At 47.5% G+C, this 72,089-nt stretch overlaps 1 protein-coding gene across 1 annotated transcript; it reads right to left on the minus strand.

Moving 5' to 3' along the window:
- Positions 1 to 1,090: 1,090 nt before the first annotated feature.
- On the minus strand, positions 1,091 to 30,785 carry LOC124796231 (fap1 adhesin-like). The gene is made up of 3 exons (XM_047260322.1): positions 30,716 to 30,785; positions 8,412 to 11,831; positions 1,091 to 3,486 (listed from the first exon to the last, which is right to left on the minus strand). Exons 1-3 carry the CDS (start codon positions 30,783 to 30,785, stop codon positions 1,091 to 1,093), a joined length of 5,886 nt encoding a protein of 1,961 aa, XP_047116278.1.
- Between the last annotated feature and the right edge of the window lie 41,304 nt (positions 30,786 to 72,089).

Raw genomic sequence — 72,089 nt, forward strand, 5'->3', positions numbered from 1 at the left:
GCCGGTCGTACATTGCCCCCTTTTTTTCCGGTTGTTTGGTTTGTTTGGGAAAGGAGACCAGACAGCGAGGTCATCGGTCTCATCGGATTAGGGAAGGACGGGGAAGGAAGTCGGCCGTGCCCTTTGAAGGGAACCATCTCGGCATTTGCCCAGAGCGATTTAGGGAAATCACGGAAAACCTAAATCGGGATGGCCGGACGCGGGATTGAACCGTCGTCCTCCCGAATGAGAGTCCAGTGTCTAACCACTGCGCCACCTCGCTCGGTTTTTTTTTTTTTTTTCCCCCTTGTGAACTTCGTATCACACGAGTGCACCGGTACACACGCCTCGCACGCGTTTTCCAACGGAGGAGCCGGCCCCTGGAGCTGCCTCCATACTTACCTGTGAGCCTCACGGGAGGCACTTGACAGGGAAGTGACGACGAATGTTTTTAGCTGTCGCTGCATTTAGAAAAACACTGAGCTTTGCGTTGCACCTATTGTCGTAGCCTTGACGTGCTTTTACACGTGCAGTATAACACTAACTGTTCAGTGTGTATTAGTGATATTCTTATAATGCACGTCGCACTTTAGTGTGCATCTTCACACAGCATTCGTGCTCAGTTCCTTCGTTGATAGCGTTCATTTACAAAACAGTCAAATTTGCAGGTTTCCTGCAGAAAGACTTGTATTCTTTTGTAAATAGTTGATCACTTACGAGCTAATATTTACAATTAATGGTCACTCCTTTGGTCAAGTCCAGTGAACTGCTCTAACCTCCGCTGGGACCAGCCGCACAGTCCATAACTGCAGTAGAGTCCTCCCTCGGGCATGGGTGTGTGTGTTCGTCCTTAGGATATTTTAGGTTAGGTAGTGTGTAAGCTTAGGGACTGATGACCTTAGCAGTAGTGTGGAAAAATGTGTGTGAAATCTTATGGGACTCAACTGCTTTATGAATTGACTCTACTTTCACTAGTGAACCTAAAAATAAAGATACATATTCTTTCAAACTTTCTCCTCATTAGGAAAACTACAGATTTCGCAGCACTCGTTGCATTCATTGTTTACTGCATGAAGATCATTTTCTGCTACCACGTAGCATATCCTACTACTTAACGAGTACGCAGGTAATGCTGAATCTTTTCGTTGGTGCTTTTCGTTGGTGCTTTTCGTTGGTGCTTTTCGTTGGTGCTTTTCGTTGGTGCTTTTCGTTGGTGCTTTTCGTTGGTGCTTTTCGTTGGTGCTTTTCGTTGGTGCTTTTCGTTGGTGCTTTTCGTTGGTGCTTTTCGTTGGTGCTTTTCGTTGGTGCTTTTCGTTGGTGCTTTTCGTTGGTGCTTTTCGTTGGTGCTTTTCGTTGGTGCTTTTCGTTGGTGCTTTTCGTTGGTGCTTTTCGTTGGTGCTTTTCGTTGGTGCTTTTCGTTGGTGCTTTTCGTTGGTGCTTTTCGTTGGTGCTTTTCGTTGGTGCTTTTCGTTGGTGCTTTTCGTTGGTGCTTTTCGTTGGTGCTTTTCGTTGGTGCTTTTCGTTGGTGCTTTTCGTTGGTGCTTTTCGTTGGTGCTTTTCGTTGGTGCTTTTCGTTGGTGCTTTTCGTTGGTGCTTTTCGTTGGTGCTTTTCGTTGGTGCTTTTCGTTGGTGCTTTTCGTTGGTGCTTTTCGTTGGTGCTTTTCGTTGGTGCTTTTCGTTGGTGCTTTTCGTTGGTGCTTTTCGTTGGTGCTTTTCGTTGGTGCTTTTCGTTGGTGCTTTTCGTTGGTGCTTTTCGTTGGTGCTTTTCGTTGGTGCTTTTCGTTGGTGCTTTTCGTTGGTGCTTTTCGTTGGTGCTTTTCGTTGGTGCTTTTCGTTGGTGCTTTTCGTTGGTGCTTTTCGTTGGTGCTTTTCGTTGGTGCTTTTCGTTGGTGCTTTTCGTTGGTGCTTTTCGTTGGTGCTTTTCGTTGGTGCTTTTCGTTGGTGCTTTTCGTTGGTGCTTTTCGTTGGTGCTTTTCGTTGGTGCTTTTCGTTGGTGCTTTTCGTTGGTGCTTTTCGTTGGTGCTTTTCGTTGGTGCTTTTCGTTGGTGCTTTTCGTTGGTGCTTTTCGTTGGTGCTTTTCGTTGGTGCTTTTCGTTGGTGCTTTTCGTTGGTGCTTTTCGTTGGTGCTTTTCGTTGGTGCTTTTCGTTGGTGCTTTTCGTTGGTGCTTTTCGTTGGTGCTTTTCGTTGGTGCTTTTCGTTGGTGCTTTTCGTTGGTGCTTTTCGTTGGTGCTTTTCGTTGGTGCTTTTCGTTGGTGCTTTTCGTTGGTGCTTTTCGTTGGTGCTTTTCGTTGGTGCTTTTCGTTGGTGCTTTTCGTTGGTGCTTTTCGTTGGTGCTTTTCGTTGGTGCTTTTCGTTGGTGCTTTTCGTTGGTGCTTTTCGTTGGTGCTTTTCGTTGGTGCTTTTCGTTGGTGCTTTTCGTTGGTGCTTTTCGTTGGTGCTTTTCGTTGGTGCTTTTCGTTGGTGCTTTTCGTTGGTGCTTTTCGTTGGTGCTTTTCGTTGGTGCTTTTCGTTGGTGCTTTTCGTTGGTGCTTTTCGTTGGTGCTTTTCGTTGGTGCTTTTCGTTGGTGCTTTTCGTTGGTGCTTTTCGTTGGTGCTTTTCGTTGGTGCTTTTCGTTGGTGCTTTTCGTTGGTGCTTTTCGTTGGTGCTTTTCGTTGGTGCTTTTCGTTGGTGCTTTTCGTTGGTGCTTTTCGTTGGTGCTTTTCGTTGGTGCTTTTCGTTGGTGCTTTTCGTTGGTGCTTTTCGTTGGTGCTTTTCGTTGGTGCTTTTCGTTGGTGCTTTTCGTTGGTGCTTTTCGTTGGTGCTTTTCGTTGGTGCTTTTCGTTGGTGCTTTTCGTTGGTGCTTTTCGTTGGTGCTTTTCGTTGGTGCTTTTCGTTGGTGCTTTTCGTTGGTGCTTTTCGTTGGTGCTTTTCGTTGGTGCTTTTCGTTGGTGCTTTTCGTTGGTGCTTTTCGTTGGTGCTTTTCGTTGGTGCTTTTCGTTGGTGCTTTTCGTTGGTGCTTTTCGTTGGTGCTTTTCGTTGGTGCTTTTCGTTGGTGCTTTTCGTTGGTGCTTTTCGTTGGTGCTTTTCGTTGGTGCTTTTCGTTGGTGCTTTTCGTTGGTGCTTTTCGTTGGTGCTTTTCGTTGGTGCTTTTCGTTGGTGCTTTTCGTTGGTGCTTTTCGTTGGTGCTTTTCGTTGGTGCTTTTCGTTGGTGCTTTTCGTTGGTGCTTTTCGTTGGTGCTTTTCGTTGGTGCTTTTCGTTGGTGCTTTTCGTTGGTGCTTTTCGTTGGTGCTTTTCGTTGGTGCTTTTCGTTGGTGCTTTTCGTTGGTGCTTTTCGTTGGTGCTTTTCGTTGGTGCTTTTCGTTGGTGCTTTTCGTTGGTGCTTTTCGTTGGTGCTTTTCGTTGGTGCTTTTCGTTGGTGCTTTTCGTTGGTGCTTTTCGTTGGTGCTTTTCGTTGGTGCTTGCCAAAATTTTTATATTTCAGGGCAGACTGGATAAGAATAGGTCTCCCTCTTCGCTTCATGTACTCTGCAATCGTTCTCTGTATAAAAAATAATGGGGTAACATGTGTCTATTTTTCGCATAAATGGAATAACCCTCATTTCACTGGGATAGCTTTGGGAATGTTTGTTATGGACAGGTTGCATAAACATAGCTCATCATGCTGTTGTTGTCTTCAGTCCTGAGACTGGTTTGATGCAGCTCTCCATGCTACTCTATCCTGTGCAAGCTTCATCTCCCAGTACCTACTGCAGCCTACATCCTTCTGAATCTGCTTAGTGTATTCATCTCTTGGTCTCCCTCTAAGATTTTTACCCTCCACGCTGCCCTCCAATGCTAAATTCGTGATCCCTAGATGCCTCAAAACATGTCCTACCAACTGATCCCTTCTTCTAGTCAAGTTGTGCCACAAACTTCTCTTCTCCCCAATCCTTTTCAATACCTCATTAGTTATGTGATCTACCCACCTTATCTTCAGCATTCTTCTGTAGCACCACATTACGAAAGCTTCTATTCTCTTCTTGTCCAAACTGGTTATCGTCCGTGTTTCACTTCCATACATGGCTACACTCCATACAAATACTTTCAGAAAAGACTTCCTGACACTTAAATCTATACTCGATGTTAACAAATTTCTCTGCTTCAGAAACGCTTTCCTTGCCGTTGCCAGTTTACATTTTCTATCCTCTCTACTGCGACCATCATCAGTTATTTTGCTTCCCAAATAGCAAAACTGCTTTACTACTTTAAGTGTCTCATTTCCTAATCTAATTCCCTCAGCATCACCCGACTTCATTTGACTACATTCCATTATCCTCGTTTTGCTTTTGTTGATCATCTAATACCCTCCTTTCAAGACACTATCCATTCCGTTCAACTGCTCTTCCAAGTCCTTTGCTGTCTCTGACAGAATTACAATGTCATCGGCGAACCTCAAAGTTTTTATTTCTTCTCCATGGATTTTAATACCTACTCCGAATTTTTCTTTTGTTTCCTTTACTGCTTGCTCAATATACAGATTGAATAACATCGGGGAGAGGCTACAACCCTGTCTCACTCCTTTCCCAACCACTGATTCCCTTTCATGGCCCTCGACTCTTAAAACTGCCATCTGGTTTCTGTACAAATTGTAAATAGCCTTTCGCTCCCTGTATTTTACCCCTGCCACCTTCAGAATTTGAAAGAGAGTCTTCCAGTTAACGTTGTCGAAAGCTTTCTCTAAGTCTACAAATGCTAGAAACGTAGGTCTGCCTTTTCTTAATCTTTCTTCTGAGATAAGTCGTAAAGTTAGTATTGCCTCACGTGTTCCAACATTTCTACGGAATCCAAACTGATCTTCCCCGATGTCCGCTTCTACCAGTTTTTCCATTCGTCTGTAAAGAATTCGCGTTAGTATTTTGCAGCTGTGACTTATTAAACTGATAGTTCTGTAATTTTCACATCTGTCAATACCTGCTTCCTTTGGGATTGGAATTATTATATTCTTCTTGAAGTCTGTGGGTATTTCGCCTGTCTCATGCATCTTGCTCACCAGATGGTAGAATTTTGTCAGGACTGTCTCTCCCAAGGCTGTCAGTAGTTCTAATGGAATGTTGTCTACTCTGGGGGCCTTGTTTCGACTCAGGTCTTTCAGTGCTCTGTCAAACTCTTCACGCATTATCATATCTCCCATTTCATCTTCATCTTCATCTAAATCCTCTTCCATTTCCATAATACTGTCATCAAGTACATCGCCCTTGTATAAACCCTCTATATACTCCCTCCACCTTTCTGCCTTCCCTTCTTTACTTAGAACTGGGTTGCCATCTGAGCTCTTGATATTCATACAAGTGATTCTCTTCTCTCCAAAGATCTCTTTAATTTTCCTGTAGGCAGTATCTCTTACCGTTAGTGAGACAAGCCTCTACATCCTTACATTTGTCCTCTAGCCATCCCTGCTTAGCCATTTTGCACTTCCTGTCGATGTCATTTTTGAGACGTTTGTATTCCATTTTGCCTGCTTCATTTACTGCATTTTTATATTTTCTTTCATCAATTAAATTCAATATTTCTGTTACCCAAGGATTTCCATTAGCCCTCGCCTTTTTACCTACTTGATCGTCTGCTGCCTTCACTACTTCATCCCTCAGAGCTACCCATTCTTCTCCTACTGTATTTCTTTCCCCCATTCCTGTCAATTGTTCCCTTATGCTTTCCCTGAAACTCTGAAAGAACCAGAGGTTGTACAGTTTATCCAGGTCCCATCTCCTTAAATTCCCGCCTTTTTGCAGTTTCTTCAGTTTGTCTGCAGTTCATAACCAATATATTGTGGTCAGAATCCACATCTGCCCCTGGAAATGTCTTACGATTTAAAACCTGGTTCCTAAATCTGTCTTACCATTATATAATCTGATACCTTTTAGTATCTCCAGGATTCTTCCATGTATACAACCTTCTTTTATGATTCCTGAACCAAGTGTTAGCTATGATTAAGTTATGCTCTGTGCAAAATTGTACCAGATGGCTTCCTCTTTCATTTCTTTCCGCCAATCCATATTCACCTACTACGTTTCCTTCTCTTCCTTTTCCTACTGACGAATTCGTCACCCATGACTATTCAGGTAGTGAAGGGAGACGAAAATTAAATGTATGACGAGATAAAAGAAATTATTAAATCAATTTCTTCATCTGGAGAGCTAGTTGCCATATAAACTTGTACTACTGTAGTAGGCATGGGCTTTGTTTCTATCTTAGCTACTACAAATAGCGTAGTGACCGCATTATTGTGGCCAACCCGCACTCTTATTTTTTTTATTCATTATTAAACCTATTTCATCACGCTATGTCTCTCATTTCTCATTAGCACCTTGTTGGCTGGGGAACAAATGAAGCCTTGAGCGCTAAACACTTGTACTGTTTCTCTTACGTAAGACGGACGCAGATTTATGGCGGTCTGATCTAATTTTTTACTAAATGTATAAAAACGTGTTCCGTCTGAGTGAAGTGTAAAAATAACTGTTACAACTTATCGTGACGACTCACGGGTGACTCAAGAGGACAATGGCTACATAAAAGAGCGCTCAATGGACATGAAACTGTACTACAATGACGGTAGATTTTTATGTCAAAACACAAGGTAAGATACGTTTTAGTTATAATAAATGTTCTGGAAATATTGAATCAGTTAGCAGTGCTTATTCCTATTATCTCTTCAGCAAAACGCATAATTAAAATGAAAATAATACTAAGATTACAGACACCAAGATCAGCAGTCCAACGTGCGTGTTAGATTGAAAAAAAAACTGTTTTATCGTCTTCTTGCATCAGCTTTAATATTGAATTTCCCTTTTTTGTCATGTTAGTTGTTTTTGCGCCCTCAAGAACTTTCTGGTCCCTTAGGAAATTCTTTTTGTCATAGCAATAACTTCACGACCGGGTATGATCGTGTCTACGATCATGAAGTAATTAAAAAGACGATAATGCAATTTGCTAATCAACAGCACGCTAGCTGTGACTGCTTCAAGCCACGCGAAACTCCAAGTAAAGACTATTCAAATTTCATAATCCAATATCTTACGCCAATTGTCATAAGAATCATAGATTGACCATTGTGATTGATGAAACAGTAAGCGAAATCTCAAATTCCAACTTTTGCATTGAATAACATCATTTTTATTTTGTTACATCGCAACTCCCAAAAAAAGGGATGTTGTGGACACATGGCTTAGTGACAGACTAGGGTACTTGCACAGGTTTATCTGCCACCAAGTTCCGATATATCCCGAGTTTTCATTTGAGTATTCTTCCAAGGTATTCTGGATACAAAAGCAGAGAAATTACTATTCATAATTAGATTACTGGTGAGATTAATGGATACTATAAATAATACAAAACCCTATTTGATTACTTTTAAAAACAATTATTGTGTTTCACAGTCATTTTTCGAAAAAACGAAACAAAGTTTATAATAAATTGACAACATGGCAGACATTGTGATGCCAGCTTCACCCTTTCTGCGTTGTTGCCAAATTTATTCAAGATGGAGGCCATAGATGTGGCAATGTGACACCGACGTCATGGTGGGAAAATAGGTTAACAGCGTTAGCTCAATAGATTTAACTCCAACCGTCCCCCAACCGTGAAAACTGCGGAAAATTCAAATTTATTGGTGGAAATATCGGATTTCGCGTGCTCACGTTGAGATCCAGAGACGAACTAACCTAGTTCACACCACCACGACCTCATCCAACCCCTGCCTTCCCGCATTTTGAAATTGGTGCGAAATTCGCTCAGTCTGTCGAGCTGATGGAGTGGGAGTGTCTCACAATGGTAGGCTAATATAGCGTATATCACACATTGTTTAGACAAAAAATAGTTCAAATGGCTCTGAGCACTATGGGACTTAACATCTGTGGTCATCAGTCCCCTAGAACTTAGGTTAGTTAGGTTTAAGTAGTTCTAAGGACATCACACACATCCATGCCCGACGCAGGATTCGAACCTGCGACCGTAGCGGTCACGCGGCTCCAGACTGTAGCGCCTAGAACCGCTCGGCCACCCCGGCCGGCATTGTTTAAACAATTGTATTAAGAAAGTTGTTTACAGAATTTAGAGAATGTTAGAAGTGTATTGCGATTTCAGAAATAGTCTATTTAAACACATTTCATTACTTAGTGTAATAATGTGGCCCCTTTCACTATAAGAATAAAGTCACAGAGCCCACTAAAATAGATAAGAAACTTTCTCGTACCCCAGTGCAAGAGCCAGACACAGAGCTTACAGTGACAAAGTACTTGGTGTGTCCCTGCAGTTCTTGGTGACTGTCACACTGGGAATACCCACAGCCTTCCTCCATCCTGGCACATGGCTACCCCTTGCCGTTTAACATGGACTGCACCCCCTGTGGGTCCAGGGATTAAAATAGGCCTGAGCTATACCTGCCTGTCTTAAGATGCGACTGAAAGGAGCCTCACCCGATTTGGTCTCTGTGACGGTCTCTGTGACGGTCTCTGTGACGGTCTCTGTGACGGTCTCTGTGACGGTCTCTGTGACGGTCTCTGTGACGGTCTCTGTGACGGTCTCTGTGACGGTCTCTGTGACGGTCTCTGTGACGGTCTCTGTGACGGTCTCTGTGACGGTCTCTGTGACGGTCTCTGTGACGGTCTCTGTGACGGTCTCTGTGACGGTCTCTGTGACGGTCTCTGTGACGGTCTCTGTGACGGTCTCTGTGACGGTCTCTGTGACGGTCTCTGTGACGGTCTCTGTGACGGTCTCTGTGACGGTCTCTGTGACGGTCTCTGTGACGGTCTCTGTGACGGTCTCTGTGACGGTCTCTGTGACGGTCTCTGTGACGGTCTCTGTGACGGTCTCTGTGACGGTCTCTGTGACGGTCTCTGTGACGGTCTCTGTGACGGTCTCTGTGACGGTCTCTGTGACGGTCTCTGTGACGGTCTCTGTGACGGTCTCTGTGACGGTCTCTGTGACGGTCTCTGTGACGGTCTCTGTGACGGTCTCTGTGACGGTCTCTGTGACGGTCTCTGTGACGGTCTCTGTGACGGTCTCTGTGACGGTCTCTGTGACGGTCTCTGTGACGGTCTCTGTGACGGTCTCTGTGACGGTCTCTGTGACGGTCTCTGTGACGGTCTCTGTGACGGTCTCTGTGACGGTCTCTGTGACGGTCTCTGTGACGGTCTCTGTGACGGTCTCTGTGACGGTCTCTGTGACGGTCTCTGTGACGGTCTCTGTGACGGTCTCTGTGACGGTCTCTGTGACGGTCTCTGTGACGGTCTCTGTGACGGTCTCTGTGACGGTCTCTGTGACGGTCTCTGTGACGGTCTCTGTGACGGTCTCTGTGACGGTCTCTGTGACGGTCTCTGTGACGGTCTCTGTGACGGTCTCTGTGACGGTCTCTGTGACGGTCTCTGTGACGGTCTCTGTGACGGTCTCTGTGACGGTCTCTGTGACGGTCTCTGTGACGGTCTCTGTGACGGTCTCTGTGACGGTCTCTGTGACGGTCTCTGTGACGGTCTCTGTGACGGTCTCTGTGACGGTCTCTGTGACGGTCTCTGTGACGGTCTCTGTGACGGTCTCTGTGACGGTCTCTGTGACGGTCTCTGTGACGGTCTCTGTGACGGTCTCTGTGACGGTCTCTGTGACGGTCTCTGTGACGGTCTCTGTGACGGTCTCTGTGACGGTCTCTGTGACGGTCTCTGTGACGGTCTCTGTGACGGTCTCTGTGACGGTCTCTGTGACGGTCTCTGTGACGGTCTCTGTGACGGTCTCTGTGACGGTCTCTGTGACGGTCTCTGTGACGGTCTCTGTGACGGTCTCTGTGACGGTCTCTGTGACGGTCTCTGTGACGGTCTCTGTGACGGTCTCTGTGACGGTCTCTGTGACGGTCTCTGTGACGGTCTCTGTGACGGTCTCTGTGACGGTCTCTGTGACGGTCTCTGTGACGGTCTCTGTGACGGTCTCTGTGACGGTCTCTGTGACGGTCTCTGTGACGGTCTCTGTGACGGTCTCTGTGACGGTCTCTGTGACGGTCTCTGTGACGGTCTCTGTGACGGTCTCTGTGACGGTCTCTGTGACGGTCTCTGTGACGGTCTCTGTGACGGTCTCTGTGACGGTCTCTGTGACGGTCTCTGTGACGGTCTCTGTGACGGTCTCTGTGACGGTCTCTGTGACGGTCTCTGTGACGGTCTCTGTGACGGTCTCTGTGACGGTCTCTGTGACGGTCTCTGTGACGGTCTCTGTGACGGTCTCTGTGACGGTCTCTGTGACGGTCTCTGTGACGGTCTCTGTGACGGTCTCTGTGACGGTCTCTGTGACGGTCTCTGTGACGGTCTCTGTGACGGTCTCTGTGACGGTCTCTGTGACGGTCTCTGTGACGGTCTCTGTGACGGTCTCTGTGACGGTCTCTGTGACGGTCTCTGTGACGGTCTCTGTGACGGTCTCTGTGACGGTCTCTGTGACGGTCTCTGTGACGGTCTCTGTGACGGTCTCTGTGACGGTCTCTGTGACGGTCTCTGTGACGGTCTCTGTGACGGTCTCTGTGACGGTCTCTGTGACGGTCTCTGTGACGGTCTCTGTGACGGTCTCTGTGACGGTCTCTGTGACGGTCTCTGTGACGGTCTCTGTGACGGTCTCTGTGACGGTCTCTGTGACGGTCTCTGTGACGGTCTCTGTGACGGTCTCTGTGACGGTCTCTGTGACGGTCTCTGTGACGGTCTCTGTGACGGTCTCTGTGACGGTCTCTGTGACGGTCTCTGTGACGGTCTCTGTGACGGTCTCTGTGACGGTCTCTGTGACGGTCTCTGTGACGGTCTCTGTGACGGTCTCTGTGACGGTCTCTGTGACGGTCTCTGTGACGGTCTCTGTGACGGTCTCTGTGACGGTCTCTGTGACGGTCTCTGTGACGGTCTCTGTGACGGTCTCTGTGACGGTCTCTGTGACGGTCTCTGTGACGGTCTCTGTGACGGTCTCTGTGACGGTCTCTGTGACGGTCTCTGTGACGGTCTCTGTGACGGTCTCTGTGACGGTCTCTGTGACGGTCTCTGTGACGGTCTCTGTGACGGTCTCTGTGACGGTCTCTGTGACGGTCTCTGTGACGGTCTCTGTGACGGTCTCTGTGACGGTCTCTGTGACGGTCTCTGTGACGGTCTCTGTGACGGTCTCTGTGACGGTCTCTGTGACGGTCTCTGTGACGGTCTCTGTGACGGTCTCTGTGACGGTCTCTGTGACGGTCTCTGTGACGGTCTCTGTGACGGTCTCTGTGACGGTCTCTGTGACGGTCTCTGTGACGGTCTCTGTGACGGTCTCTGTGACGGTCTCTGTGACGGTCTCTGTGACGGTCTCTGTGACGGTCTCTGTGACGGTCTCTGTGACGGTCTCTGTGACGGTCTCTGTGACGGTCTCTGTGACGGTCTCTGTGACGGTCTCTGTGACGGTCTCTGTGACGGTCTCTGTGACGGTCTCTGTGACGGTCTCTGTGACGGTCTCTGTGACGGTCTCTGTGACGGTCTCTGTGACGGTCTCTGTGACGGTCTCTGTGACGGTCTCTGTGACGGTCTCTGTGACGGTCTCTGTGACGGTCTCTGTGACGGTCTCTGTGACGGTCTCTGTGACGGTCTCTGTGACGGTCTCTGTGACGGTCTCTGTGACGGTCTCTGTGACGGTCTCTGTGACGGTCTCTGTGACGGTCTCTGTGACGGTCTCTGTGACGGTCTCTGTGACGGTCTCTGTGACGGTCTCTGTGACGGTCTCTGTGACGGTCTCTGTGACGGTCTCTGTGACGGTCTCTGTGACGGTCTCTGTGACGGTCTCTGTGACGGTCTCTGTGACGGTCTCTGTGACGGCCTCTGTGACGGTCTCTGTGACGGCCTCTGTGACGGCCTCTGTGACGGCCTCTGTTTTTAAACATTTTTCCCGAAGAGCGAGCCAACTGGGGAAGGGGACCTTTCAAGGTGCATTGTGTCCATCATGCACTGAGACCAATCATGTCCTTCGTCAATGTGGATCTGCACTTCTGCTCGTTCTCCAACTGTTTTGCAGTCACCCTCCTGGGTGTGTACATCTCCATCACCTGTGCGGTATGACTTTCTATTCTGATGATAATCGACCTGTTTGCTTGGTTGCACCTGATATCGAGCAAGGTAGCCAGGCCGTTGTGGTGGGGCCACAAGTACCCTGTTAGTTGTGGTCCGCTAACCACACAGGGATCACTCTGCTGATGCCTCCCCACATATGCCAGGGAACAGATGCAAGTCACCCTGGACATCTGGAGTCAGGCGACGGTTATCTACATCCATACTCTGCAAGCCACCTGACGGTGTGTGGGGGAGGGTACCTTGAGTACCTCTATCGGTCATCCCTTCTATTCCAGTCTCGTATTGTTCGTGGAAGGAGAGATTGTCGGTATGCCTCTGTGTGGGCTCTAATCCCTGGATTTTATCCTCACGGTCTCTTCACGAGACCTACGTAGGGGGGAGCAATATACTGCTTAAAGTTTCGAGAACATACCTTCACCGAAGAGTCAACAGAAGCCCATACCAAGCAACTGAGCGTCTCTCCTGCAGAGTCTTCCACTGGAGTTTATCCATCATCTCCGTAACACTTTCGCGATTACCAAATGATCCTGTAACAATGTGCGCTGCTCTCTGTTGGATCTTCTCTCTCTCTCTCTCTCTCTCTCTCTCTCTCTCTCTCTCTCTCTCTCTCTCCCTCTCCCCTCTATCAACCCTATCTGGTACGGATCCCGCACTGCTGAACAGTATTCAAGTAGAGGGCGAACAAGTGTACTGTAACCCACTTCCTTTGTTTTCGTCTTTACCATCGATTAATTTTATATGGTCATTGCATTTTAAAGCACTCCTAATGCCTACGCCCAGATAATTTATTGAATTAACTGCTTCCAGTTGCTGGTCTGCTATTTCGTAGCTAAATGATAAGGGATCTATCTTTCTATTTGCAGCACATTACACTTGTTTACATTGAGATTCAATTGCCATTCCCTGCACCGTGCGTCAATTCGCTGCAGATCCTCCTGCATTTCAGTACAATTTTCCATTGTTACAGCCTCTCGATATATTACAGTATCATCCGCAAAAGCCTCAGTGAACTTCCGATGTTATCCACAACGTCATGTATGTATATTGTGAATAGCAACGGTCCTACGACACTCCCCTGCGGCACACCTGAAATCACTCTCAGTTGAGAGAAATCTTCCGAAGTAAGAATGACATGCTGCGTTCTGTTGTCTAGGAACTCTTCACTCCAATCACACTATTGGTCTAATAGCCCATACGCTCTTATTTTGTTCATTAAACGACTGTGGGGAACTATCGAACACCTTGCGGAAGTCAAGAAAAACGGCATCTACCTGTGAACCCGTGTCTATGGCCCTCTGAGTCTCGTGGACGAATAGTGCGAGCTGGGTTTCACACGATCGTCTTTTTCGAAACCCATGCTGATTCCTACAGAGTAGATTTCTAATCTCCAGAAAAGTCATTATACTCGAACATAATACGTGTTCCAAAATTCTACAACAGATCGACGTTAGAGATATAGGTCTACAGTTCTGCACATCTGTTCGACGTCCCTTCTTGAAAACGGGGATGACCTATGCCCTTTTCCAATCCTCTGGAACGCTACGCTCTTCTAGAGACCCACGGTACACCGCTGCAAGAAGGGGGTCAAGTTGCTCCGCGTACTCTGTGTAAAATCGAACTGGTATCCCATCAGGTCCAGCGGCCTTTCCTCTTTTGAGCGAGTTTGTTTCTCTATCCCTCTGTCGTGTATTTCGATATCTACCATTTTGTCATCTGTGCGACAGTCTAGAGAAGGAACTACAGTGCAATCTTCCTCTGTGAAACAGACTAAATGTCTTTTTCCAAAGCTGTCATCCTCTGATTCAGTAGCATTTTGGTCACGGTGTCTGGACATTTTGTTTTGATCCACCTACCGCTTTGATATAAGACCAAAATTTCTTAGGATTTTCTGCCAAGTCAGCACATAGCAATAGGCGACTCACAGTACGCTGGTTTTTCACACAAGCATTTCATCTTCATCTAGTTCTCGTTAGGTTTAGCGGCCATGTGCCAACAAAGGTGTTGCTTTAAATCGTCAATGAGTACACAGTGCACACGTAGGGAGTTTTAATCGTTGGTTGCCTAGCATAGCGTATGCATACAATGATGTAGTCTGTCCAGCTCAAGACCTATGGCAGAGTGCATCGTATAATTTCATAACTGAGGGATGTCAGTGAAATTGGATGAGTCATGATACAAACACATAATGCACAAATACTTTTATCTGTTGTAATAGGAAGTGTCACACCAGTAAGGCGAATGTCTGGGGAGAAAGAGTTGGATAATACTCTGCTGATTGTGTTAAAGGGTCAATTTCAGATGACTACATTTGGTTACATTTTCAGAGTTCCACTGGGATGTTGTGTTGACTCTTGAACATCCCTATATTGATCAATGTCGTCCCTTAGGAATTCACACACAAACTGCTGAGGTCATGGGTCGCTAGTCTTACACACTACTTAGCGTAATTTTGTGTACGTGAGCCTGATGGCTGGTCGATCAGCGATCGGCTTATCTTTGGCGCGTCCCCGGGCATGAGCATCTTTGGTTTTTCGGCTGGGGCGCGCGGGACGGCGAGAGGCAGTCGGTTTGGGGCGGCTGGTGAGACTGGCGGAGTTGTGGCTCGGGCGTAAGGTAGGTTGCTTCTTCCTTCTGGCAGCCACCGCGAGCGGATGTTCGGCCGGAATGTCTGCAGTTTGTGGTGAGCGAAGTGTGGACGAGTTCTCGTAGGATGTGCTCCCGGCCTGACTCTTAGCCTGTGTTATTTGTGGGTGCCGACCCCCTTGTCTGTTACTGCTTCCGGGTGTCCTGTAAGATTTCTGTGGCATTCTGTGTTTCTGGATCAGCCTAGAAAGGGGAAAGATTTGTAGCTCAACTGGAAAGGGGGGTGTGTTCGATTGGACATCTTTTGGAATTCCTTAATGCTGTAATTTAAACAATTTCTTTTTTATATGTTCTTTCAGAATTAGCACCTGTTTCTTTGGGACACTGCAGTTCAAACAGGAGTGGCGTAATGTTAATGAGTATTTGTTATTCATGAAATGAAGTTTATTTAATGTCTCGCTGTTTTCTGGGGCACGCATCTGTTATTGAACTCATTTTGAAGTGTTCTGTCAGGTGAAGACTGCTCCCCACTTCAGTGTATATTCTTTTTAGTAGTATTGTAAGGTTTTTTTGGATATTTGTCAGTGGGGTGTATTGATTCATTTTGTTTCTCTGTTTCTTTTGAATTATGGAGAATTGTTTAGTTTATCTGGTTACTGGCTTAACTCGCGCTTCACGCACTAAGTCAGCTGATATTGAAATTGATATCAGAGATTAAAAAAACACAGATTCAGATAAAACACAGATTCAGATGTAACTTCATTTATGTTGTTTGACATAAATGTGTTGGATTGACCTTAATGAATTACGTGCAGTCGAAGTAAGGGACCCAGTCCTTCATTAGTGCTTAACAGTGGCGTGTGGTTCGGGTTGTGAACCCCGTGCTCGGATCAGTATGGACAACAAACACTCGAACCTCCGGCGGAAAGGGCCACGCGATTCGTGTCATGGCGCCTCTAATCTCGCAGCCACTACGTCAGCATTGGGAGAAAAAGGTCGTTAGAATGAAATAAGGGAAATCAGAGCTCGCACGGCAAGATATAGGTGTTCTTTACTACTGCAATCTCGAACAGAGCACGGAAAAAACGAATTATTGTGGAGGTGGTTCGATGACCCCTCTGCCAGGCACTTAAGTGTGTAGATGTGTAGTAGTTTTGTAACCTTCGTATATGTATTGCCATCTACGTCATCTCTCCAGAGTTTATTTGGTAACTGTTGTTTCGAAGGGACGCTGATACTTGCACACGTCGTATCAACAGGTGCCACATATGCCTGTCTGTGTTTCCGCACCAGTCACAGATTTGCCCCACTTGAGCAGACACTCACCACATCTTCCTCGGCCTGTTCCGATGCTGTTGAGGGTGATATCCCATATATATATAGCTCTATCCGTTTCTGGACACATCCCCTTGGGTGTGTTTTGTGGTCGGATCTTAGCTGGAGGCGTGTGAGGAGGGAAGACGTGGCTGCCTTGGCGTGGAGACAGTTCGGCTCGGCTGGGGTTGTTTGCGTCTGGACGCAGAGTGGGAAGGCCGGACCGTGATTTTGCGGTTAACAGTGTGGACAGCAGCGTGGTGAGCCGTTTAACTTGATTCGCAAGGGGAGCAAAATCTCGCCTGTTGTACTTTGTCGAGCCTGAGTTTGAAATACCTTCTATGTGCGGCGGGATGTCATTTCGTCCTCCTCTCTCTTCGTCGCTGGGATTGCTATCCTCGTTGACCGTCCCACGGATGTATATCGATGGGCTACGCTGCTCTCCGTACTCTACGAGACGCCGGTGATGGAAGTGCGTCGTTCAGTGGCACGTTAGTCTGGGTGCTTAATGTTTGATCTTCAAATGCATACTCTTAAAGTGGCACTCCTTAGTTTGCCTTGCTCAGTTACATTGGGGTTTATTTTGTCTTGCGGTGCTTCCGCTTTCCGTTAACGAAGGTTAAGCTCGATTCGGCACTCCGACCCGCCTGCTGAGGTGCCAAGCGTCGTACGGAGCCACCTTCGCGACTAAAGGGAAGCCTTTGGACTGAGAGGTCTCGCGTTTTGCATATTGTTCATAAATTGTTCTTTTGGTATTAAGTTGGCTGAGGTTTCTTATGGATTTCCCGGCATTCGGTCTGTTGTCCGGCCCGCGCTAGGTCTCGTTATTTTAAGTCTGTCCTTGTTTTGGCTGAGTACGATTTTGGTTGACTGCCTGGTGGTTCTGGTAGTACTCCGGGTCGCTGTGGTTGTGTTGCATTCTGTAAGGGGCTGCGCTCTCGGAGCCGTGGAGCACCGTTTGTGTGAACTGCTTCACTGGGGAGCACTGATCGGGCCATTCTAGGTCCTCTGTATCATGCAATGATTTTATTATTATTTTAAAGTACCATTATCACTTAAATGATTTAATTCTTGTTGCGTTAATTGCAACTTGGGTACTGACAAATTTAGTAGTGTAATTACGGAAGATTTAATAGTAGCACATTCCCCTTTAACAGACTACGAAAAAGGTAATTACCGAAAGACCTTAAGCTCGTTGTCATATGTGATTTTCTTAAATTACTGTATTTTTGTCATGTTATTGTGTTTTTTAATTTGCCGGTCACTGGTGTAGTGTTCAAAGTATTAAAATGTTTCAGGTAGCTGTTACTTGGGTGGAACACGCGGAACCGCACCGGAGAGAGTAGTTGCGTGCCTTACGTGTCCGTTGCTGGCGCGGCCTGGTGTCCGTTGTTTGTTTTGGTGCACCTGAGTTAAGTATTGTGTTGCCTCCTCCCTTGCGGCCCCATTGTGTTCTTCTCATAAGCATTTCCTTCTAGGCTTTTTAGTTAATTTTATGTTTCTTACATTGGTAGCATTATGCGGCCTTCATTGTGCACACCGTTTGTCATAGCGGAGTTGATGTGCCATTGTAATTTCTTAAACTCCATTGTGTGTGCCCTTTGTGATACATATTGTCATAACAATTTCAATATGGCAATTATGTCTCATATATCATGATGTGTGTGTGTGTAATGGTGCAATAAATGGAGGCATGAAGGGCGCCAAAAACAGAAATAATCCTCCTTTCTTGTCCCTATTGGTACGCTATCCTTGTACTTCTGTTGGTAAGCCACAACAGAGGGTAATCCAAATTGCCTGAGGGTGACCATATTCACGGGATTTGCTCTGGGTGTAGGGAAGTTTCAAGTATTGTGGAGGACAGTTGTGTTGGCAACAGTGTTCCTATTCAGTGTCCGTGAGAGTCCTGGCTATGATAAGAGTGGGATGCCTCGATCTTTGCTGATAACACAAACCTTCCAGCATTGAACGAAGTCTTCTTCGCTCTGCACGGAATACAGTCTTCTGGTATTCGCGCGCTACTGCGTTCTTCCAACTGGTATTAGGAAATGGATTCATTAAGTTCTATGTACAGTCTGACATAAAAACTGACCGCCGGCCGGCCGCCACAGAGACTAAGTCCGAGTCGTTCAGTTAAGGTGGCCAATAAAACTGACCGCCCCTGACAACCAAGTCCGGCCATCTGCACAATCTGGCAACAGTGTAAGATGGGGAAGAGTTGGAAGGAAGTGTTGTCTACTTCAGAGTCGATACGGCTGGAGTGAGCCCGTGGTCTTGCGCTAATCGTCGTGCATTGTAAACTTCAGAGTCGCATGTTCGCGTCCAACTGATTTTTTTTTTAATCTCATTTCGGTCTAAAGTTATGAGTGATTGAACATCGAAGACAATTCGCTTAACATTCTACCACCCGCAGTAACAAGTATTCCAGAAACAATTCCGCAGTACAGCTCGTGGCTGCGTCGCGATCACAACAGCTCACGCTCGGGCGTTTCCTGGCGCTGCAGCGGCCACCGGCCAGACGCCACCCGCCGCCCGAAATTCGGCGCCGCCCAGGTGAACGCGGCGCCACGCTGTGTATATATCAACTGTCATTTTCGAATTTGAAGTTCTAGTTATCATCTTGCAGTTAAGCATAGGATTTTGCATACCTGAAAATCATGAACTACAGTTAAACGTTGTGTTGCAGATGTTACTCCTTTTTCCACTTGCAACTCAATTTTACAATGCTTACTTTTGGTGTAACAGAGGGGTGAATGTAGAGGAGGCAGCTAGAAAGATGTGAACTGTGCGTGGAGCGAGTGCCTTTGGGAAAAATACGCCAGAAAAAGATATTATTGTTTCAACAAAGATCGTTCTGGCATGAATGATTTTCCACATTAAGGAAGTCTCGACTACTGATGTATGTGACAGATTACCAATTTACCATCATGCGACATTTGCATTCAACAGGCAAAGTCCAGAAGTCTGGTGTAGGAGTACTGCATGCTCTAATTCGAAACAACAAAAATCAACGGAGTGCCTATTATTGAACGTCATCAGGTCGCTCATTGAGCATTCCTACGCAGTACTGTTACTGGTGACGCGTTATGATGCCTTTATCGCTAACTTCCTACGAAGAAATGAAAGGCTGAGCCCCACCAAAAGACGTAGACTAGAGCAAAGAGTATTGTGAACATAATATTTTACATTTGATAGCTCCATAAGTGTGTTATGGACTACGAATTCTGCCCCAAGGGGTGTGCGCAACACAGCTGGAATTTGTTGTCAACAACTGAGACACCTTTTGGTCGCAATGTAAGAAAGTCGAGCAACAAAACTACATCACCTGTGCTACTGCATGATAACTCATTCTGTTGACTTGAGAAACAAAACTATCCAGGAGATAGAGAGACTACTTTCCTATCAGACACTTGTATTGATACGGAAGTCCTCTCTCAAGCACTTGTCACTCTCGTCATACATTCGTAAAATATTACCTTTCCCGCTCTTGATCGATCAACCGTCAAGGCAATTCATTTCTAGACGACAATACTCTTGCAACTACTATGGTTTAATGACATCGTTAAAACAAGTTCACAAATTCTACGCCAGTAGAAACCTACAACTGTTGCATTGTCAGATTGTTGTAGATATCGTGAAAGAAAATTCAGCTGCTGATTACTAAACGCAACAGTAATCGTCAAAGAGAAATTAAACTAATGGAAAATGCAAATAAAATATTCACTTTACTAAACAAATTAAATTCAGCTTACTACAGAAACATCACGACGGTAGTCTATCTTAATAAAGCATTAAGTTCAAAAATGGTTCAAAGGTCTCTGAGCACTATGGTACTTAACTTCTGAGGTCATCAGTCCCCTAGAACTTAGATTTAACTAGTTCTAACCTAAAGACATCACACACATCCATGCCCGAGGCAGGAGTCGAACCTGCATCCGTAGTGGTCGCGCGGTTCGGTGGCGTTCCTCTGGCTCCCGGGACACGCTGGTATCTGTGGGAATGAGGCGGCCAAGGCTGCAGTCTCTCTTCCTCGGCCAGCTACTCAGTCGCTTCCCTTCACCGATCTACGGAGCGGTTTATGTCGCCAAGTTGCTCATTTATGGCATGCGCATTGGTCAACACTTCCCCATAATAAAGTGCGGGAAGTGAAAGCCCAACCTTGCGCTTGGACCTCTTCCTCCCGAACGCGTCGTCGGGAGGAGGTAATTTTAGCTAGACTCCGGATAGGGCACTGTCTTTTTAGCCATCGACATCTTTTAAGCGGCGATCCTCCCCCACTCTGTCCCCACTGCTCTCAGCTGTGGACGGTCAGACACCTTTTAATTGAATGCCCCTATTTTAATCCGTTACGCTCCCGTCTACAGCTATCGCCTGATCATCGTCGATTTTAGCAGATGACACGCGCTCAGCCGACCGCGTTCTCCAGTTTATTAGTGACAGTGAAATGACGTCAGTTATTTGAAGCTTTTTTTGGGGACAACCAACCCCTTTCTGTAGTGGATTTTTAAGCATTCCTTCTGCTTTTAGTTTCTCAAATTTTATGACTTTGTTCCCATTGCTGCTGATTTTAAATTTCGGTTTTTTCCTGTTTCCTAAGTCACGGGCTGGGCGCTAATGACCATGGAAGTTTTGCGCCCTAAAACCACCAAAAAAAGTCCCAAGCTGAGGCATATTACAAGTGTTAAAACCACTCAGGCAGATTTATTTTTTTAATACGTAAAGTAAGTTGCTAATAACTTTGAGTGTGAGGTTATTGGAGTTGTTTTTAAATATAGTGTAGTTAACATAAAGCCCAACTAATAGTTGCAATTCCTTTTCCAGTGCCTGAGACTTCATACTGGCCTCACGATCTAGATGTTCGCCCTTAAACTTTATCTCGGCAGGATTACTGAAGTAAGTTTAAAATGTATAGGCCCTATGTAACAAGTGACTGGATTGGAGCAAGCAAGTTGAACAATTCACAGCGGTTTTGTGTCACCATCTCCTTCAAAATACAGCTACATTTAGGGAATAACATATGCATAAAACAGATATTAAAATTTTTCACATTGAAGTGGGAGTCTTTACCCAAGTTGAAATGTTAAACTTCATCTCCAAATTTAATCTTTCTAATAAACTTGTCTGCAGCCCTTGCTCTTAATTTGGTTCAAAGAAAGATACTGGGTGTTGGAAAGGTACATTCTCACCCTGTGAACTTACCTGCAACTGCAGGAACAAACTTCATTAAATTCTTCAGTTTTAGCTTTGTAAGAGCCTTAGCAGTGCATTAGCAAGTGGTCTCGGGAAATGCTAGTGAGTACAGTGAGCAGTGAGTGGCTATTGCAGGGGGATATGTGCTCATGGTCACAGTCAGATGGCATTTCCTGAAGGTGTTCAGTAAATTGTTGTTGTGGTCTTCAGTCCTGAGACTGGTTTGATGCAGCTCTCCATGCTACTCTATCCTGTGCAAGCTGCTTCATCTCCCAGTACCTACTAAAGCCTACATCCTTCTGAATTCAGTAAATTATAAGTGTGCAAATATGTGGTGGAAGCTACTGTATTCTGTTGAAATTCAAATAGATTTTATTTATCTATGGTTTTACATGTGGCATTGCCAGTAAATATTAAATCATATAATGTTGGTGTAAATACAGTTACATTGTTATGTAGACAAGCTGTTTCTTCCACATACTTAATTCAGTGTTTCAAGTTACACAGACTGCAAATATTTAAAAAGTTACAACTTGCATTATTACGACACATTTTTAATAAAAGATCTGTGTTATAGGAAGCATTTTCCTTTTGGTATTTGTCAGTAAAATATTGTAGATAAATTCATAAAAATGAGCATTTGCTGAGCTGGAAACTTCTCTTGCGTTCTGGCATTGGCCCACAGTCTGAACGAAAACCAGCTCTTCAAAACTGTGTGCAGTTGTTTTGCTACATGTTAAATATTTTATGTTGCAGTCTTGAGGGATCCTTCCCCCTCCTCCTTGAATCTTGGGTTCGCCTCGTCAGGTTACATGAAACATTTGTACATGTTTGTGGGGCATGTGAAATGTTGTACAAGTATGAGCAAAACATACTATTGGATGAGTAATAAAATCTCAACAGTTTTAGTCCTCTCAAAGTGCAGGTGGCTCTTTTAATTGCATTAATTAAAAGTTCTAAATAACAGAGCAAAATTTGCTAGTTGGGATGGTTCATTTTTAGCAGGAGACAGGAACGTACATGTACATATATCTACAATCAACAACAAAAAACGAAAATAATCACTGCATTTGGAACAAATTTTTCAAACTACCAAACTTGCATGGGTTCCACCGCTGATCATGGCTCTTTCTGGTTTTTTGGTCTTAAATTTGTTTGGTAATCTTTGCTCATTCCAGTTTTGATCAACATGTTTTCACAAAGTTTATTATGTAAAAGATATCACACAACAGATTATAGTATGTCTACATCATCACACATAATCAACTGTTATTACATACATAGAATTTTTTCCTTCAGCCTAAGCTCATGAAAAATAACAGGCATACTATCTAGAATATTACAAGTGAGGACAGTCAGTCAATGATAATCCAAGTCGAGGTGATCAAGATAATACTTCCAGTATTTAAAGTAGGTTTTAGTATAAAGAAATGCTATGTTTCAGAAATAACTTACATTCACTCACCATTTTAATCATTACAAAGCTTTGTGCCTTAATGGTATCAAATCAGTAACTGTGCTCCATCCAAGTCACAGACATACTGCTACCAGTATGACCTGTTCCTCTGTCACCTTTCTGTAGACAAATGAATGAACAAATAGTTGACGATCTATAAGATCTAAATGTAGTAGTGGGTGATGATGAAATTCTGGTTAAAAATGTGGTCTCTGAAGCATTAAATTGTTAATTACTGTGCATGTATCAACAAAACTAAATCTGTGTATCCAACAAACAGAAACTAACATGATAACAAAGACCATTGATATCACTTCCAAGACTGGCATAAATGTGAGTCACATCTCTAGCATCAAAAGATTGAGAAAGAAAACACAGTGAAATACTTGCAGTAAGTGAAAAGTATCTGCAACAAAAGATAAATGACTTGTTTGTGACACACTGTGGGCTTACTAAAATTTACTTTTTTTGTGAGCCTTTATAGTGTAAGGATTATGCTCTGTTATAATGTATTGCACTAAGATATCATTCTTCAATATTGTTTTGACAGATCAACATATACTATAGCACTTAGCTTTGCACAGTTACAAAGTGAATGAAATAAAATGTTTGGGCTCCGATTCATGTTCCTAGTCATATCCCATACGTCCTCAATAACTTATTCTGGCAAAATTATTCTTAGCATGAATTTAGCAAAATGTAAAATATGTGAGCATTTTGGTGTTTCATAATCATCATAAAGTTACGTGGTCTTGTTTGCTTTCATGGAGGTAACTAGCCACTTTCAACACAACCAAACCTCACACAGGTCCAGAATTTTCTGCAACAGAGTGTACGCATGTAAGAAACATATTGAAGATGATAATTATTCTTGTTCATGTACAACTATTCTGATTATGAGCAGTTTAACAATGTTCTGCGTTCTAATGATGTATCACTTACCAGCAACAGTGTCTAATCACAGGTACCATTGGCATTCAGAAATATTAGTTTTTCTGTATTCGATGGCCTGAGGTGGGTTCTTCTGTCTTTTATTAAATGTCCTGTGCCTTGTGAGAGGGTCTTCGCAAAAACTGAAGTTGCTACAACATTAAATCTCTCTTGGACTACTTTTGCAATTGTTTGGCGTGGTGGTAACAAAATCAGTAAATATGCCCAAGGATCTTCATTTCTACTGATGACTGAGCTGTCAACATACCTTTGAACCTCTACAATAGCACATGACTGTACTGTGCCCTGTGGCTGTGCATGTTTCACTAACTTATCAAATATGCCCCACACAGAGGACTCAGTTGCCAAATTATTTGGCTCAACAGATTGTGAACGCTGAATACCTACTGGCCTACATTTTTCCAGTTTCTGGGCAACAATATTAACTGTTTCTTCGTGTTGTCTGCTGGATCCACGTTTCAAATTGCTGGCATTTCAGAACCAGGGTAGCAAGGGCAATGAATTTGCTCTGCTCAAGATTCGAAAACCGGTTTGTAAGCCCCTCTTTCAGTGCATCAACATCTTTCATTGAAACTTCATGCAACTGCATTTCGGCTATTTCGTCACACACTGCCAGAAAGCCACGTGTCAGGACTATAACCTGAAAATTTAGACAAATATGCTAACTACACAACACATAAGAAAAGTACACAATAAAATGACATTGAACGTACATGAGCCAAATAAAGTAAATTATTAACTTACCAAGCTGCCAGTTGGGTACTCCTCTGCACTGAGCTGCCTCGAAACCTGCTCAAACGGTTTCAAAGTCGAACAGAGTGGGGAGCAGATTTCCCAATCATCATTTGATTGTAACAGGCCCACAGAACTTCCGGCACTAAGCGCAACTGTATTTTTCACTGCCTCTGACAATTCAACAATACGTTCCAACATAACAGGGTTGAATTCCACCTTCCCCCCAGGGGGTCCACAACTCTTTTGTGGATACGTGCGTGGCGAGCACGGGGCCCCGAGCCATTGCAGCCTTCTTTCTCTCCCGGGCTGCATTTCCTTTCCTTTCCCCTCCATACCCCTTTCCCCTCGCCCTCTCCTCGCCCTCTATTGGTGTCCTTGCTTATGTTGGCCCCTGCTATCCTCCTGGTTCTGTTGGTTTTACACTCCGGCTTTGTTGCGTAATCATCTCCTCCTTTTGGCATTCCTTGGTCCCCCTGTGGGGTTTGACCTCCATTCCAAAATTTCTCTTCCGTAGTGTGAGCCATTTGGGGAAGAGCACCTTACCTAGTGTCTCCGACGTGTGCCCTCCTAGTACATTCCACCTTTTCTTTTACGTCGTTGTCTGATGCTAGGGTGCATAGCCAGCACGGTAGCCAGCCCGTGTGGTGGGGTCGCTATGTACCCTTTTGGTAGAGCCCCCTGAACACACAGGGATCACACTTCTGATACCTGAGCTGTGACCTCCTCATGCATGCCTTGGAGTGGTTGCTCGTCGTCCTGGAGCATCGGAACTCCCGGCAATGGCCGCCGTGCCAGACGGCCCTTGCTGTGGCTGGGTGGCGCCCGTGAGGAGAGCCCCTGATCGGAGTGGGTGGTATCAGGGCGGACGCTATGCAGATGAAACGCATACGGGTCCAAAACTCTGGCCGCTCTTCTGCGGCCGTCTCTCTGCATGGTACTGATTCCTCAAGTGCTGCTTCTCTTGCCCCTTCGGCCTTCCCTTCCGTGGCTACCCCCTGGGAGGAGGGTCAGGCCCGTCGTCTAGGGGCAAAACCTTTCCCCCGTTATCTAGTTTGCACCAGGACTGATGGAGATACTTTCACCAGTGTCAAACCTTTATTCTTTGTGGAACACATTGAAGACAAGTTCGGCGAAGTGGACTCCCTGAGCAAGATGCGGTCGGATTCGTTGCTGATAAAAACTGCTTCGGCTGCCCAATCTGCGGCCCTTTGTGCCTGTACTCATCTTGGCACAATTCCCGTGTCCATTACCCCTCACCAGTCTCTAAATATGGTACAAGGTGTGATTTTTCACAGAGACCTCATCCTTCAAACTGATGAGGAACTTCGGGACAATCTCGGACGGCGGGGTGTTCACTTTGTTCGGCGTGTTCAGAAGGGTCCTAAAGATAATCGTATTGATACTGGTGCCTTTATCCTGGCCTTTGAAGGGGATACCCTTCCTGAGAAAGTTAAGATTATGGTCTATCGCTGTGATGTGAAGCTGTACATCCCACCTCCTATGCGGTGTTTTAAGTGCTTGCGTTTTGGCCACATGTCTTCTCGCTGTTCCCAGGACCCTCTCTGTGGTTACTGTGGACGTCCACTCCATGAGGGGAGACCCTGTGTTCCCCTCCTGTATGTGTAAATTGTCATGGTAGTCATTCTCCACGTTCACCAGATTGCCCAGTATATAAGAAAGAAAAAAAGATACAGGAGTATAAGTCCCTTGATCGTTTAAGCTACACAGAGGCCCGTAAGAAATATGCACGATTGCACCCTGTGTCCATGACATCTAGTTACGCCTTGGTTACATCTTCATCCCTTCCTCCCCCTTCCTTACCCCCATCCCGGACCCCTCTCCTTCCCCCCTCCCCTGCGGCTCCCACACCTTCTCCTCTGGGCGCTGCTCCCCCTCCCCAGCCGGAGAAGTGTCCCACTCCTTCGGCGTCTGCCGGTCAAGGGCGCCTCTCCCGGGATGCCCCTTCCCGGCACCTTCCAGGTCAAAGGTCTGCTGCAGCGCGGCGACCGCGAGAGCCGCGGTCTATCGGCCCCCAGGTCGCCCGGTCTCTTTCTGTTCCTGATCTTGCTGCAGCTGGCTCCATTATGCCACACAGCCCTCCTCGATCTCAGCCTGAAAAGAAGAAGAAACATAAGTCCCGGGACAAAGAGCCTCTGGTGTCACCGGAGGTCCCTTCCCCGACTTCACAACCGGATTCTGACCTGTCCTTTATGGATGTCGCCCCCTCCTTGTCGGTGACGGGTGGGGACCCGGCGGTATGACTGGATTTAACGTGTTCAGCCCTCATTTAAACCATCGTTCTGTGGTTCTTCAATGGAATTGTAATGGCTACTATCGTCACCTTCCGGAATTGAAATCCCTTCTTTCGTCCTACTCAGCAGCTTGTGTGGTTCTCCAGGAATCTCATTTTACTGATGCTCACTCACCGACCCTCCGTGGGTTCCGTGTTTTCTGTCGAAATCGGGTCGGACCCTTGCGGGCTGCTGGTGGCGTTTGTACGTTGGTCCGTACAGACATTGCTAGCACGTGGATTCCTCTCCAAACTACATTGGAAGCGGTTGCTGTTAGGGTCCACTTAGACTCTGCAGTCACAGTATGCAATCTTTATCTCCCTCCTGACAGGACTCTTCCACCTGCTGCCTTAACCACCCTTCTTCAGCAACTTCCTCCTCCCTTCCTCCTCCCTTCCTCCTCCTTGGGGATTTTAATGCTCATCATCCTTTGTGGGGCAGTGCCTTTCCATCTAGACGAGGTCTTCTTATAGACCAATTTATTGCAGACCACGACCTGTGCCTTCTTAATGATGGCTCCCCTACTCATTTCAGTGCTGGTCATGGCACCTTTTCTGCCATTGATCTTTCTCTTTCTTCTCCCTCTCTCCTCCCTTCATTACACTGGTCGCCACACGACGACCTTTGTGATAGTGACCATTTCCCGTTGATTATCACGCTCCCTTCCCGCTCCCCGATGGACAGGTTACCTCGTTGGTCTTTCCACCGCGCCGATTGGCCTCTATATACTGCACAGGTTGAGTTTTCTCCCTCTTTGTCGAGTTGTATTGATGACGTCCTACGTGACGTGTCTGACGCGATTGTTCGCGCTGCTAACCTTGCTGTCCCGCGCTCATCTGGACAATTTCGTCGTCGGCAAGTCCCGTGGTGGAGTACGGCCATTGCCATTGCCATCCGTGATCGCCGTCGAGCTTTGCAACACTTTAAGAGGCACCCATCTGTAGCCAGCCTTTCTACCTTTAAGCGCCTTCGCGCTAAAGCCCGTTATTTAATCAAACAGAGCAAGCGGATATGTTGGGAACGATTCGTTTCTTCCCTTGGTTCCACTGTCCCTCTGTCACGGGTATGGGCTACACTTCGCTCTCTCCAAGGTTGCCATCGGCAGTCCACCCTCCCAGGCCTTCACCTCCCAGATGGCATTTGTACGGACCCATTAGTTCTCGCAGAACATCTTGCGACCCATTTTGCAGTGGCATCAGCGTCGGCCTCCTATCCAGCTGCTTTCCTTCATCAAAAACAGCAGGCTGAAGCTGTCACCTTATGTTTCACCCCTTGTGAGTCAGAGCAGAAAGAAATTCCCATTCAGTGAAAGGTTCGTTGTAAGATTCTATCTTCTTCTCATGATACGGCCCCTGGCCCAGACTCCATTCATAACCAGCTTCTTCAACATCTCAGTGCTCCACAACGGCACCATCTTCTTTGGGTGTTTAACCGTATCTGGCTCCAGGGTGACTTCCCTTCTCAGTGGAGGGATAGCATTGTGGTTCCTGTCCTTAAGCCTGGTCAGAACCCCCTATCTGTTGACAGCTATCGGCCAATTAGTTTGACCAATGTTGGTTGTAAGTTACTTGAACGGCTGGTAGCCCGTCGGCTCACTTGGGTCCTCGAATCTCGGGATCTATTGTCCCCTTACCAGTGTGGCTTTCGAGAGGGACGATCTCCAATCGATCATTTGCTTCGCTTGGAATCCGCAGTTCGGCAGGCTTTTTCCCAGCGCCGCCATTTGGTTGCAGTGTTTTTTGACCTTCGCAAGGCCTATGACACGGCCTGGCGCCATCACATCTTACTAACCCTTCATCAGTGGGGTCTTCGGGGCCCACTCCCGATTTTTATCCGCCAGTTCCTGATCCATCGGTCATTCAGAGTTCGAGTTGGTACTGCTTTTAGTTCTCCACGGACCCAGGAGACGGGCATCCCACAGGGTTCTGCGTTGAGTGTCCTTCTTTTCCTCATTGCTATCGATGGACTTGTGGCCTCTGTCGGTCCCTTGGTCGCCCCTGCCCTGTATGTGGATGATTTCTGCATTTGGGTTAGTTCCTCCTCGATGCCATCTGCAGAACGGCAGCTCCAGGTGGCTATACGGCGTGCCTCTGCATGGACCCTCTCCCACGGGTTTCAATTCTCTCCTTTAAAATCGCGGGTGGTCCACTTCTGTCGCCGTACTACGGTCCACCCTGATCCAGAGCTCTATCTCGCTGCACAAAGATTGCCTGTGGTTCCACAGTTTCGTTTCCTGGGTCTTCTTTTCGACAACAAGCTCACTTGGCTGCCCCATATCAGACTCCTGAAGGTAGGATGTTTCCGTAAACTCAATGTCCTTCGCTTCCTTGCCCACTCCTCTTGGGGTGCGGACCGTTCCCTCCTCCTCCTCCGTCTTTATCGTGCTCTAGTTCTGTCACGTTTGGACTATGGTTGTCAAGTTTATGGTTCAGCTGCTCCTTCCACGCTGCACGTGCTGGATCCGGTCCACCATCGTGGTATCCGTTTGGCCACCGGTGCCTTCCCTACTAGCCCTGTTGATAGTCTCCTGGTTGAAGCTGGGATCCCCCCCTTTCTGTTCGGCGGTCCCAGCTTCTGGTGTCTTATGCCCTTACTATCCGTTCTTCTCCCGCTCATCCTTCCTATTCTATCCTATTCCCAGTCCATGGACGTCGCCCGCCTGACTCCCGCCCTCGGGCGGGTTTACCGGTTGGGCTGCGCCTTGCGTCTCTTAACCGTGATTTTCGGCTTCCTTCTTTGTCCTGTCTTCCTCGCTCCCTCCCCTCCACCCCTCCTTGGTTAGTTCCTCGGCCTCGAATTCGGATGGATCTCCGCCGCGGTCCGAAAGATTCCATCCCCCCGGTGGTGTTCCGTTCCTTTTTCCGCCAAATTGTATGGGAGTTTCGGGATGCTGTTGTTTTTTACACTGATGGCTCTAAATCTGCTGATCATGTTGGGTATGCCTTCACGTCCTTTGTTGGAACGGAAAATCATCTACTGCCACCCTCATGTGGGGTGTTTGCCATCAATTTCGCAGTAATTTCCCGGGCCCTTACCTTTATTAAACAATCCCAACACAACCGCGTTTTGTTATGTACGGACTCGATGAGTGGCCTTCTTGCTATTGACCGGTGTTTTTCGCGCCATCCCTTGGTCTCTGCCATCCATGACCATCTCGCTGATCTTCACCGTGCTGCTTGTTCCATTGACTTCCTATGGGTCCCGGGCCATGTGGGTATCCCGGGTAATGAGCTCGCTGATCGTTTGGCTGGGGGAGCAGTTACTTACCCCCCGTTTTCTGTCACCCCTCCTGCAGCGGATTTACGGCTTCACATCAAATCCCACTTTGCACAGTCATGGGCCAATTCTTGGGAGGCTACTCCACTGTCTAATAAACTTCGTGCCATTAAGGTGAATCCAGGCCCATGGCGGTCTTCCTTTAGCCTCTCCCGCAAGGACTCGACCACACTGTGTCGTCTCCGCATTGGCCATACCAGGCTGACCCATGGTTTCCTTTTGCGTGATGAGCCGCCCCCGCTATGTGGCTGTGGAGCCTTCCAGTCAGTGGCCCACATTTTGGTTGAATGCCCCCTTCTTTTGGCTCTGCGTGCTAAGTACAGACTCCCCCACACTTTACCTTTGATGTTGGCTGACGATTCCCGGATGGTCTCTCTGGTTCTAGGTTTCCTCCGGGAGAGTGGTTTTTATTCTCAGTTTTAAAGTTTTTAATCTCCCTCTGGTGTTGGGGCAGGGCGGTGAGTGTTTGGGTGTCTCCCACTGTAGGCAGTGTTCAGAGATTCCCGATTCACCTCCCTGACTGGAATCCTCTTTTCTTTCCCATTTACTCTGTTTTTACCCCTTCTTTTTAAGGCTTGGTTCGTTTTTCTATTCCCATACGTACTTTCTGCATTATAGCAGTTGTACCTTTTAAGTCACAGGTGGTCTTGCCTATGCTGCTTCAGCATAGTGTTGGGTTCGTTCTCTTGCCAACTTCCCTCATTTGTTTTTACTAATGACAACGTGCCTGCCCTTTTACGTTTCCCCTTTTTCCGTTTCATTTTTCTGACTATACTGAGATGTCCCGTTAGCAGAATGGAGTCTATTTGAAACAAGGGACTGATGACCTTGCTGTTTGGTCCCTTTAACCTCAAACAACCAACCAACCAACCAACCGAATTCCACCTTGTGGGCAAGTCCTGGATCAATTTCTTGATGTTTACTTTGCCACTGTTCTGTCGGCATGTTAAGAGCCGCGCTGTTGCACTGCTGCTCCTGCTTAAAAAAAAAACAACTGTTGTGACTTTCTGAACATTTAATTTAGTTCCAAAATGTTTCCACTTGAGAATGCTGGAAACAGACAATGCACCAAATATGAAAAATGCTGTGACCACCATTAAAATTTTGTCACCAAGACTACAAATTTAATCAATTTTAAAGCTGTGTACAAATTTGTACTGCTGGAATGCAGTCATTTCAGTGGTGCCGATACCAGCTCAGACTATAATCTGAATTGTTCATTTATGAAGTGTTGTTAAAGTTACTCGGCTGTGACTTGACAGATTTCTGGATGTCAGCTTCTAATGAGACAGATTCTCATTTGCTTCTGCAAGGCATAAAGACAAAGTACAAAAAAAAGATGCATGTGCTGCTGGCAACATGACGTTTGTTACAGTCCTTCTACTCGGTATTTCATAAGCGGGATTCAGTGCATGTACAAAACTACGAAATCCTGAGTATCACTGTAATTATTTTATTACCATTATGTTGTTGTTGTTGTTGTTGTTGTCTTCAGTCCTGAGACTGGTTTGATGAAGCTTGCACAGGATAGAGTAGCGTGCAGAGCTGCATCTCCCAGTACTTACTGCAGCCTACATCCTTCTGAATCTGCTTAGTGTATTCATCTCTTGGTCTCCCTGTACGATTTTTACCCTCCACGCTGCCCTCCAATACTAAATTGGTGATCCCTTGATGCCTCAGAACATGTCCTACCAACCGGTCCATTCACATAAATACTTGCATAATTATATTTTGCGTTTATGTATTCAACACATTCACGACGCCAATTGTATGGATGTGGTGTGCGTACTGTAAGACCTTCGGTACAGACACCATCAGATTATTTGACTTGCCGCTCTATCTCTCCCCCCCCCCCCCCCCCTGCGGGTCCGTGGGGTTAGAATAGGCCCGAGGTATTCCTGCCTGTCGTTAGAGGCGACTAAAAGGAGTCCCTCCCCCCCAAAGGGGGTAGTTAGCGCCTGCGTCCGGAGACGGACGGTTCCACGACCTATATTTGCGGACAATTTGGTTTTTCACTTCTTCTGGTTTCTTCCTTCCTTTGGTTGGTTCCTTTCTTTGTTCTTCTCCATCTCACTGTCTTACTTACTCTTTCACTTGCCTCCTTCTCCTTGCCTCCTCCTCCTTGCCTTCTCTGGTCTCCACCTCGGTGTTTGAGACAGTCTGTCCTCTCTCCCTCTCTCTTCTTTTTCCTCTTCTTCCTTCCTCCCTGTGCGCGCCTGAGGGCCGACCCACGCGTTAGCACGCGTAGCCGGTGACGGGGTAACGCGTAATTCCCCGCCCTGGGTAGACAAGTAAGGCACGCACGTACCCCTGGTAAAGGCCAGGCCCAGGGAGGGGCGATTGCCTGAGCTGATACCTTCTGACCATGCCGATTGGTCCCTCTGTCTGTTTCTCGGGAGGTGTGACCTAAGGTGTAAACATTCACCTAAGGCGGGAGCGTCCTCTGAGAGGGTCCCCACAAGGAAGGAGCGCGCTATCGGAGACGCTGGCAATCATGGGGGATTCCTCCGCAGTGGATTTCTCTTCTCCTCTCTCGACGTCCGCCCACAAACGGAAACTTGACCAGCCACCAGTGACAAAAGTACTACCGCCTGCCCCACCGTTCCTCACAGTTTCTCGATCTGAGGGCGGAAAGGATTTTTCCTCTGTCAACCCTTTCGTTATCCAGAAGGGCGTAGATGCCATACTCGGATCTGTCAAGTCTTGTACCAGGTTGCGTAATGGTACCTTGTTAATAGAAACTGAGAGCGCCTTTCAGGCACAAAAACTGTTTCGGGCCACACTCTTGTACACGTTCCCTGTCCAGGTGGAGGCTCACCGCACTTTGAATTCGTCTCGTGGTGTGGTATACACTAGATCACTCGACGGATTGACTGACGAGGAGATTCAGTCTTTTCTCCCTGAGCAGGGCGCGACGGCTGTCCATAGGGTCATGAAAAAGGTCACCAATGACCTTGTACTGACCCGGACACTTTTCTTGACCTTTGATAGTATACAGTCCCCGTCGCGCATCAAAACGGGCTACGAGGTTATTTCTGTTCACCCCTATGTCCCGACACCTATGCGCTGCTACCAGTGTCATTGTTTTCATCACACTCGCCAGTCTTGTTCCAATGCGTCTAAATGTGTCACTCGTGGCAGGGATGCCCATGAGGGTGACTGTCCACCTCCGTCTCCTCGTTGTCGTTGTGTGAACTGTCAGGGTGACCATGCAGCGTCCTCCCGCGACTGCCCCATCTACAAGGAAGAACGCTGTATACAGGAAATTCGGGTCAAAGAGAAAGTGTCCACCTCGGCTGCTCGCAAGCTATTGGCTAGTAGGAAGCCCACGCTGCTCCCAGCGGGGAAATACAGTAGTGTCCTCGCCTCTCCTCGGACTACCAGGGAGGTGGCAACCCAGACATGCGATCTGACCTTCAGCACCACGGTCGTCCGTTCGGCCAGTGTTAAGATCGCGCGGTCGACGTCTCCTCTTCCTCCCATCACCCCTCAGACACAAGCACCTTCATCAGCTTCTGCCAAGACGAAGACCCAGAAGTCAGGCCTTCAAGAAGGAACCGTCCCGTGCAGACTTCTTACGTACCTCGAACTCCCAGCCGTCTACCAGTACTTCCACCAAACGACCTTCCAAGAAGGCTCATAGGAAGCACAGTTCTTCTCCTCCGCCACGGCGCATTTCTTCTCCTGCGCCACCCAGCGGTTGCCGCCCCAGGCCGTCATCCGTTTCGCCTGGCCGCACCGCTGGTAGCCGACCATGTGGCCGTTCACCGGCGGAGGAAGCTCCCCCTCCCGGCCATCTTACCAAGATGGCCGATGACCCTATAGACCCGATGGACGATGACTGTCCGCCTACTGATAGCGGCGGCAGTGCTCGCTCGAAGCCAGGCCCTAAGCGGCCTTCGAGGTGACCACTTCTCTCATCTTCCTTTTCTTACGATGGCATTTATTCACTGGGATATTCGCAGCATTCGCTCCAACCGAGAGGACTTGAAGTTGCTGCTCCGCTCGTCGTAGCCCTCCAGGAAACGAAGCTACGCCCATGCGATCAAATTGCCTCGGCACACTACACCTCTGTGCGTTTTGACCTACCCCCTGTGGTAGGTATTCCGGCTCATGGAGGGGTTACGTTGCTGGTCCGGGATGATATTTACTACGATCCCATCACGTTGCACACCGGCCTGCAGGCAGTTGCCATCCGCATTACTCTCCCCACTTTTACGTTTTCCTTTTGTACCGTTTACACTCCATCATCTGCCGTTACCAGGGCAGACGTGATGCAACTTATTGCTCAGCTACCTGCACCATTTTTGTTAACTGGAGACTTCAATGCCCACCATCCCCTTTGGGGCTCTCCAGCATCCTGCCCGAGGGGCTCCTTGTTAGCAGACCTTTTCAACCAGCTCGATCTTGTCTGCCTCAATACTGGCGCCCCTACTTTTCTTTCGGACACATCTCACACCTATTCCCATTTAGACCTCTCTATATGTACTCCCCAACTTGCACGCCGGTTTGAGTGGTATGCACTTTCTGATACATATTCGAGCGACCACTTCCCGTGTGTTATCCATCTCCTGCAGCATACCCCCTCTCCGTGCTTCTCTAATTGGACCATCTCCAAGGCAGACTGGGGGCTCTTCTCTTCCAGGGCGACCTTTCAGGATCAAACCTTTACAAGCTGCGATCGTCAGGTCGCACACCTCACGGAAGTCATTCTCGCTGCTGCTGAATATTCCATCCCTCACCCTCCTTCTCCACGTCGCGTACCGGTCCCCTGGTGGACCGCAGCATGTAGAGACGCTTTACGTGCTCGTCGACGTGCTTTACGCACATTTAAACGCCACCCTACAGTGGCGAATTGTATCAATTATAAACGATTACATGCTCAGTGTCGTATTATCAAAGAAAGCAAGAAAGCCAGCTGGGCTGCTTTCACAAGCACCTTCAACAGTTCTACTCCTTCTTCTGTTGTCTGGGGTAGCCTGCGCCGGCTATCTGGCACTAAGGTCCACTCCCCAGTTTCTGGCTTGAAGGTCGCGAATGAAGTCCTTGTGGCCCCTGAGGCTGTCTCCAATGCCTTCGGCCGCTTTTTCGCCGAGGTTTCGAGCTCCGCTCATTACCACCCTGCCTTCCTCCCCCGCAAACAGGCAGAGGAGGCTAGGCCACCTGACTTCCGCTCCTCGAATCGTGAAAGTTATGATGCCCCATTCACCATGCGGGAACTCGAAAATGCACTTGCCCGGTCACGGTCCTCCGCTCCAGTGCCAGATTCTATTCATATTCAGATGCTGAAGAACCTTTCTCCTGCGGGTAAAGGTTTCCTTCTTCGTACTTATAATCGCATCTGGATTGAGGTACATGTTCCCGCATGCTGGCGCGAGTCTATTGTTGTACCGATTCCTAAGCCGGGGAAGGACAAGCACTTGCCTTCCAGTTATCGACCTATCTCGCTTACCAGCTGTGTCTGTAGAGTGATGGAGCGAATGGTTAACTCTCGATTGGTTTGGCTGCTCGAGTCTCGACGCCTACTTACCAATGTACAATGTGGATTTCGAAGGCGCCGCTCTGCTGTTGACCATCTGGTTACCTTGTCGACCTTCATTATGAATAACTTCTTGCGGAAGCGCCCGACCGCGGCTGTGTTCTTTGATTTGGAGAAGGCTTACGACACCTGTTGGGGGGCGGGCATTCTCCGCACCATGCATACATGGGGCCTTCGCGGTCGCCTTCCTCTTTTTATTCGTTCCTTTTTAATGGATCGACAGTTCAGGGTACGTGTGGGTTCTGTCCTGTCCGACACCTTTCGCCAGGAGAATGGGGTGCCACAGGGCTCAGTTCTGAGCGTCGCTCTCTTCGCCATCGCGATCAATCCAATAATGGATTGCCTCCCAGCTGATGTATCAGGCTCCCTTTTCGTGGACGATTTTACCATCTATTGCAGCGCGCAGCGTACGTGTTTCCTGGAGTGCTGTCTTCAGCGTTCTCTAGACCGTCTTTACTCCTGGAGTGTCGCCAATGGCTTCCGTTTTTCTGCCGAGAAGACGGTCTGTATTAACTTCTGGCGCTACAAAGAGTTTCTCCCACCGTCCTTACGACTCGGTCCCGTTGCTCTCCCATTCGTGGAGACAACCAAATTTTTAGGTCTTACATTTGACAGGAAATTTAGCTGGTCTCCACATGTCATATTTGGCTGCCCGTTGTGCCACTGAGAACACGGAGGACATTTAGAGAACGGGTACGTCGTGGGGAGCGGATCGAACCATCCTACTTCGCCTATATCGGTCGATCGTCCGCTCAAAGCTGGATTATGGGAGCTTCGTATACTCCTCTGCACGGCCGTCCATCTTACGCCGCCTCAACTCCATACAACATCGGGGTTTACGTCTTGCGATCGGAGCATTTTATACTAGTCCCGTCGAGAGTCTTCCTGCTGAAGCTGGTGAATTGCCACTCACCTACCGGCGCGATATACTGCTTTGTCGGTATGCCTGTCGGCTACTGGCAATGCCCGACCACCCGTCTTATCGTTCCTTTTTTGACGACTCTCGCGACCGTCAATACGGGTTGTATGTCCCCCTGCGGGTTCGGGGGTAAGAATAGGCCCGCGGTATTCCTGCCTGTCGTAAGAGGCGACTAAAAGGAGTCTCAAACGTTTCGGCCTTATGTGATGGTCCCCTCTCGGGTTTGACCTCCATCTATCTAAATTATTCCGACGAGCGAGCCAATTGGGGAAGGGCACCTTACATGGTGCACTGTATCCTTCGTGCAATTAGACCTATAGCCGTCTTTCTCGTCGTTGCAATGGTGTCCCGCTCGTTTTCGATCTCTTGGGCGATTACCACGCTGCACTCTGCAGTGTTTCTTTTAACTGTGATGACGACCTTGGCCATTTTTGCACCTAAGATCCAGCACGGTAGCCAGTCCATTGTGGTGGGGTCGCCATGTACCCTCTTGGTTGTAGCCCCCTGACAACACAGGGATCGCTCTACTGATGCCTGCGCCGTTCACTCCCCACGTATGCCAAGGAGTAGATGCCCATCTCCCTGGGGCATCAGGACTCCCGGCAATGGCCATCCTGCCAGGTGGCCTTTGCTGTGGCTGGGTGGCGCCCGTGGGGAGGGCCCTTGGTCGGAGTAGGTGGCATCAGGGCGGATGACCCGCAATGAAGCGTGGTACATCATCTATCGCTGGTGGGCCTCCACCAGCAGTCTCTAAGCGATCGAGGTCTAACCTCAACGTGAAGAAATTGGATCAGAGATCGTTTCCCTCCCTAGCTACTCCATGGGAGGAACGACTTGCTAAAGAAGGCAGTGGAGAATATTCACCCCGGTACCTCGTGTGTACGCGGGTTGATGGAGAAGCTTTCATGTCGACCAAGCCCCAGTTTTTTGTGGAGCATTTAGAGGACAAGTTCGGGGAGGTGGAGGGCCTGTCCAAGATGCGCTCTGGTTCTGTGCTCATCAAAATGGCATCCTCTGCCCAGTCACGGAGGTTGCTCAATTGTGACAAGTTGGGGGATGTTTCCGTTAGCATCACGCCGCATAAGAGTCTCAACATGGTCCAGGGTATTATATTCCACAGGGATCTTCTTCTGCAGTCCGACGATGAATTACGCGCCAACCTCGAACGACGAGGTGTTCACTTCGTCCGGCGCGTCCATCGGGGTCCGAGGGATAATCAGGTAGCCACCGGTGCCTTCATCTTGGCCTTTGAGGGTGATGTCTTACCCGAAAAGGTTAAGGTGATGGTTTACCGTTGTGATGTGAAACCATATATCCCTCCTCCGATGCGGTGTTTTAAATGCTGGAAGTTCGGGCACATGTCATCTCGCTGTACTTCCAGCATCACGTGTCGGGATTGCGGACGTCCTTCGCATCCTGATACTCCATGTGCTCCGCCTCCCATTTGTGTTAACTGTGGAGAACACCATTCCCCCTGCTCACCGGACTGTCGGATCTTCCAGAAGGAAAGGAAGATAATGGAATATAAGACCCTGTACCGCCTGACCTACACCGAGGCAAGGCGGAAATATGAGCGGCTACATCCCGTGCCCATGACATCCACCTATGCCGCTGCTGCACAAGCAGTCCGATCCTCTCCCGTGTCGTCACGTACTGCTGCCTCTCAGCTATGTCTCAATGCACCGGCCCCCTTGGTTGTTGGGGGCACTTCGCCCACTGTTGCTCTATCTACTCCAGGAGCAACACCACCCCAACCATCGGGGACATTCGTCCCCCCTTCCCAGCCGGAGAAGCGTAGGGCTTCTTCGGCCACTCCAGCCAGGAAGGGGTCCCTTGGGGCCCTCCCTTCCCAGGCTTTGCCCAGTGTCAAAGCGGACCCACGAAAAGTTTTGAAACAACAACCGGTCGCTGGTCATAGGGCTTCACGGTCGTCGTCCATCCCTGAGACTGACCCAGTGGGGCCCTCCCAGCCAGACCCTCAAAAGGCACAGCGTGCGAAGCCGTTGAAGAAAAAGGCTCCCAAGCAACCTGACATTGCGGTGGCCCCTGTCCCACCGCCACCCTCAAACTCTGCATCTGAGGACGAGGTGGAGATCCTGGCGTCCGCTGAGGACCTCGATCTCGCCAGTCCCTCCGGCGCCATGGAAAGCACTGGCGCAGGTGCTCACTTGGAGGCAGCAGGTGACCCAGCGGCGTAATCTGCCTTCCCAGTCCGTTCACGCCTTTCCCATCCATGGCTAATAACATCCTGCAGTGGAACTGCAGCGGTTTCTTCCACCATCTCGCTGAGCTCCGCCACCTTATCAGCCGTCATCCTTTCCTTTGCATTGCTCTGCAGGAAACTTGGTTTCCAGCAATGCGAACCCCCGCCCTCCGTGGCTATCGGGGTTATTTTAAGAACCGGGCAGCTTATGCAAGGGTGTCTGGTGGCGTCTGCATATATGTCCTGAACTCTCTTCACAGCGAGTTTGTGCCTCTACAAACAGCTTTAGAGGCTGTCGCTGTTCGGGTGTGGACGCCCCGGGCCATTACCGTCTGCAGTATTTACCTTCCACCTGATGGTACTGTCGCGCAGCATGTCCTGGCTGCTCTGATAGCACAACTGCCGCCACCTTTTTTGCTGCTGGGCGATTTCAATGCCCACAATCCTCTATGGGGTGCGACTGTCTCCGATGATCGTGGTCGGGCCGTGGAGCATGTGTTGGCTCAGCTCGACCTTAGCCTCTTAAACACCGGTGCTCCCACGCATTTCAGTGTGGCCCATGGCTCGTTCTCGGCCATCGATCTCTCTATTTGCAGCCCTGGACTTGTCCCATCCCTCCACTGGAGGGTGCATCCTGACCTATGTGGTAGTGACCATTTTCCCATCTATTTGTCACTGCCACAGTGTCATTCTTCTGGGCGCTTGCCCCACTGGGCTTTCCACAGGGCTGACTGGCCTGCTTTTACTTCCGCTGTAACCATAGCGTCTCCCCCACAGGGTGACATTGACGAGGTGGTCCGTGTTTTAACCACGTCCATCATTTCAGCGGCCGAGGCTACCATCCCCCGTTCCTCTGGCCTCCCTTGGCGGAAGGCTGTCCCCTGGTGGTCGCCGGAGAGATTGCTGAGGCTATTCGCGACCGTAGGCGGGCTCTCCAGCGTCATAGGCGGCACCCGTCTCTGGAGACCCTCATCGCCTTTAAGAGGCTCCGTGCCTTCGCCCATCGACTTATTGCGCGGCGTAAGCAGGAGTGCTGGGAGAGGTACGCCTCCTCCCTGGGCTCCCGTGTCTCGTCCTCGCACGTGTGGTCCCGGATCCGGCGGATTTATGGCTCCCAGACCCCTGTGGGTGTCCCTGGGCTCTCCTTGGACGGCGCTGTCTGCACGGACGCTGCCGCCATTGCTGAACGGCTCACCGCGCACTTTGCTCAGAGCTCTGCGACTGCATCCTATCCCCCGCCTTTCGCTCTCTAAAGGAGCGAGCCGAGCGGACGCCGTTCTCATTCCACACGCGTCATTATGAAACATACAATGCTCCTTTCAGCGAGAGGGAACTCCTCGCTGCCCTCGCCGATTGCCCTGATACAGCACCAGGACCGGACTGCATCCACGCGCAGATGCTGAAGCATCTCTCCAGGGACTGCCAGAGACACATCCTCACCATCTTTAACCGCATTTGGAGCGAGGGCGTGTTCCCGTCGCAATGGCGAGAGGGTCTTATTGTCCCCATCGTGAAGCCCGGTGCGGACCGACTGGCGGTGGACAGCTATCGTCCCATTACCCTCACCAACGTTTTGTGCAAATTGCTCGAACGTATGGTGGGGCGGCGTTTGTGTTGGGTCCTTGAGTCGCGCGGTCTCCTCGCTCCATCCCAGGGTGGCTTCCGTCGGGGCCGGTCTGCAGTGGACAATTTGGTGCGGCTGGAATCTGCTGTCCGTACGGCTTTTGCCCGACGTCAGCACCTTGTTGCTGTATTTTTCGATCTGCGGAAGGCGTATGACACCACATGGAGGCATCACATCCTCGCCACGTTGCATGGGTGGGGTCTTCGTGGTCGGCTCCCGGCTTTTCTTCAAAGCTTTTTATTGCGCCGCTCTTTCCGGGTGCAAGTCGGTGCCACCTCTAGTTCCTCTTATATACAGGAAAATGGGGTCCCGCAGGGCTCGGTGTTGAGCGTCTCGTTATTTCTAGTGGCCATTAATGGTCTGGCTGCAGCAGTGGGGTCGTCGGTGTCTCCTTCTTTGTATGCCGATGACTTCTGCATCTCATTTAGCTCCACAACTACGGGAGTCGCCGAACGCAGGTTGCAAGTCGCCGTTCGCAAGGCAGCATCATGGGCTCTGGCTCATGGTTTTCAGTTCTCTGCTGCCAAGACTCGGGTTATGCACTTCTGCAGGCGTCGGACAGTCCACCCTCATCCTGACCTTTACCTCGACGGCCACCTGCTTGAAGTGGTGGACACTTGCCGCTTCTTGGGACTCGTGTTTGATGCCCGGCTCACATGGGTTCCTCATGTTACTCAGCTGAAGCAAAAATGCTGGCGGCACCTCAACGCCCTCCGCTGCCTTAGCCACAAGTCTTGGGGTGCAGATCGCTGCACGCTACTGCAATTGTACAGAGCCCTTGTGCAGTCCCGGCTTGATTATGGGAGCCTGGCCTATGGGTCTGCGTCACCCTCAGTGTTGCAGTTGTTAGACCCCATACATCACTGTGGGGTTCGGCTTGCAACTGGCGCTTTTCGCACCAGCCCCGTGGATAGTCTACTGGTGGAGGCCGGGGTTCCCCCGCTGCGGATTCGCCGCCATCGTCTGCTCGCCGACTATGCTGTCCACGTACATTGCTCGCCAGGCCATCCCAATCGTCGCCTGCTTTTCCCTGCCTTGGTCCACCACCTGCCCGACCGGCGACCTCGGTCTGGGCTTTCCGTAGCTGTCCGTGTCCAGTCCCTGCTGTCAGAACTGGGGTCATTCCCTCTTCTGCCTCCCTTCCGGGTCCGTACACCTACGCCTCCCTGGTGTTTGTCCCGGCCGTCCGTCCATCTGGATTTGGCACAGGGACCTAAGGACTCGGTTCCGCCTGTGGCCCTCCGTCGCCGTTTTCTTGCGCTCCTCGACTCATTTCCGGGCTGTGAGCCTGTCTACACTGATGGTTCCCTGGTTGATGGTCGCACTGCCTACGCTTTTGCTCACGCTGCCCATGTTGAGCAACGCTCCTTGCCGGCTGGCAGCAGTATTTTTACTGCAGAGCTGGTGGCCATCTTGCGAGCTCTTGAGCATATGCGTTCCTGCTCAGATGCGTCCGTCGTCATCTGCAGTGACTCCCTGAGCAGCCTCCAGGCCATCGACCGCTGCTATCCCTCTTCTCCTCTGGTGTCCTCCATTCAGGAGTCTGTTTCCGCCATTGCCCGTTGTGGTCGTTCAGTGGTCTTCGTTTGGACGCCCGGTCATGTTGGCATCCCAGGGAACGAACGTGCAGACAGGCTGGTCAAAGGGGCGATCGACGCCCCGGCTTTGGAGGTCGGCCTTACGGCTCGCGACCAGCAGATGGTGTTGCGCCGTAAGGTACTTGGGATGTGGGCTGCTGAGTGGCGTGGCATGACAGCCCTGAATAAACTACGGGCTGTCAAGGGGACGACCGATGTGTGGCGTTCCTCCCTGCGGGCTTCTCGAAGGGACTCGGTAGTCCTGTGTCGGCTGCGCATCGGCCATACCTACCTGACGCACGGCCACCTGTTGCGTCAGGAGGATCCCCCCTTGTGTCAGTGTGGGTCCCGGCTGACGGTCGGCCACATTTTGCTGGAGTGTCCTCGACTGCGCACACTCCGGCAATCTTTTAATCTCCCGGGCACTTTGGCTTTGGTTTTATCCGACGATGCCTCCATGGCTGATACCGTTTTAAATTTTATCCGTGGTAGTCCGTTTTATGGTTCGATTTAGGGAGGTCCTGCGCCTTTCCCTTCCTGTGTCTTTTGTCCTTGTGTCTGTTGCTGTTCTGGTGTGCCGTGAGATGGTTGACTCTTTCCCATTTTTGATCTCGTGGTCAGTCAACCAGTCTCCGGCCATCATCATCATCTGTTTCTTTCTGTCTGGTGTTCCTCTGTCCTGTTCTTGTCTGTAGTGTTTGTTGCTGAATTTGTGTGCTTTTAGCGCCTGGGGGGACGTCTCCTCCCCCTTTGGATTTTATCTGCTTCGTAGATTTTCGGCTCGCCTGATTTTGGAATGGGGGACTGATGACCTTCGCTGTTTAGTCCCCCTTATACAACCCGTGGTGGTGGTTGTTGGATGTTTGTCTCTGCCCTGCTACCCCCTGGAGTTCGCTTTCGTCGCCTCCTTCAACACCTTAATTTTTCACTCCCTGCAACCTTTCGAGTGGGCGAGAGCCACACGCCACCTTGGCTCCAGGCTCAGGTTCGCGTTCACCTTGACCTCAGCTCGCTCCCAAAGGAGGTTACCCCCGGTTCGGTATACCACTCCCGTTTTGTCGAACTTCGTTCGAAGTTGATTAATATGACCTTCATTTACACAGATGGTTCTAAGACCAATGACGGGGTCGGGTGTTCTTTTATTGACGGGGCACAAAGTTTCAAATACCGGCTCCGTGGCCATTGTTCGGTCTTCACAGCTGAGCTCTTTGCCCTCTACCAGGCTGTTCTTTAAATCTGCCACGACCGACATTCTGCATATGTCATCTGCTCCGATTCCCTGAGCGCCATCCAGAGCCTCAGTGATCCGTATCCAGTTCACCCTTTCGTGCACCGGATCCAACGCTCTCTTCAGCTGCTGGCGGACGACGGTTCTCCAGTTACTTTTATGTGGGTTCCTGGCCGTGTTGGTATCCTTGGGATCAAAGCTGCAGATGCCGCGGCCAAGGCTGCGGTCCTCCAGCCTCGGACAGCTTCTTGTTGTGTGCCTTCATCTGATTGTAGCAGGGTCATTTGTCGGCACATTTTATCGCTGTGGCATGCCGATTGGGCTCTACTTACAGACAAGCAGCTTCGGGCCTCGAAACCTCTCCCCACGGCTCGGACGACCTCTTCACGCCCTTCTCGGCGGGAGGAGGTCGTTTTGGCCCGGTTACGAATTGGACACTGCCGGTTCAGCCATCGCCATCTGCTGACGGCTGCGCCGGCGCCGGCGCCGTTCTGCCCATGTGGGCAATTGCTGACGGTCCGTCACATTTTAACGTCCTGTCCGGGTTTTAACACACTGCGTCTTGATCTTGGCCTGCCATGTACTCTCGATGCCATTTTAGCGGATGACCCACGAGCAGCTGCTCGCGTTCTTCGTTTTATCAACTTGACAAACCTCTCTAAGGACATTTGATGATGCTGTTTTTTTATCCTATGCCTGTCAGTGTCTTTTATCGTGTTTTCCCTTTTAGTTGCTGTTTTAAACTTGTGCCTCGCGGTGCATTGCTAACGTAGTCTGGGCGCTAATGACCGTTGAAGTTGTGCGCCCTAAAACCACAAAAAAAAACGGACGCCATTCTGAGTAGACAGGTAGTCAGTGCTGCCCCCACTGCTGGGGAAACACTTGGCTTCGTCGCGCTGTGACTTGCTCCACTTGTTCTCCTCGCAGACAAACTAAGGGGAGGCAGCACTGAGAGTTACTCAGCCACTTCGGGACGTGGTGGAAGACGGCTGTCGGGTTGACGCAGCGAGTGTGGGACCGGACCTATCGCACGGAGGTATACGACTTGGCTCTGAACGGAAGGCACCGTAGCAAGCAAGCGGTGGGAAGTGGGCGTCCTGTAATGTGTGTGAAGGAGTAACGATTTTTGCACTGGATGTCCCAGTGGTTCCCGAGAGTTCCGTTGGCTGCTTACGGAGAAGAGAATTGGTAAGAGCTCGTGTCTACGCTCTTTTCCGTACGGTGTTGCTGCCTGCCGTTATAAACGGGTGAAAATCAGGCGCTTGTATTGGCTATACCGGTACTGGTGATGTAAAACTACATTTGTGATTGAGTCTCAGTTGCACTGTGGCAATTTAGAGGCGAAAATTGTGGCTGTTTCATTAGGTCTGGTTCTCTGCTGTGCAACTAAGAACCATCATGTTGGTCTAAGTGATACGTTCTCCACGTTTTGTCTATGGCTTTGCGAATCGAAATCGTGGGGGAGTACACGTGTGAGTAATTTGCTATTGTATTGATGGTTATGTTGTAAAGACTGTTGTCTGGTGTGTTAAATCACGCGCAGATTTGTAGCCAGTCTAAGCAGAAGTTACCATTACTACTTGCTTATGTGCTACTGTCCTTATGATTGGCGTTGTTTGTCTTTCGATTGTGGCTGTGCTCACGTTTAAAAAAAATTACGGCTACTATTCATAAGGGTTGTCTAGTAAGCAAATTGCTTAAGCTTCTATCATATGCTCGTCCGTTTGCCTATCACATTGGCTTTCTATGCAGTAACTGAAGGAATGTGTATGGTGGTTCAAGATTGTAGGCTGACGAGTATTTGAACTGGTGTTGAGGTTAAGGGCGAGATCAGCATCCCGCACGCTGCACGTGGTTAAATGTTCCGCTATTGGGGAGCCGGCTCTCTGTTCTTGGATTTTGTAAGGATACGTGATGGGTGCATCGCTGTAGTTTTTCGCGTGCTACATTGCGGGGTGTCGGTGCTAGGGCTAGACTTGTGATGTATATGTTGAAAGGGAATTAACTGTACCAAAGTTAAGAGAGCTTTTAGTTTGGTTTAGGTCTGTACATGGAATGATATTTTGTCGATTGCGGCAATAACTTCCTGTGTGGGGAGATCCTCTGAGGGGCTTGTATTGTACTGTACTGTACTGTACTGTACTGTACTGTACTGTTGCAGTGCACTGAATCTGAAACGTGCTGCTTAAAACTTGGGACTGCAGCTCTCTGATATATATTACTGTTTAATCTTAAACGTCTTGAATGCAATATGATTGTCGAGGATTGTGTAATTAATTTTGATCGCTGGTTCCTTAAAGGAAGTATTTCGTTTTAAAATATGTGCTCGGTCAGAGCCTATTTAAACATTATTTTAACTCATCAGCCACATTTTCTAGTCTTGCTTTCTTAAAAGGCTTTCTGTTAAACATTTAAACAGGCAAATAGCAATCAGTTGAGTGACTTAATATTCTTTTACTTTACTCTGTAATTTGTATTGCTAGCCTACCCCTGCACTCCACAGCCTATTGAGCTGCCTTGTGTAGAAATTGTGTTCAGGGAACCCCTCTGACCTGACACCTCGAAGTACTTTCCTAAACGACTAACAGAAAGGAGTGTCAGGCAAGTCGGTGAGACCCTGATGTTATCCTTAATCAGCAGACCGATTCATAATTGGCCCTCTTTCTGCCGAACGTAATATGATGATGTTACACTCAATGTTACTGACCTAATGATCTTCTTCTGCAATGTGGACTGCAAATTTAGACTTCTTCACGTTTGCAAGCCTTGAGGCATGGTGGTGGTGTTTCGTGGCGAAAATCCCTACATCCGTCAGAAAGGCAGAACTTTGCGAGTAATCTCGAATCAGAGCTCGTACATTCCTGATGTGATGTAGGGGGTCTCGGAAAGATTTACATCGTGGATCACTTAGGCTCGTTTCACACTGGGACACACGTGACGGACACTGATAGAGATACATTCGTTTGAATTGGAGCGTTCACACCGGGACACTGTCGGTGTCCGTCACATGTGACTCAGTGCAGTGTGTTGGCTGCGGTCACCGCCGGACACGCATCAGCTCTGGTACTGGGGTGTTCACGCTGGGACACCGACCACAGGCACAGGCGCAGCACAGCAGTGCAGAGCAGAGCTGCTAACAGGCAGGCAGCCGTTGCTGAGCCCAGTGGTTCTCCACACAGTGCAGCCGTGAGTTCAGAGTTCAACAACACAGAAGATTTTATAAGTCAAGTGGAAAGTCGTCCCGTTATTTGTTACTGTAGTCACCGCTTTTCATATCCCAGTCATGAGAATGAAAGCGTGACAATAAGTTATTACTTAGTTTGTGCCCGATTTCGATGAAGAGAGCATAGATGAAAGAAACAAAATTGGCAAGTTCTATATTCTTTTTTCACTTTAATACCGTATTTTTCGGACCACAAGAATAGCGAAATATATTTTCTACCCCTGTACGAGGCTAATAACCTACAAGGAGAATGCTATCCCTCACCCCTTTTCTTTTGCATTACCAATAGTAAGTGTACTGTTACGCAGTCTCAATGCGAGAAGAATGGACAAAATGGATGCGCGCAGAAACTATGTACTCACCCCTACAGGGCGAATGAAAGTAAAATAAATAATTTTGTTATGAAAATGTTGAAATAAAACTAAGGGTACATCTTTTCGTAGTCTAATAAGGCGCTCCGCCTTATGGTCCGAAAAATACAGTTAACTTATGCTTAAATTATTGTTGTTCTGAATAATATTTTGTTACTATAATCATGAAGTTTATTTATTTACTATAATACTATTGACTTACAAGTTTTTGACACCCGAATGAGAACAGTGCTCGTGCTTGGGTTCTGTTCAATTAGGTACACAGAACTGTAATACAGTCAACTTGTGATATTATTGGATTTCAGACATTTTGCATATGAGAAAAGGATAGCCACCGAGCTGTAGTTTGTAATGATACTAAGCATGACAACGCGAGAGTAAAGAAATGAAATCTGTTTATAACGTGCGCCCATACCAAGACGCGCGGCCAGCGTTTAAAAGGTACACTGACTCGCTGGGCGCAGATATTTAAAATCATTGCCGCAGCGCTGGATAGCAAGAAGCTGCGAAGCAGAAGAAAGAACAATTTATCATTTGTTAGGAAAATTCTAGAGTCTTTATAGTTAGTTGTACTTCTGGTCGCCGATATGTTAACAAGTACTTCATTACCTTTGATGTTTGGTCGCCGACTTGTTAAGACTTGTTGTGTAGCACCGCTACAAGTTATATTTATTTTAGTGTGAAAAAACCACGTTATCACCAAGAAAAACAAAACTCTTTTGTAAACTTTGTGACGATAAAAAATACTTACGCGCAGGCCGAGGACATTTAATTTTTACAAAATATCACACATGCAAAAGCAGCGATTGTTGGACTGTTCCACGTATGAGAAGAACATAAGAGTGTAAGTTTTGTATTCATTGTAAATTTGTTAATGTTTATAGTTTAACGCCTTTGTTCTATGAGAATATATTGATGCTTCACTGTACAGAAAATCTATGCTTATTCTTTTCTTTAAATTAACAAAGTTCATTTAAACAAACATTATTTGTGGTTACAGGTTCGCTCTTTATCGCGGTGTCTCGATTGTATTTGGAAGACCATTAATGTGTTCAGTTTACGATCTGGCAACTTTTTTTTATAAAATTTCACTGTCTTGCATTTTTTTATTATTCATATAGGTCCCTAAGGTAAATTCATTGAAGAATCTGATTGCGTGAAAGCAATCCGGGTTAAGAGGTCATTTGAGAAACTATTTTCGCGCAATCAATCTGTACGTCTCCTGAACACAATCGAGAACCGACACATCAGCGATCATTCATTAATTTTTCTCTTTCCAAGTCGTACCAAAAAACGGGCAAGGAGAACTGCCGTGAGTACGCAATCTAGTGTTAAAAAGTTGCATTCTTTATCTTGTCGGCAAACATTGCCATGAATTATCATCAATAATGTTATATTTGGTTAAATGTGAAAAGACAAGAAACCTTTTAACGCTAGAAACTGCATTGTAATTATAATTGTAATTGCAAGTTTTAATCCGTTCAGTGAGCGCAACAGTATAGTTCGTTTCAGTTAACATGGTAATAATTGAACACTGTATTTGAAATGTGCAACTCCAATGAACATTAAGGCCTAACGACATTAATGTTCACATAACATTTCTAGCACTTAGATTTTTTTGCAGCTGCCGTGGCACTTCGCCTTCAGGGCTGATGAAGTAATTTGCGAAATCTTCTCTGATACGGTTCGCAATATTTCCTCCACGGACCAAGGAAGGTGACATGTCCTGCAATCCCTGAATAGTTAACGTATCCTCAAACTGTATTCCATCACGATCACGCACAAAGGTATGGAGGAGGCATCATGTCTTCACAATACTCTGCCAAATCCAATTTAACATCCAGTGGTCGATAGAAAATGTGCCACTTGTTTGTGCAGAGCTAGAAGGTACATCGAGTGTACTTTTGGAATTCTTGCAGTCTATAGTTGAACACACGTTTTTTAATGTCTACATACTTTCCACCATAAGGGCGCAAAATAAATTTCGGCAATCGTAAACCTTCATCTCCTACTAACATGAATGGCATAGGTCTTTCAAACGACAATGACAGTTGTTTTGGTGCAGGTAAATCTAGCGTACCATCCTGTAGTTTATTATTTAACACTGTATTACGAAACAGTTGAGTCGGACGATTTCCCATATGCTCCAACGTCTACAAATAAGAATTTGTACGTTGAATGACAAACAGTTAACAACAGAATGGAAAAATAGTTCTTGGAATTGTATAACTCACTTCCAGTGGTTCACTCTACTATAATTATGATGTGCTTCCCGTCCACTGCACCCACACAATGAGGACAGTTCGCCCTCTTATGGAATCCTTCAGCTGAGGCAAGCCATGAATCTTTCGAGAGATCGGGAAAACATTTTGACTTCATTTTACGCGATATGGCAGAGCAAACGTCTCGTATAATATGAGATGGAGTATCAACTAATTCTGCACTGAAAATGTAAGTCCATCATGGATGATCCAGCCCCCAAGTACCTGTAAAAAAAAAGATAAAGCATATGGAGCAAAACTAAGTGTGCGTGCGTGTGTATGCTTGTGTGTAACCTGCATAATTTTGTAGACATTATAGATAACCAACTGAAACACCCGGCAACTATAATTTTAATAAATGCTGTCATAGTAGGAGGAAAGGTGATACTCCTCCGTGGCGCGTCCCAGATGGCGGATAGGGAAGTCCTCACCGGTTTACTGGCGGACTTGAGTGAAATAAAATAGCTCTCGCAGAGCAAACACACCCTCTGCGGTTAACAACCGGAGTTGTAAATCGGAGCTTGCTCCAACTAAGGTTGACAACCTTCGACAGTCAAAAATGGAAAGGTCTTTTAGGAAAAAATTCCACCGTCCTGCTCAAAAAGGCAGGAAAAGGCTACATCGGATTCGGTGGGTAGTCAACTAGAAGACAGCAACGAATCGGAGCGTTTGCAGCCATCCAAATGCACACTAAAACACAAAAAGATTAAACATGAGCAAATAAATTATATAGCAACACACCAACATAAGGATCTCACAGATAGTGAGTTTACGTTTTCCGGTCTGAAGTAAACAAAAAATTTTAATAACAGGGATCCAAGAAATGAGAAACACCACAGAGGAACCATTCGAATCACAAGGATACAGAATTTATATTGGGAAACAAGGACCGAGGGCAATGAAACAATGTCCCCAGTTTGGAACAGGGTTTTTAGTAAACATACAAATAATGACTCGGTGACTCGGTGCAGTGTCCCGGTGTGAATGCTCCAATTCAAACGAATGTATCTCTGTCAGTGTCCGTCACGTGTGTCCCAGTGTGAAACGAGCCTTATTGCTGCAATTTATTAGTAGAGAAGCTTTATAAAAATATTTTTATAAAGTTTTCAGTGTGGTACAAAAGTTCGCGTACGTACGGGACAACAGTATATTTAGGCGTGGCTTCTGCATCAGGCCGATTTGTTTTGGATAGAATGCTGTGTGAATTGCTGTTCTGTGGAAATGTCGAGCTTAGAGAGGCGAGTGGGGAGCCATTACACTAGCGGCACGTGCCGACATTCTGTGCATCCACTGGGAGCAGCGGTAGGCTGTTGGGGCCCAGCGTCTGGGACCGGGACCGGGTTTCGCGCCAACTGCCGAGCGAGGCGGCTGTTGGCGTGCTGGCGTCGTGGGAACAGCTGGAGCTCACAACGCGGCGCTCCTCGCTTCCAGCAGGTCCCGCTTAGCCCGCCGAGTTGCTCCGTGGACACGGGCTAACAGAGACTGGATCTCGAGCCGATGGCGGCTTCCCACGTGCAGCTGCGACTCCGCGTACTTGTCAGACCCACGTCACACGAAACAGCCGCTGTACGGCGTTCCTATAGTTCACTTCTTTTATCTTGGCGGCTCGCGCATGCCCGCCCACACGCGGGAGATTGCTGCGTTGCCAGTTGTACGCGCAAAGAGAAGCAGCGCCATAGTATAGTTCGCAGACTTACGTTTAGGGGGGAGCGCGCAGTTTATGAAGTAAATCCACCACGGCCGCATTAACCCTTTCGCTGCTACAGACACGTGCTCCCCGAATTCCGCGATGTGCGCGATTTTGTCATCATTGAATTGCTCGCCTGTGCAGACACACGGTGTTTCGACTACTTTGACACACTTATCATTCGATTTCACAAAACCTTTTTGGCCCAAAAATTTGATTTTTACACATCTTCTTGACTGAAACGTCCCCCCATAAATCACTTAACTTTGTTTCGATGTTTAACGCAGTTATTGTGCAGCATTTGATGTAGTAAACCGTTGCACGAAATTTTGAAGATTTCGCAGCGGTAAAAGTCCACAGCGCATACTTTCCGTATGGTCGATTTTAGTTGCCACTAGAAATTTCAAAAAATTATTTCATTAATTTGATTCGTTTGAATGTAAGACAATGCGATATTCTATTTAAATAAAGAAAGTATTAACCACCGACTAACCATTACGCTGAGTGAAAGGTTCTGAGTTCAAAGTGTATGGCTGCTAACACAGCTCGTCGCTCAATTATTCTCCCGGAGGACTTTAAACTGTCGCGCAAAATACCGACAAACACTGTTGGTATGACTACAAATTACTCACGTTTCGTCGAAGTACAATAGGAAATAAACAATTACCGCTGTTCTTTATTGCGAAAATGCGGTTAGTGAAAATGATACAAACACGTTTCCAGAGGCTTATTGCTTGTTTGGTTTAATTAATAGAATATGAAGCAATTAGTATAAAGAAAGCAGACTTTCTTTTATAGAAAGTGTAGAAAAAGCATTCAAGACATTGAACAAAAGCAATTACTTTATTTATGACTGAACGTTTCTAAAACTGAAGACACTCGTCCGTGCTCTGCACTGCTGTCGAGCTCTGGCAACGTCGTTCTCTGTTCATTGGCTGACTAGGTTCGTTCTGCGCATCTGACGCCGCACAACACAAACTCGGCCGCCATCATAAATGACGCGCACTTTAAACGTGACCGATACGCTATTAAACCGGTCGCGTCAGCGGTTTGGCTCGTCGGCGTATGTAGAGCAGGCGAGACGCTGGAAAAGCAGCTTAGTTTTAACTGCGAACGATGAAAATATAAAATTCACTTGTTAAGAGCTGCAAATACGAAAGGGGAGAATATGGTGCACACGGTGACTTTTTACGTCACGCGTTAAAACTACACTTAACTGAGCCAGAATTTTGCACCACAGTCTGTTATATACGATGTGAACAATGTTTTGGGAATAAACGTGAAGAACTAGAGATATTAAGGAGAAGCTGTTGAAATTTGTCAACTGTCCAGGATAAATGGCAATGTATCATCTACATACATACTCCGCAATCCACCGTACGGTGTGTGGCGGAGAGTACCTGGTACCACAACGAGCATCTTCTCTCCCTGTTCCACTCCCAAACAGAACGAGGGAAAAATGACTGCCTATATGCCTCTGTACGAGCCCTAATCTCTCTTACATTTCGCAGAAAGACCACAAAGATAAGTTGGCGGCAGTAAAATTGTACTGCAGTCAGCCTCAAATGCTGGTTCTCTAAATTTCCTCAGTAGCGATTCACGAAAGAACGCCTCCTTTGCTCTAGAGACTCCCACCCGAGTTCCTGAAGCATTTTCGTAACACTCGCGTGATGATCAAACCTCCCAGTAACAAATCTAGCAGCCCGACTCTGAATTGCTTCCATGTCCTCCCTCAATCCGACCTGATAGGGATCCCAAACGCTCGAGCAGTACTCAAGAATAGGTCGTATTAGCATTTTATAAGCGGTCTCTTCTACAGATGAACCACATATTCCCAAAATTCTACCAACGAACCGAAGACGACTATCTGCCTTCCCCACAACTGCCACTACATGCTTGTCCCACGTCATATCGTTCTGCAATGTTACGCCCAAATATTTAGTCGACGTGACTGAATACTCCATTAGTAGTGTAGCGCTTGACACAAACATTATGGGGTTCTTTTTCCTATTCATCTGCATTAATTTACATCTATCTATATTTAGAGTTAGCTGCCATTCTTTACACCAATCACAAATCCTGTCCAAGTCATCTCGTATCCTCCTACAGTCACTCAACGAAGACACCTTCCCGTACACCACAGCATCATCAGCAAATCCACCCTATCCAAAAGATCATTTATATAGGTAGAAAACAGCGGACCTACCACACTTCCCTGGGGCACTCCAGATGATACCCTCACCTCCGATGAACACTCACCATCGAGGGCAACGTACTGGGTTCTATTACTTAAGAAGTCTTCGAGCCACTCACATACATGGGAACTAATCCCATATGCTCGTATCTTAGTTAGGAGTCTGACTCGGTGCCCCACTGCAAACGCTTTCCGGAAGTCAAGGAATATGGCATCCGTCTGATACCCTTTCTCACATGTCTTGTGAAGCATAGATGAAGGGTGATTTGCGTTTCGCAGGAGCGATGCTTTGTAAGGAAACATTAAAATCAAAGTTGTTAAGAAGGAGCAGACGTGTGGAGACAGACTGGCACGGGCGGCAGCTAGCCGTGCCAGTCTGACTCGCAATGTTGGTCACGTGACCGCCTTGCCGATCGAATGAAAGATGTGTGGGGGCGCCATCAGTGGAACGATAGAGAAGTAGCGTAAATTTACGTAATTGTGAATTGCAGAGTAAGCGTGTAGGCGTAGATGCAGGCCACTCTTTGTGCAAGATTTTCGTTTTTCCCGCGGGCTGTTAGAGTCGTCATTGTTCTGAAGAGCGCGCCGCAGCGCGTAGTGTGAAGTAGTCGCCCTCCGTTTCTGGCGGTGGCGCCACTGTGGCAGTCGCAGCTCTTTGGTGTCTCCCTCTGGTGGGAAAGGCGAAAGGTTGCCTGTTCACGAGCATTTGAGGGGCGCTATGAGCTCGCCCGTCGGGCAGTCTGGGTCAGTCTCTCGTCCGCATTTCTTAGGCAGGTAGTGTGTCTGTCCTTCGACTCAACCTTTAAAGCCGGGAAAATGAGTCTCTTTCCACTCCGCCCGTAAGAGAACTCAGATGCAGGAACTAAGCCCCGAGTGGGCGACCACTCGCTGAGTCTGCGCGTTAGGCCGCCAGCCTGCTCGAGTTGCCCGGGCGACGGTCATTGGCGGTTGGATCGGTCGGTTGGTCGGTCCGTCCCGCACTGAGACACGAGATGACTTGTCCGCCTTGAGAGTCGGCGCGTGTGAGATCTCCACGTGAGTCCAGTGGGCCGCGCCGTATAGCGAGGGGTAGTGGCTTCGCGGCCGACACGAGAGCAACAGGAGTCAAACCACGACGTCAGTCTGGCCGGTGCGAGCTGCGACGCCGTGAGAAGGGAGATCGGCGCGCCTTCCTGCGTCCGTTGAAGCGGCTGGCAGCGGACGGTTCGGGAGAGCGAATTCGGGGTGCTGCGCCAGGTCTTCTCGAGAAATCGCAGTTTATTAGACTTGATTGGTGATATCTTGTTTCATTTACTGTTCTTAAATTCTGTTTTCTTGTTGAGGTCACCAGCCGCTTTGTTTTGGGGTCGTGCTACCAGTCTTCTCCGTTTGCTCACCCGCGGGAAAGTGGTTGTTTTTCCCTTATAAACAGACCATTCAATTTATAGAGTAGGGGCGGGGTAGAGCAACCTGCGGTTCAGGTTGTTCGGTAATGTCCCTATCGATCTGCCGTATGTTAGCACCAAATGCGACAAACATGAGAGGCAGCTGCTAACATATTTCAGGTATTAGGCCGTTACAGTCCAAGAAATTGCGTTTGGATCTTTGGAAACTTAGATACCGCTTCTCAAGATCATAGGCAAAAATATCGGTGTACTGTAGAGCATCTTAACTATTGTTTAGCCAACGTTGTACAATTTTTATATAAGTTTGCATTTCATGGGCTTTTATTAAAATGATTTTTTAACTTCTACGAAGTCTTACGGTGAAAGGGTGGCAACTTGATCGTATACTAAAATGAAGTTGCACCTTCGGTGGCAAGGTTAATATTTTAAGTGTTGGTACAAAACACCAGTCTGGGGTGCATAGCTTGTGTGCTTGTGTAAATTGTTACAACTTTAAACTAAGTTGCAGATTTGCACCAGTGTAACTCACCAGATAGTCTTTCAGAGGCTGTTGTGAGCGGTGGTAACTACGGCCGTGTCACAAGGGAGCGGCACGATTCTCTGCCCGAAAGCTCATACACTCAGAGACAGAAAGAAACTAGGTTTAACCTTGAAAGAACTTTTAAACAAAATGCTTTTAGGCACTATGAATAAAGTGAATAAATATCAGATTGAGAGGGTGCTTTCTGATTAAATTCCTTCTGACAAATGGGACGTTTACAATTTTAGAATTAGTTACTCCGTGGCAAGTGACGAAATCAGAACCAGTTGCACGCTTACATAGTGTGATTAAATGTGTTAATGTCCTCGATGAATCGCTAGCAAATGAAATGAAATGAATTAAGAATATTGTTTGCAGATGGTGGTTGAACCGTGATTTATTTTCAAACAATCTAAGACCACCGTTCAGACTGTGTCCTAAATCGTTCATGTCGATTATGAACAACGGAGGGGCTGTAAAACATCTGTCGATACGTAATACTTCCTTGGCGAACGTCAGAGTCAGTATCATTACTTCGTGAGAACATACCGTTCTTGTGAAACACAACTAGCTATTCCCTGAATAATCCGCGTTGGCTATTTGTATCTCGGAGAAACAGATTTATTGACACTGGTGAATGTGGTGGACGTCTGTCAACATGTATACATTCAGTGCTCGCATTTCATACTCGGTACAATTATTATTACTTGAATTATTTCTATCGGTTGCCTGATTTGACGATTTGTACAGCTTGTCTCACACTGATCTGTGAGAGGAGCTTGGCGCCAGGAAGTTTCCTTATTTCCTAGCAGCCATGATGGCTTTCAGTTTTCCGATCGCCAGGGCAGCACGTAGTGTCGTTTGAACATTGGCCACTACAGAAAGTTTCTTCTCAGTTGGTTGGTAAGGCAGGTTGGGGAACTACCTACTATTTATGCTCGATTTTAACGTTGCGAGGTCGCCTCCCTGTGAAATTGCGGCCCTGTGATTGGCCAGTTCAGGTGCTCGCCCGTTTTTCGCGAGTGGGTGGTGGGCTGAGGGCCAGTAGGGCAGTCCTGGTGTGGCGGGGGGCGCCGCTTCCAGGAGGTGAAGTTCGGTGAGCACGAGCGCCGGCGTGCGCTGCAGACTCGCGCCCTGCGGCCCACAGGGAACCTTGTAGGTCACTGTGAACAGTTCCGCGTCTTGCGGGTTTTATTCCTTTAGTACGGGAGGCTACCGAGCGACACACGCACAGTAGCATCTTTCTTAGTCTTTGGCTGATTCGTGGTGGTGGTCGTTGCATGCCTGCAACCCCTTCCTTTAGTAAACTGGACCCCATTTGATAATACGGCGATCGTTATGAAGTTTAATAACAAGCCACGACAGTAGGAGGAAAGGAAAGTTCGTGGGTGGGGGGGGGGGGGGGGCGGGGGCCCGCAGGCTGCTGAACTCGAATCTTTCTTCCCCCACCCCCATTTGGTTGTATTATTGTTCGATTCTCAACTGTTTAATAAATGAGTCCGTTATTATTACATTCTCTCTTTCATTACGTGAAATCACCCCTAGTGTCACAGAACTACAACGGTTGCTATAAGGTCGTGCACATCATTCTACGTCTCGCGCCATTAACGATAGGATAAAGATTCAATATCGCGCGCCTGGCACGACCATTGCACCTATGACAGTAGTAATCATGTTCAACTATTCGCCATTGATAAACTGGGGCCGGCCGGAGTGGCTGGCTAGTCTGGAAGCGAGCGACCGCTACGGTCGCAGGTTCCAATCCTGCCTCGGGCATGGATGTGTGTGATGTCCTTGGGTTAGTTAGGTTTAGCTAGTTCTACGTTCTAGGCGACCGATAACTCCTGAGGTCAAGTCGCTTAGTGCTCAGAGCCATTTAAACCATTTTTTTTATAAACTGGTGTTTTCCGGCTCGGTGTCAGTACGTGAGCACTAATCCACTTGATGTGGTGGAAGTAGTGGCCTCTGTTTTACCTTGCTGGCTTAGACAAAAAGGTTTCAAGAATCACAGCCCCAACAGCAAGGTATAGTAATATTGCAATAAAAATTAAAACGAGACACCGCTTTTATTTGCGTTCCAAAATCCTACTGCAAATCGATGTTATCGTTCGACAATTTGAATTAGCCTGCGTGAACATTTCAGACCCACATCGCTTACTCCAAATCTTTACACAGTGATGTCACATTTTAAGAATTTGTACTAAAAATGAGTATATATTACTGTAAAGGAAAACAGATTGTCATAGGTCTGTTATTGTGCTTAACATGGTTTCCAGGTGGGGTACAAAAACGAGACGAAAACCTTGACAGGTCTGCTGACGATGTCAGCCTGTCGTCCGGACAGGTGTCAAAACACCAGCAGGTGTGTAGGCAGCACTGGGACTCGGGGTGAGCCCTGGGACGGCGACCGAGGTGTGCAGCCTGCCATCGCCTTCATCCGCCAGCCGAGTCGGTCGGTCGGTCGGGCTCTGGCGTACTCCTCGTATTTATCCTCGGGACACACTCATCACCATTTACTACGGACCGACGGTAAAAAGTGTGATCACGTCTGATTTCGCACCGCCTGCTTATTTCACTTCTAATCGTAAATACTGAAAAGCACAGACAAGTGACTCCGGTGTCAGACCAGAAGAGTCGGATACTGGAAGATGTGTCAGTCAGTGAGGGATGGGGTACGTCTTGTGTGTGGCAGCCTCTCGCATTTCTGTCGACACGCCCTAAGAGACGTGTCGGTACAGACGTGACGTCTGGCACGTACCCCGTACAACCTGGTAGGGCGACACAGCCCGAGGTCGGTGCTAGCCAGACTCCCGGTAGCACTGGGTGGTGGCCGCTTCGCACTGCAGAGGCCGTACACCCGTCTCTTGTGCCTTCGGGAACTGGTCTGTCTATTAGTAAAGTATGCGTTCAAGACCGTACAGTAGATTCCAGTAATTAGCCTTCAATTGTCCTCCAAAGTAGTTTCTACGAGATTCACATATTGTAGGTAAAACATAGCTGCACAACAGCAACGGTTTCACGTAATAATTGAAAATGTGTAAATCTAACATCTTGAGCTACTCTTCCCACAGATATAAAGGACGGTAATATACTGAACGACCAGTTGAACCTTGCTTGTAGACAATTTTTTCGAAGGCTTTAAACCTGTACTGTTGACGGTATAATAATGCTGGTAACCTTTGTGGTTTATTTCCTCAGGAAGCTGATAAAGCACTAAATGTGTAAGCTCACTACCCCTTACATCGTGACAAAACCACGATTACGTATGTTTGCTACTACATCAGCCCTTAATTTTTAGAGCCAGGCAAAAATAACATTTTTCCTGTGAATGTGGTACACGATCCTGTTCGTAATTCTTTCTTGACAAGAGCCATTACTAACACTTGTGGGGCTATATTTTATTTCTGACACATGGATCTATACCGACAATTGTAAAAACGGCGATGGTATATTAATGCGAGAGTTCTTACAATTTGACATTATAGGACTACAGAAAAGTATGAACCTTTATACGCCAAGAATAACGACGACTGGTACTTACTTTAAATTTATCATACGTCTAACGTAAGCTACGATTTCCATTGGCCTTAGGTTACCTTCTGAAGACAAATTTATACTTGAAACATAGGCAAAGAATTTCTTTATCCATTGCGACAACTGGTCGGCTGTTTGTATGCGTGGGTAACTCTAAAAGGTTATTAGTTTGTCCCATAATGTGTTGTTAAATGAAAGATTTGCAAAAGACGTACTTGGCTCGTTCCTACATTGTACAATGAAAGGAAGTCTCTGAAATAAAAATTGCCGAAACCGTCGTTGTTAGCTGCAGAAGAACGTGCGTTCCCGGTAAGGGTGCGGAGGCCGTCAACGTGCACAACTAGAGGGGCCACCTGTGACGTCAGAGCGAGCACATGCGTTCGTATAAGGTCCACCGCACACCCGCTCGTGCCTAAAAGACGAAACTTTGCAGAGCTTTTCCTGACGACGGGAAGAGTGCGGGCTGCGGAAACTCTTCCGTGGACGCACCGACTGTCCTGTGAAGTCTGCACGCCTTGCGGCAGCGCGGTTCTATCCCGAAACGTAGATTAGTGACTTTAACTGCAGCCTGGTTCACGTCGAAGTACAGTAGGTTTCGCTCGGCTTTCCTACTCATGATTTGCTGAGACAATGTTCACAGGTAGGTGCAGGTCCGTCGTAAAGGGACGGAAAGAACCGCGCCGCCGCAGTCTCATGTCAGTGTATAGTGGTTTTCATTATTTAATGACTGGTATTATTGCAGGAGGAAGTTAGCTAGAGCCTGCGATTAAAATGGTCAGCTTTCTGTTTTTTCGAGATCTAATTCAAAAAATGTTTCATTTGACGTGTGAGCGCCACACAGTCGGCCTCTGTCAACCCTGGCCAGAGCTACACTTGGGGGCCGAGCGCACAACGACGGTACCATCTCGTGTGGCGACTGTCTCCCACACCACAAGTGGAAAGCGCAGGATCTCAGCATCTTTTAAATGGGGTGAGGACGTGCAGCTTCGGAAGCATTTGCTCAATCTTGACCACATAAAAACTAAATGTTGGAACCCAATCTGTGCGTTTCTTGTATTGCACCATCTCCAGCTTATTTACATTAACCAGACCGCCCTGGCGAGGACCCTCCGACTGGGCTCAGCTCACAGCCTCTGCCTCCTTCAGCCCAAACCGGCAGAACACGCGTTACTTGTTAACTACCCGAGGAAAAACTCAGCCAAGGGGACCGGCATTACGAAGGAATATTTGTACATGTCCGTGCTCAAAGGCGTCACAGGCCAGCCAATACAGAATTAAAAGCACGAAACACAGAAATGAGAGTTCGAGTAATTTTGGATTGAATGCTTTCTGAAAGGCGCTCGGGAGGCAGGGCAGATGAGTCGAGGGAGAGATTCCCAGCTAATTGGGACTGGGGGGGGGGGGGGTCGTCATTCCACACTGACTGCAGAACTGGTCTCTGGCGGCGGACTCCAGGCAGACCGAGCTGCGGCCATGAGGTTATCTGTAGGGACAGTGAAACCCTCCATATGGAATGTCTGTCGGTTTGTGTTTTACTTTCGAAACTTGGTCATTTGCATCTGTGATCAGTGGACAGCAAATGTATTCAGAATCATGACACAGCTCTATTGAAAGGAACACTTTGTACTGGACCGACACTCCGTTTTAGACACAGTTATCAATCGGCCTTTGCCTCTGCGAGGTTCTCACGAGAGCTTCTGTGACGTTTGGAAGGTAGGAGACGAGGTACTGGCACAAGTGAAGCTGTGAGGAAGTGAAGCTTTCGCCCGCGAATGGCAAAGCTCCCACGCACAAGTGCTCCACCATCTGAGCTACCCGGGTTCAACTCTCGGTCCGGCACACAGTTTTAATCTGCCAGGAAGTTTTATAATGGCACACAGTCCGCTGCAGAGTGCAAATCTCACTCAAGACATGTACATTACATAAAGGAAGTGATTATTGAAAGCATATTCGACAAAATCGTACCCCAAACGCTACCCCGAAATAATTGCTACCAACTGAAACAATTAACAAGCAATAATATTGACGAAGCAACATCGTAACAAAGATCACAATTCAGTTTAAAGACTTGCGGACATAGTAAACATCCTCCAGAATGTGTTTCAAACTTACCTTCACTTAAAATACGGTGATCTGAGCAATTAGTATCCAGTTTACTTGCTTTGCATTCAACGCCAGTATTTGTAAGTGTTCTGACAAAGCATTAATGTCTTATAATAGGCCCAGTGAAGCAGGTAGTAGACTGTAGAGCTATCAATAAAGTGACATCATTCGTTGGAAATTGGAGAAACATTCTGGTATTCGTCACACTGATTCGTAACCACTGTGAGGCACTTTCCAGATACACTAAATGCGGAGCGTGTCACTGGTATGTTGAAGAAACGGACCGGTCGACTAACACGTAGCGGCATCATTTACAGCCGGTTCTAACAAAATGTCTCTCACAGAGAGGACGAGGATGTGATTATTGTAATCAGAGCACACAACACATCGAGTATAGATTTAAGTGTCAGGACGTCGTTCCTGTAAGTGTTTGTCGTCCACGTTTCACTTCCATACATGGCTACACTCCACACAAATAGTTTGGACAAGACGAGAATACAAGCTTTCGAAATGTGGTGCTACAGAAGAATGCTGAAGATTAGATGGGTAGATCACATAACTAATGAGGTACTGAATAGGATTGGGGAGAAGAGGAGTTTGTGGCACAACTTGACCAGAAGAAGGGATCGGTTGGTAGGACATGTTCTGAGGCATCAAGGGATCACGAATTTAGCATTGGACGGCAGCGTGGAGGGTAAACATCGTAGAGGGAGACCCAGAGATGAATACACTAAGCAGGTTCAGAAGGATGTAGGTTGCAGGAGATACTGGGAGATGAACAAGCTTGCACAGGATAGAGTAGCGTGGAGAGCTGCATCAAACCAGTCTCAGAAACGACGACGACGTAATAAAGTTTGAGGCAAATAGGACTTATCTAGGAAATTTTCCACAAAAAATATTCATCCATTCGATTTTCATGCAAATAATATATCTATTTATAAGACTGTCTGTTTGTTTCACAATGGCGTGAAAATATTCTTTGTTTCTTGACCTCATCGCACCATAAGTAACATTTACATTACAGCCTACAACAGGCCATGTGCTGTTACGAATTAATTATTCAATGTGCTGAAACTAAACAGTAGCTACGACTTATTTTTCAAGCGTCCGCTCGAGAAGGAATCCACACTGAAAACATCATCACATCACGTCGTATATTGGTTGCCAATATGCGACAGGTGATATTGTATGTGTGACGTCAGCCTTTTTTGGAACACACTGGTAGCGTGAACGTTGAAGGCAACAATGTGGCTTTCAGGGGAAGGAGGTAATATCTGTTGGTATCACTGAACTCATCGGTGAAGGTTTTCGAATAGAACGTGGCCTAGCGACCATTGATATGCCTGCTAGAAGAATGGGCAAGCTGCAGGTGGCCTACTGCACACGGTCACAATCTGAACATTGCTCTGTTTGCCTGGGCAGGTGTGTGTGTGTGTGTGTGTGTGTGTGTGTGTGTGTTACTTGGTTGTTTTGTTTTGCACTAGGTGTGGTTAAAGGAGTATCTTTTCACATAATAGCTGGCTTTGAAAATCCGTACAAGTGGTGTTGTTTCTGTGTTTGCACTGTACTTTTGGCATCCCAAATGTTCATATTGTGCGGATGCCGACTTTAATAATTTCCGTGGTAGATTATCGTCTGACGGCGTAAATGTTTAGAAGGTCCCAGAGAATGTCGAAACTTCGTTAGAGCCATTTGAACCATTTGTTTGGAAACGCTATCTGGGGACTATGGGACGTGACCTCGGATGTTATCAGTCCCCCAGAACGTAAACCGAACTAATCTAAGTAGTTCTAAGGACATCCATGCCCAAGGCATGATTCGAACCTGCGACCGTCGCGGACGCTATGTTTTCCATCACAGTTCAGTTACCATACGCATGCCCAGGTGAGATATTAGTTCATAGCTTATTTCATGTGCATACATGTAGTTATGCAGTTTATTGGTGAACACTTCACTCTTGCTTTGTGTGCTAATGTCACCTGACTATTGGATGTTTTGCCTCTCAAATACTGTCTCTGTAAAGGGCGCTTTACGCCTGTACAATAGCACTTCGTGCGTATGTGCAGTGACAGAAAATGAGCTGCAAGTGTCGAAGTGAGTGCCAAAAGTTATACGTAATGTAAAACGTGCCTGAACATAAGTGGAAAGACCGCAAACCTAATGTTGAGATACACATCATAATGCACTGGAAATGCCATGAATGTGTTGTGATCAATGACCACAAAACTGTAAAGCAAATGAGTTTAGTATATGTGACATATAAACAAAAACGTTACTATATTCGTACCTTATATAAATTCGTGGACGTACATAAATTAACTGTCAACACAGTGACGAGTAGAATGCTACAACACGGTGTGCTGCTTATATAAAACTAAGGGAACCAGTGGAAACAATGCTCCTCTTTGAGAACTAGCAGTGTGCTGTAAACATTTGTGGTTAGGAAGGCAGACTAAGATTTGCATGCAAAGTGACGACACATATACTCATGCATTGTCGTGCTGAAAGATAGTTTGCTCCAGTCTGGAAGGGTTCACACCCACCCCCGCCCCACTGACAGGCGCAATCCAATGCCACACTACGACATCCCCTGTACGTAAGTGCTAAATTACCAACGTTTGTCTCCTACACTACAAACGTTGGACACTCCTGAACTTCTGTCACTGCCTGCACCACACCGCGGCAGCTCTGGCAGCGGGTAAGAATGCCCTCTTCTGTGTCGTGGTCCGCTATAGGGGTGTGATGTACAAACGTGTTCTGTTAACACGTTTTATTCCAGGTGAGTCGTATAAATGATGTATTGTGGGATTGGGCCAATGCCTACTTTTATCCGTTTAGATTTATGCTTCGTCGTTCAGTGTATGTTTCGGAACATTAAGGCGACAGCAGGGTGCAGCAGCCCTAAATGATGAAAGAGTGCATAGTTTCTGCACAGCCCCACTCTCATGCTCGACAGCGGTGTTAAGTTCTCAAACCCACATACGGTGCTTCCGCTTCTCACGTGGCGGATGATCCGTAGCACTACGTGTATCTAGGCGCGAAGACACACAGAACTGCAGTCTGTACGTTAGATTAGCTACTACAACAAGAACAAACCTTTTCGATACATAGTGGGCAAAAGCCAGTTATCTTGCATGACGAATCCCCTCAGAACACCAAGTAACTCTGCACTCGTTTCGCAAAGAATGGGTTCGTACAGCACATTTTGCATTACAAATCCTTATACCTTCTTTTGTCTGCAGGGTAAATATATCAGATCTTTTTCGAATGAAACTAACAATACACCCACCTCCACATGTGGTGGAATTTTGTGCTGTTGTGGCGGAAACCAAATGATGTATGCATATGTTGGTTGCTTCATTCAGTTGCGACAGGTGATGCATATTGCGGTTTAGTATGCCACGTAGCGTTGTATCAGCAAATTTACAAAGTTACTTTAATGCGTTTCCACACTGAGACTGTCTACCACTGTCATTAACCTATGTATTAACCTAATACAGTACACATTCTATTACGTCCATGTCACCTACTGAACGATTAAATGTTAGTTGGTCCCTTGCATGGGGGGCTTAAATGTGAAAATGATTTTTAATCATAATTATTTTCGGTGGCTGTAGGTCCGATTACGCTGTGTCTCGTAAACGGTTGGCCCTGACTAGTATTTGTACGCAATCTGACTGCATGGACCAACAATGAAAGAATTGTGTTAAGAGTTTCGTTAAGTCCCCAGCAACTATAAAACCAACGCAACAACAAGCACAAGAGTAACTGTTCTGTGTGTGGGAGTGTGATTTAACGTACACATCTGGCACGGTTCTTCTTCAATAAGACAAGAACGTTTAAATATCGTTTATACTGACGTAATTACAAAATAGATATACTCTAATACAAGAAGACAAGCCAGATGCTTTATTGACTGAACCTGTAATGATTACGACATTGAGATAATATATTAAAAGGAAAATTGTTGTTTACCTTATTTGTATTGACGAAAAGCACACTCTAATCATTACAATATTTCCACACCGACTCGTGATACCGAAACGTTTTTGTTGAGATGTTACTATCTCAGCAAGCACTGCCTACTACGAGTTCTCCCCAAGCACTGCCAGTGGAGGCGGCTGAATAATACTCTTTGGCGCAATCTCTGGCGCTGTGGCTCAGTGTAGCCACCTTTCCCCCTCTGCCAATCTATGCAGTCGTCCCCCGCTCCGACCTTACATTTACTAAATTCGATACAATCCCATATTAGAAGAGAGAATGCCTATTTTCGTCCTCTACGGTATCATTTTATGGACATGGTTCGCTGCACTCAACTACAGTCACACAACAAAGACCTGCAGCAACAAGTACGAAACCTGACGAATACAAACACTGGTTTTAGGCTCTGTAGTTAAAGCGTCAGAATATGTCAAAGAGGCTCGAAGGATAGAACAGGCTAAAACACAACTGGCGACATTACATATATACGTATATATCTCACACAAACAGCACATCAAGACGCCAAAGCTGTTCGACAGACAATCGCCACGAATCTACATCCCAGAAAAGGGAATATACATATAAAATCAATCAGAACCACCCACACTGTCGAACAGCTGTGACAGACAGCTATAGTTGTATGACCGGCTCCTGGACAGTAGACTGTCACACACACGAATTGCGAACGCCCACTGCCAACCTCAGAACAATCACACAAATACACATCACCAGCAACATTACAGAGAAGCTACCAAAGAGCAATTTCCTGGAGAAGACAACGTAATTCTGCGGCAGAGGATTTATTTGATAATGAACCCATCCCGCTCCCTCACACACTCATCTATATATTTTAGCGTATTAACGCAGCTGACATGGCAATCGGTGGCTCCATAGACTACAACGTGGCAAAGCAACATCATCCAGTGGTGTAATTGGAAGTTTAAGACACATAACATTAACGTAGAGGATAGATGAGTTGGACGATGAGCTTATACACCACTTCTTCACATTGCCGGTTTTGTTTGGGAATGTATATACCACAATTTATCGCAACGTAGGAGTATGTACATTTTCTTGTGCACAAGCACCGAACAACGCGCTCCAGTACGCGGCCGACAAATACATCGCTGGCCGCCTTCGCGCGTGTGAGAGTCAGCACAGAGCAACTGGCTACGCCAGGAAGCATTGCGATTGGTTTTCCCTGGAAAACCGCGACCCCAGCCGACGGCTCCATTAACTAGCAAGCCGTATATGAACCCGGCAGCCGCCGCCGCCGCCGCGAACGACAGTTCCCGATGAGAAGTGCAGTACGCCGTGTTCCAGCTGCTTGTGGATGACTCGCCGCACCACTCGAGGTTACCTGGCTGCTCGGCGGAAATATAGCGACGTCACTCGGAGAGACTGGACTTGGTTATACCAAATGTGCATGGTCGGGTGCACCTCCCGTACTTATTCCCAAGTTGACTCAGGCTCACACTCAGACTATGCATAATTAGACGCTTGGCGAACATAATTGGTTTATTAAAAAGTGATTTGTGATTTAACAGACTGAGGAAGTCGTACGTGGGTTTTGGTGGGAACACAGACGTGTCGTAGGGTTTTCCATATGATGTACTGTTTATGTAAGGATGATATTCCTGGGTATAACACTATGTACACATCACATTTGTATTGCGAGGCACTCTTTCCTCGGGGTGAAAAGGGACAGGCACGTAGTCCCCTGAATCGAAACACTCATACAAGTAGACCGAGTTTAATATTGGTCTGTGGCCTACGTCTTGGGCCAGTAGTTCCAATTACATGACAAATCTGCGGGAGTGACATTTGCAACGATGTCAACGTGCGTCTAGAAACAACCTCCGCCCCCAACATACTGTGTGTTCTAGAAAGACAACATGTCAGACCCAGACAAAGCGCCGCCGATACCAATGCAAAACGTGTAAAGGCAAAGGCAATGAAGAAGCGTGTGACGTCCCAAAGAGGGTCGCCGATTGGGAGACATGTTAAAACACCAAGCCACACTCCGTGTAGTGCCACCTCTGGGTCCACACCAGAACCCAGCACCAAGCCCGCAACAACTAATGATACTTTTGTTTCTGTAGCCTACTTAAATTTTAGATTAAGAGATACTATCATCCTGACAATGAGCGGACACTGCAGCGGATGCTACGTAGAATCACCCTCTGGATGGCAGATACTAAGGTAGGAATATTTTCTGTCATCAGCTGAGCCGCTGCTCGACCGCACGTTCCAGTCATATATATCTCAAATACAGGGGCACAATAATTAATCAACACACAAACACAATCAGTCTGACGAACACATAAAGTCAGTGTTATTATAGATGTGTATTTTGTGTGTACATCTGACTGGCACTTGTTTGCGACAAACAGACTGACAACACCGACATGCATTGTGTCAGCCCGGAAAATCTAACATAGCACCTGATGTGCTTATAAGGTTCTTGTAATAGAAATGGGCAACTGATATTGTGGTAGCATGTTTTAGTCGACATAACGTAGGGTTATTAACATGCAATCATGTTACAACTGTGCTACGTGTCAATTGACAAAGGCTGCAATAGTAAAAGGTTTGTTTCCGAGTGGACACGGTTCGTAACGGTGTGACCATAGAGATAATCTGGTTCGTTATCTCCGATGCTAGTTTTGTTTCAACGTTACTGAACGGTGTAAGCGCCTGCAAACACCCCTGAGAGCTCTGTGTGTATGGGCCAACACCAATTCCGTTTCAGAACTGGCAGTTCAATACATGTGGTAACGCAGTGTTGATGCCAAGAACCAGGCCGTGCACAATCTGGAGGTACCACAGTCCCTGAACTGTAGTCTAGAAAACCGTTGTAGAGACCGAGTAGTAGTCGAATGGTAGATGGACAACCGGTAATTAAAAGAGTTCCCAAACGCTGTCCTCAAAATCTGCAGCCCATCTTCTGGGACATAACACAAACGAACCCCTACTACCTTCTGGATGGGGCTTTGATTGTTAGTTTTGCGCCCAAAACCCATAAGGCACGGACTGGGCGCTAATGACCATAGTACAAAAACGAAAATGGAAACCAGCAGCAATGGGAGCGAAACGCAACAAATGTTAAAGCTTTCCTTGTACGTCTGGAGAAACTAACACCACTATAGAAGGGGGTTGGCTGTCCCCAAAAAGAGCTTCAAATGAATGACGTCATTTCACTGGCACTGATGACACGCGATCGGCCAAGCGCGTTCTCGAGTTCATCTGCTAAAATGGAAGATATATCACGCGACAGCTGTAGACGGCCGCGTAACGGAGTAAAATAGGGGCACTCGAGTAAAAGGTGTCTGACCGTCCACAGCTGAGAGCAGTGGGGACAGATGGGGGTCGGATCGCCACTTAAAAGATGTCGATGGCTAAAAAGACAGTGCCCTATCCGGAGTCTAGTTAAAATTACCTCCTCCCGACAACGAGTTCGGGAGGAAGAGCTCCAAGCACAGGGAAGAGCTTTCACGTCCCGCAGTTTATTATTGGGAAGTGTCGACCAATGTGCGTGCCATAAAAGAACAACACTACGACATAAAACGCTCCGTAGATCGGCGAAGGGAATCTATTGAATAGCTGGCCGAGGAAGAGAGACTGCAGCCTTGGCCGCAATATCGGCCGCCTCATTCCCACAGATACCAGCGTGTCCCGGGAGCCAGAGGAACGCCACCGAGACGCCCCCAGGTGGAGCAAGCGCAGACAGTCCTGAATCCGGTGGACCAGAGGGTGCACAGGATAAAGAGCTTGGAGTCTGAGGAGAGAGCTGAGAGAATCTGAGCAGATAACGTACTGTATCCGCTGATGGCGGCGGATGTAGTGGACAGCCTGGAGAACAGCGTAAAGCTCCGCAGTATAAACCGAACACTGGTCGGGACGCCGAAATTGATTTGGGGCGTCGCCAACAATATAGGCATTCCCTACACCTAACGATGTTTCCGAGCCATCAGTGTAAATAAATGTGGCTTGCTTGATTTGTGCACATAGAGCAGCAAATGCCCGACGATAAACAAGTGAAGGGGGGGGGGGGTGGTGTACCATCCCTGGGAAATCGACAAAGGGGACGGAGCCAAGGCGGTGCTGTACCTCACGTTGTCACGAAGGTTTAAGGAAAGAGAATGGAACAGGTGATGGCTGGGGATGACAGGTCATGTGCATAGGCGACAATTACGTCTGACCTGATAGGGGAGTGACAACAACGGGGCCCAGGTCGAACACACTACTGAGATGTTGTCACTGCAAAGCCAGTGGAATGCTACAAACAATTAATCTTTTACTGAAAACATCACACTTGCACATAGACGCGGTAAACAATCTTTCAAATCGCATAGTGAAGTGGGACGTTTAGTGAGCACCCTCGTCTGGTGCAAACGTTCTATGAGATTGGATTTCGGACTTTAGCCGTCGCGAGAGCGTTACAAGTCACGAATCTTGCCGCTCTTGTATGGACCTTCTCAATCTCTCGAATCCGACCATACTGGTAAGGGTCCCATATAGCCGAACAATACTCTGGACGAACTGACGTAGTCATTGTAAGCTACGTCCTGAAGCGATGCAGTCCTTCGTTGAAGGATTGTACCAATAAACCGCAATCTAGAGTTCGCCTTATCCGTTACTTGTGTAATCTTACCATTCCATTTGGGATCTTTTCGAATAGTCACACCCATATACTTCACGGAGGTTACCGCGTCCAAAGACTTACATGAATGAGGAGTTTCAGAGTACACAATAAATGATCACCGTGTTATCTCTCAATATTAGTGAAACATACTGCGTATGACTGGCAGTTATTACACATTTATTTCCTGCAAGTCCTCATTGAGTAGTATCACACGAACGTTGTGAACAACTACAGCATCACCGGCAAACGGTATTGACAGCGGCCTTACACGGAACAATCTGGTTGATAGAGTAACTTATTTGAAGGCCTACGCATCCCCATGGCAGTTAGTGTATCACCAAACGTTACGTAAATCGCACAATGCGGAGGACCTATTTAAACACGTATTTACATCTCCAAGCAGGTGCTTTCTCTCAAGAATCTGGCACATGCTGGCAGTTGCAGCAGAGGGATGTGTCAACCCTCAATAGTATTTTGCACATGGTTAGCAGTATTACGGTATGTGTAACGGTAAGTATGTGCAGTCTCTACGGCATTTCGCGATGCACAGGGTGATTACGAGTATTTTATTGCTTCAACAGTAACTCCTGAAAGCTTTGAGTCAGTATGTTCGACCTGCACGGTTGTCCGCGAGGCGTGATGGGAATTAGTATGCGCTGTATGGGTTGGTTTAGCGAGGAGGCCCACTCATGTGGATAGGTTCGTCAAGCGCATTTGGGGGGGGGGGGGGGGGGGGGACTGAGGATCTGCATTTCACGACTTGGAAGTCCCTTCGCCCTCAACGGCTGATTGGACACTGCGCACCAGTCACGGAATCATCTGTGCGGTGTGCCTCGATGGCACGGAGACTCCCGAACGGAACGTCAAGGTTTTGGAAGATGCACGAACCACATCTTCTCGAAATCGGAGTGGGGAAGAAAGCGAGAACGCAGCTCGACGCCATCGACGTGGGAGTGTGATGTCCTGGAGGAACACATTCTGGTTCTGGGGTACCAAGAGGCCACTGGCATGGCAATCGCTTGTGTGTTCATACCCGGAAAATACGGTGGCCAGTCTTTAATATGCGACTCCATTTTGTGGAGCTGTGTACAGCAATCACCCCAAAACCATTCCTGAGCTGAAAGCAGCCATTCAGGAGCTCATAAACAACATCGGTGTTCCGACATTTCAGCGGGTCATGCAGACTTCTATTCGTCTGTCGATGCTGTGGCGGAATGATGGCGGGCATATCGAACATGGAATGTAAGCAGATATTCGGATTTACGTTGAATGACGTGTCTGCACGCCGTAATTTGAAACCGACATAGGTCAATAATTATCACCGTATATGAACAAAAACGTATATCTTGAGTGTGGATGGGATCTCTCAAGGCAGACATGCTACGGGTGGAGAACATGTTGGATCGGGTGGGACTACGTAACTGCTTTTGCCTTTTGCACACTACACGAGTGGTTGCCAGTTAAGGTAAACCCATGTAACGGAATGAGGACTTAGTTTGTTAGTGCGTGACCATCTTGTTACACAAGTACGGAAGACGTTTTGCAATCGGGTTATCTACAAGCAGGGATGGTAACTGCACGAGATTCGAGGCAGAGGGCGGACCTCGTACTGGGCCTGGACATGTTGCGTAGCTGTAGTGAAAACCCGTAGCGTGCGTCTGCATCCAGTAGTGTATAGAAGTGGAACAAAAGTGCCTGGACACGTACTTGCGGACGTTACATGGGGGCATGTTCATCTCTCGCCGTTATGGCGGCTTCAACCACGCTGGGGACAGTTTCCGGGCGTGGTGGGGGGGGGGGGGGGGGGGGAAGAGTGGAGGTGATAGGAATGGAGGGGCGATTATACTGAGGGCATGTAATACGGTGAACAGCTCATATGTAGCAGACATAATACCAATGAGTGACAGTTTGCTTCAGTGCAGTAAATCTGTACCAAGCCTGGGAATGTAACCTTCGTCACAGTGGCTGACGCACCTGCCTAGTACGCAGGTGTCACGAAGGCACATTGCTTAGCGCAACTGCCTGCGTGTGAGGGGACTTTACAGTAGTCTGGGGCAGCAGGGAGAATCCAGACAGAGGAGGTGGGCTTGCCACGGCGGGTTGGGACGAGGTGCCTCTGCGGCGGCTCCAACACACCTGAGCCAGGTTCGATTCCAACCTCCGTTCAAACCGTCACTTGCTGCTTTCGCCCATATACACCATATCTGTACCAGTAAAGCTCTGAAACTGTCACTACAGGTTGCATAAAAAGTAGTGGCACAAATATTACAAATAATTAGAGTGTGGTAATGCTGAAACATACGTACCGAACAGTTCAGTTCTGTGGAATTGTGCTACTGGTCAACACTTACCTGTTTCTTTCATCCGACAGTCAGAGCCCCGAACGTGCCTAACAAGTGGAAAGAGAGAAGCAAACACGACAAGACGTTTGTGGTGTTACGGATTACATTTGGTGGAAACATATTCTAGTAAATAACGAATCCGCGCAAACTACGTAGTGCAGCACCACCCAAAAGTGTCCCAAGCAAAATAGTCCCTCTACCTCTACCTCTGAATCCACGAGTCTCTTGGGTAACCTTGCTTCTCCCATGCATGTAACATGACCCCACCATCTAAGCCTGTTCTTAACCTCAACCTTGTGATAAGGTAACCTGAATCCACCCAGCTTTCGCTCCCATACAACAAAGTCGGTCGAAAGATTGAACGGTGCACAGATAACTTAGTCTCGGTACTGACTTCCTTCTTGCAGAAGAGAGTAGATCGAAGCTGAGCGCTCACTGCATTAGCTTTGCTACACCTCACTTCCAGTTCTTTCACTGTGTTGCCATCCTGTGAGAATATGCATCCCAAGTACTTGAAACTGTCCACCTGTTCTAACTTTGTTCCTCCTATTTGGCACTCAATCCGTTTATATCTTTCCCACTGACATTACTTTCATTTCGGAGATGCTAATCTTCATACCATAGTCCTTACATTTCTGATCTAGCTCTGAAATATTACTTTGCAAACTTTCAATCGAATCTGCCATCACAACTAAGTCATCCGCATATGCAAGACTGCTTATTTTGTGTTCACACATCTTAATCTCACCCAGCCAGTCTACTGTTTTCAACATATGACCCATATATAATACGAACAACAGTGGAGACAGGTTGCAGCCTTGTCTTACCCCTGAAACTACTCTGAACCGTGAACTCAATTTACCGTCAACTCTAACTGCTGCCTGACTATCCATGTAAAGACCTTTAATTGCTT

Source organism: Schistocerca piceifrons, chromosome 4 (assembly GCF_021461385.2).
Source record: "Schistocerca piceifrons isolate TAMUIC-IGC-003096 chromosome 4, iqSchPice1.1, whole genome shotgun sequence".
Lineage (NCBI taxonomy): Eukaryota > Metazoa > Arthropoda > Insecta > Orthoptera > Acrididae > Schistocerca > Schistocerca piceifrons.

Coding starts and splice junctions, on each gene's coding strand:
- LOC124796231 (XM_047260322.1), bottom strand. CDS start 30,785: ATGCCGACAGAACAGTGGCAAAGTAAACATCAAGAAATTGATCCAGGA. Junction 11,832..30,715: donor TGCCCACAAGGTGGAATTCG/GTTGGTTGGTTG, acceptor AGGCCGTCACAG/AGGCCGTCACAGAGGCCGTC. Junction 3,487..8,411: donor CGTCACAGAGACCAAATCGG/GTGAGGCTCCTT, acceptor GAACGATTGCAG/AGTACATGAAGCGAAGAGGG.